The 72,089-nt window shown below is 49.4% G+C and overlaps 1 protein-coding gene across 1 annotated transcript; it reads left to right on the plus strand.

The window, feature by feature from the left end:
• Positions 1-22,649: 22,649 nt before the first annotated feature.
• LOC100383575 (uncharacterized) lies at positions 22,650-28,806 on the plus strand. Its single transcript, NM_001176223.1, has 13 exons — positions 22,650-22,897; positions 22,983-23,134; positions 23,512-23,603; positions 23,734-23,847; positions 24,307-24,637; positions 25,476-25,655; positions 25,804-25,884; positions 26,075-26,293; positions 26,396-26,538; positions 27,087-27,253; positions 27,635-27,852; positions 28,050-28,142; positions 28,278-28,806. The coding sequence occupies exons 1-13, from the start codon at positions 22,747-22,749 to the stop codon at positions 28,467-28,469; spliced, it is 2,133 nt and encodes a 710-aa protein (NP_001169694.1). The 5' UTR covers positions 22,650-22,746; the 3' UTR covers positions 28,470-28,806.
• The last annotated feature ends 43,283 nt before the right edge of the window (positions 28,807-72,089 follow it).

Here is a 72,089-nt window from a genome sequence, read left to right on the forward strand (position 1 = left end):
ATCATGCGGTGCTGGGGAGACCGTGCTACGCCAAGTTCATGGTCGCCCCCAACTACACGTACCTCAAGCTCAAGATGTCGGGGCCCAACGGAAACATCACCGTCGGATCTACGTACCGCCACGCTTACGAGTGCGACGTGGAATGCATGGAGTACGCTGAGGCCATCGCCAAATCCGAGGCCCTCATCGCCGACCTGGATTGCCTCTCCAAGGAGGCGCCGGATGCGAAGCGCCACACCGGCAACTTCGAACCGGTCGAGGCGGTTAAATCCGTCTCTCTTGACCCCAGCAACGACGCCTGCAAGCAAGTCAGGATCCTCCGAGCTCGACCCCAAATAGGAAGCAGTGCTCGTCGACTTTCTCCGCGCAAATGCCGAAATTTTTGCATGGAGTCCCTCGGACATGCCGGGCATACCGAGTGATGTTGCCGAGCACTCGCTGGATATCTGAGTTGGAGCCCGACCCGTGAAGCAGCACCTGCGCCGCTTTGATGAAGAGAAGCGCAGGGCCATAGGTGAGGAGATCCACAAGCTGATGGCTGCAGGGTTCATCAAAGAGGTATTCCATCCCGAATGGTTAGCTAACCCTGTGCTTGTGAAGAAAAAAGGTGGGAAATGGAGGATGTGCGTAGACTACACTGGTCTAAACAAAGCATGTCCGAAGGTTTCCTACCCTCTGCCTCGCATCGATCAAATTGTGGACTCCACTGCTGGGTGCGAAACTCTGTCATTCCTCGACGCCTATTCAGGTTATCACTAAATCAAGATGAGAGAATCTGACCAGCTCGTGACTTCTTTCATCACACCCTTTGGCATGTATTGTTATATTACTATGTCATTTGGCTTGAGGAATGCAGGTGCGACCTACCAAAGGTGCATGAACCATGTGTTCGGAGAGCACATCAGCCGAACGGTCGAGGCTTACGTCGATGACATCGTTGTCAAGACAAGAAAAGCCTCTGACCTCCTCTCCGACCTCGAAGTGACTTTCGGGTGCCTGCGTGCAAAAGGTGTAAAACTCAATCCCAAGAAGTGTGTCTTCGGATTCCCCCGAGGCATGCTCCTGGGGTTCATCGTCTCCGAAAGAGGCATCGAGGCCAACCCGGAGAAAATCGCAGCCATCACCAACATGGGACCCATCAAGAATCTAAAAGGAGTACAAAGGGTCATGGGATGCCTTGCGGCTCTGAGCCGCTTCATCTCGCGCCTCAGCGAGAGAGGATTGCCCTTGTATCGCCTCTTAAGGAAGGCCGAGCGCTTCACTTGGACCCCTGAGGCCGAGGAAGCCCTCGGAAACTTAAAGGCACTCCTTACTAACGCGCCCATCTTGGTGCCCCCCGCTGCGGGAGAAGCCCTCTTGATCTATGTAGCCGCAACCACTCAGGTGGTCAGCGCCGCGATCATGGTCGAGAGACGAGAAGAGGGGCATGCACTGCTCGTCCAGAGGCCGGTCTACTTCATCAGTGAGGTACTATCCGAGACCAAGATCCGCTACCCACAAATTCAGAAGCTACTGTACGCAGTAATTCTTCCCCCTGGGTGAGATCATCCGGTGACTGTGGTGTCATTCTTCCCCCTGGGTGAGATCATCCAGTGCCGAGAGGCCTCGGGTAGGATTGCAAAATGGGCAGTGGAACTCATGGGCAAAACAATTTCATTTGCCCCTCGGAAGGCCATAAAGTCCCAAGTCTTGGCGGACTTCTTGGCTGAATGGGTCGACACCAAATTGCCGATAGCTCCAATCCAGCCCAAACTTTGGACCATGTACTTCGATGGGTCACTGATGAAAACAGGAGCAGGTGCTGGCCTGCTCTTCATCTCACCCCTCGGGAAACATGTGCGCTACGTGTGCGCCTCCATTTTCTGCCGTCAAACAACGTGGCCGAGTACGAGGCTTTGGTTAATGGGTTGCGCATCGCCATCGAGCTAGGGGTTCGGCGCCTCGACGCTCGGGGCGACTCGCAGCTTGTCATTGACCAAGTCATGAAGAACTCCCACTGCCGCGATCAAAAAATGGAGGCCTACTGCGACAAAGTTTGGCGCTTGGAGGATAAGTTCCACGGGCTGGAACTCAACCATGTTGCTCGACGGTACAATGAGACCGCGGATGAGCTGGCTAAAATAGCCTCAGGGCAAACGACGGTTCCTCCAGACGTCTTCTCCAGGGACATATATCAACCATCCGTGAAACTCAACAACGCGCCCGAGCCCGACGAGACCTCGGCCCAGCCCGAGGTACCCTCGACCGCCGAGGGTGAGGCCTTGCGCATCGAGGGACAGCAGAATGGGGTTGTGCCAAACCAAAACTGGCAGACCCCGTACCTACAATATCTCCTCCGAGGAGAGCTGCCCCTCGACAAGGCCGAAGCTCAGCGACTGGCTCGGCGCGCCAAGTCATTCGTTTTACTAGGTGATGAAAAAGAGTTGTACCACCGCAGCCCCTCAGGCATTCTCCAACGATGCATATCCATCGCCTAAGGACAAGAGTTGCTACAAGAAATACACTCGGGGGCTTGCGGTCACCATGCAGCACCTCGGACCCTCGTCGAAATGCTTTCCGACAAGGTTTCTACTGGCCGACCGTAGTGGCCGACGCCACTAGGATTGTACGCTCCTGCAGAGGGTGTCAATTCTACGCGAGACAGACGCACCTGCCCGCTCAGACCCTGCAAACAATACCCATCACTTGGTCATTTGCCGTATGGGGTCTGGACCTCGTCGGTCCCTTGTAGAAGGCACCCGGGGGCTTCAAGCACCTGCTGGTCGCCATCGACAAATTCTCCAAGTGGATCGAGGTTCGGCCCTTAACTAGCATCGGGTCCGAGCAGGCGGTGGCGTTCTTCACAAATATTATCCATCGCTTTGGGGTCCCAAACTCCATCATCACCGACAATGGCACACAGTTCACTGTGAAGAAGTTCCTAGACTTCTGCGAAGACCACCACATCCGTGTGGACTGGGCCGCCGTAGCCCACCCAATGACAAATGGGCAGGTGGAGCGCGCCAATGGTATGATTTTGCAGGGACTAAAGCCGAGGATCTACAACGACCTCAACAAATTTGGCAAGCGGTGGATAAAGGAACTACCCTCGGTGGTTTGGAGTCTGAGGACGACGCCGAGCCAAGCCATGAGTTTCTCGCCGTTCTTTCTAGTCTATGGGGCCGAGGCCATCCTACCCACGGACTTAGAATACGGTTCCCCGAGGACAAAGGCTTACGACGACCAAAGCAACCAGACCAACCGAGAAGGCTCGTTGGACCAGCTGGAAGAGGCTCGGAACATGGCCTTACTACACTCGGCGCAGTATCAGCAGTCCCTACGACGCTACCACGCCCGAAGGGTTCGGCCCCGAGGCTTCCAAGTGGGAGACTTGGTACTTCGGCTGCGACAAGACGCCCGAGGGTTCCACAAGCTTACTCCTCCCTGGGAAGGGCCCTTCATCATCGCCAAGATTTTGAAGCCCGGGACATACAAGCTGGCCAACGATCAAGGCGAGGTCTACAACAACGCTTGGAACATCCAACAACTACGTCGCTTTTACCCTTAAAATGTTTCAAGTTGTTTATGTACCTCGTTTTTCTTTACATAAGTAAAGTCTAACCATCAAGGAAGGATCAGCCTTGCCTCGGCAAAGCCCGACCCTCCCTCGGGGGCTAGAAGGGGGGAACCCCCTCTGCGTCAAAAATTTTCCTCGGAAAAGTCTTTTGCCAGAACGTCTTTTCGCGCTTTTCGACTGCGTCGATAACAGAATCCTGAAAACGAGCGAGAGAGACCTTGAGCGGCAAGGCCGATCGAGCCGAGGGACTCCTACGCCTCCGGGATATGGATACCTCACTCATCACCTTCCGCGAAAAGTAGCTCACGCTCGGATAAGCGATTCTGCTACCGAACAAGTCCTAACGCTCGGAAACTTTTCTGCCAGAATGACTTTCGTGCCGTTTTGACTGCGTCGATAACAGAATCCTAAAAACGACGAGGGACCACGTAAGCGGCAAGGCCGACCGAGCCGAGGGACTCCTATGCCTCCGGGATACGGATACCTCACTTATCACCTTCCGCGAAAAGTGACTCACGCTCGGACAAGGGATTCTGCTACCGAACAAGTCTTAACACACGAAACGAGAGGAAAGAAAACGTAGCATTATAATCCGACATTAAAATGTTTAGGCCTCGGCGGCCGCAAAAAACATACGCATCTTCAAGCGAACTGTTCTTGTAGGCTCAGACATCGGCTGGGGGAGGAGCGGCACCCTCGGCATCGTTTCTACCTTCGGCAAGATCTGGCACGGCCCCAGGCGGCGACACGGGCGGAAGGACCTCCACCTCGAAGGAGGAAGCCAACGCCGCACTTGGACCCTCGACAGCCGCGTCAAGCCTCTGGACCTCAGCTAAGGCAGCCTCCTCATCGTCGGGTAAGCAGTACCCCTCGCTAACCCGCTTTAGATCCACGTCGTAGTGGGAAGCGAGCACGGCGAAGGCCCGCCTAACGCCGTGGTGCAGCACCTCGCCGAGTCTGTTGCGCACATGGCTGCCCAAGGCCCGCAGATGACTCTAGGGGGAGCTACCCGAGGGGACGCCATCGAGGCCAAAGGCCTGGCAGAAAGCCGAGATGGCCTCGGACATGGCCACACGCTCGGCCTCCTTCTGCTCAGCCGCCTCGGCAAGCGCCTTGCAGTTCTTGACGGCCTCGTCAAGAGCCGTCTCGAGCCCTGCAGACGGCAGGACAAAGTTCTTCAGACGAAAGAAGAAGAATGGAGACAAAAACAAAGTCGCAAAGCGGGCAAGGCATACCTTCGGCCCGGGCACGCTACTGTGAGGCCTCGGCTTGGGCGGACTGGGCAGACCCAAGGGCCTCGACCAGGCTCTCTGCAAGGGTCCCGGCCCGAGCGAATGCCTCGGCTAACCGCTCTGTAGCCTCAGCCAGCTGACCCCTAAGGGCCTCAGCCCGACTCACGGCCTTGGCAGCTTGGCTCCGAGATTGGTCCCGCTCACCGATAGCCTAGCCAAGCTCCAGCTGCCGCAGCCGCATCTCCTCGGCCTGGGAAGCCACCTGGTCCCGGGCCGACAAAGCCTCCACTCGTGCCGACATCGCCTCCGACTTCAGCTCATCGCAGAGCAGCCGAAGGTTCGCCACCTCGGTGCTCCGTTGGGCGAGGCGCTCATTGGCCTCGGTAAGCACGGCTCGCTGGGACCGCAGCGAATCCTAGACGTCGCTCTCACGGCGGAGGAATAGTGACTTGGCGGTGCTCACGTTCGCAAGTTCCTAAGGAAGGAAAACAAGATATTACAAAGAATGCCCTGGTCATGCAAGGTATACATCTAAATCCTTACCTGGAAGACCCTGGGAACGTCCCTAGAAAGGATCTCCATGGTCGACCGAAGCGACCTCATCGTCGCCTCGGTATACTCACGGAAACTACCCCGAGACCTCTCCTCCAGCTCATCGTTGAGGGAGAGGAGGGGTTCCGGATCCAAGGTGCCGCGGCTCCAAAACAGGAGCGGCTGCCCACCCCACTCGCTGGGGTTGAGCTGCGCGGGGATAAGGCCGCTGCTCCCCAAGACGGGCCACGGCTCTGCGCGCCCCTCGACCAAGGCGTCGGGTCTCCCTGCAGCCGATGCATCGGGCACCACCGCCGTCGACATACTGGGCCCCTCCTCGGCTAAGGTGGCAGACATCCGATCACCGACCTCGGCAACGACGGCCGCCCCCTCCCCTTGGCCGAGAACGGAGAGGTCGGGGATGACCACAGGCGGCGGCGCCTCAACCGTCCTGACGTCGGTGGCGACGGGCGGCTCCACGGGTGAATCAGCGACGACCCCGGCAGGAGTCGACGCCAACACCAGCAACAAGTCAGCCGGGCCTGGGGCCGCGGCCGCGTCAGCAGCCTCCCCCGGCGTGATGGCCGCTCCAACATGTGGGTCAGCCTGGGAGGCTTGCCCCATGGCAACTCGCGCCGCCTGGGCCCCCCGCTGGAGAGCACCTTGTGCGGAGGCCAACCAACTGGCGTGGCGCGCCGCAGCACCGGCCGCCGAAGCCGGCTTTGTCTTGAGGGCCTTCGTTGGGGCTAGACCAGCCAAGCCCTGCCTCCGCTTGCTGAAAGGGAGAGACGGCAAGTTCAAGACACACGGTGAAAAAAGCGAAACAGGGGTATCCTCGGATACTTACCCGCTCCGGACCAAGGCCAATCGTGCCTGTGGGGAGGCCCCTCGAGCCCCTATCCCCGCAGGCGCTGCCGAGGGTTGCCCCGCCACCGGCTTTGGCACCGTTTCCGCCTCGGACGCCCGAGGCGCCGAGGGAGCGGCCTGCCCAGGCATCATCACGGCGACCGAGGGACCTGCCTCCTGTGCAGCCAGCGTGGGCACCTGCTCTTGGGGGGCAGGCGGATCGGCCTGACCCCCCGGAGTTACAACAATTGTCTCGGCCAAAGGGTCAAGTACCCCCTCGGCCCGCCTTCGCTCCTCGGATTGGGACCTTGGTGTCCCAGCCCCAGGCGCTGAGGGTGCCAGCCCACTTGGAGGCTGGCCCGGCGACCCCTGGCCCGGCCTCGGGTCCGGGCTGAGGCCAAGTCGGGCTGCCATGTCGTCGTCTTCGTCATCATCATCATCATCCTCGTCGTCGTCGTCAGGCGTCTCCGACGACGACTCCCTCGGGAGCCCATCCCTCGCCTGCCTCCGACGACGCTTCTCTAAGGCTTCCCGAGCTAGCATCCTCTCGTGAGCTCGGGCCTTCTTCACGTCCTTCTTCTCCTTCTCCTTCTCCGCGGCAAGCCTCCGCATGGCTCGGTCCGCCGCGTCCTCCGGGACCGGTGGTGGGACGGGTTTATAAATCCTCAACCCCTGGGGACGAACAAAAATCCCAACGGTAAGGATCAAAGGCGTGGAGAACTTGGCGCAAAACAGAAGGAGGATCGGACACATACCAGGGACACATACCCACGGTTGGGACGCATCGTGGGCTGGCTAAGGGCGCCGACATCCTGCCTCCCTACCATATTTGTTACCCGCTTGAGGAGGTCGTCGGTGGAGAGGGAGGTCGAGGACATCCACGAGTCCTCCGAATCGACCCCCGACCTCATCTCCACGAGCCGCAACCGCCGCTCGGCTAAAGGGAGCACCCTCTGACGATGGATAGCGGCGACGACCCCTGCAGCGGTAAGGCCTGCATCTCGTAACTTCTGCAAGGCATGCAGGATAGGCTGGAGCTTCTCCTGCTTCTCGCGCGTGGCCCCCCAGCGCCAGTTAGTGCCGGCGGCGGTCACCACTCGTTGAGAAAACGGCAGAAGCATCCCGCCGTCGTTCCGGAGATAAAACCACCGGTTCTGCCACCCCTTGTTCGAAGATGCAAGGGTGGCAGGGATGTACTACTGCGCGCGCCCTGGCCTCAGCTGGAGGGTGCAGCCACCGGCCCGCACTGCCATACGGACCTTCTTTGCCTCCGTCGTTGTGGCGAAGAACTCCACAGAAAAGAGATGGGTCCACAGGTCCCAGTGAGGGTCAATCCCCAAAAAACCCTCGCAAACCGCCGCGAAGATGGCCGCTTGCGCAATAGAGTTGGGGTTGAGGTTATGCAGCTCCACTCCATAGTGGTGCAGGAGCGCCCGCATGAAGCGGCTCGCTGGCACTCCGAACCCCCGCTCATGGAAGGGGATGAAACTGAGCACATACCCCGACGGCGGAGTCGGGTTAGCCTCGCTCGAGGGGGCCATCCACTCCGGCTATAGCCCATCGGAGAGGGGACAGAGCAGACCATCGGCAACAAGGGTCTCCAGATCCTCCACAGCGACGGTGGAGAAAGGCCATGGGTCGCGCGGCGGAATGACGGTCATCTTGTCAGCCATTGCCGAACGGAGGCGGTGGAGGCGGAAGGGATGAGGTGGGTGGTTTCCTTTTTTCTGTCTGCTCTCTTAGGTTGCGGAAACCAAAGAAGAAGGCAAGCGCAAATGGCAGGGTAAAGAACCAGCACCGGCCCCTCTTTCGGGTATATAAAGGCCCGGGCGAGATCCACCCAAGGCTTCGCCCGAACCCGCCGCGAAATTCAAACTCGAAGGTGAAATGGTCTTTCCGTTCCTCGAACGGCTCGCGCACGCGCAACAGACGCCCCCCGAATCGCCCGTCCCATCGCATTAACTCCTTGGCAGGGCAAGCGACACCTCCAGCAGGCGAAGCGGGCGCCGTTTCACCTCCGTCATGATGGCCGCGTCAAAAAAGGTGCGCCACCTTATTTAAATTCATGTCCTTTTTCTTTCCCTCTCTCTCTCTCTTGCCACAGGGACCGGGAAAGGGGGTATTTCGAAAAAGGACCCTTCCCAGCGAAGGAAACGGGCCCCGAGCCCTCCTACTGATCAGGGGTTCGAAGGTTACGCCCTCTGGGGTTCGGCAACCGCCCCAGAGCACTCGGGCTCCGTGCCCTTTACTGATCAGGGGTTCGAAGGCTGGCCCCTCGGAAGGGTTCGACAGCCGCCCTAGAGCACGCAAAGTCAGGGATGACCCTGGGTACGTCCGTTACATGGCCGAGGCTTGGGCTACGCTTCCGAGGTCCCCTAGGACATTTCTGAGACCAGCGGGAACGATTTTGTAACGGAATCCCACCGGAGGGAGGCATCGAGCCCTCGGACCCTATCGAATGGGTCCGAGTCCGGCAAATCACCTGCAGGTACTTTTGGAGCGCGCCTCTGGGCCACTAGCCGACCCTTATCGAACGGGGCTCGGGCGTCCACTCGGATCACCCGCTAGCAACTCACTGGAAACACCATGTTCGGTGCCCTCCGAGGGTAACATGGCGCTTTTCCCCCTTCCTCCTTGCGGAAAGGCGACGAAGGGGCGTACAATAAAAGTCGAGACGATCCTTGATCGTCCTCTCACTCCGTGCAGAGGCTCGGGGGTTAGGGATGAAAACGGGTAGGGTACCCGAGACGGGTACCGGATACGGGTATTGATTCGGGACCATTTTTCGGATACGGATACGAGTATTTTTATATCCGGGACGGATACGGATAATACCCGAATAGTACATCTTCGGATTCGGGTCGGATACGGAGCGAGTACTACCCGGTAAATACCCGGATATTCGGGTCGGATACGGGTACCCGGAATTCGGGTACCCGTTTTTTCTTTTTCTACATAATAATATAGTTATAAAATCATAACTTTTACATATAAAATCGGATGAAGATAAAGTTTATATAAAAATTGTAGAGCTCGAAGAGATCTATAACTTTGTAGTTTAGCACATTTTTGTTTAAACATATCTTTAGGCCAAAATCATTGAAATAATATCTAAATTTATATCAAAATAATAGACTTTATCATTTTCATGTGGTGACTTAAGATTATCTCCATGTGGGAACTTAGGATTATCTTTTTATAAAACTATTTATTAATATTGGTAACTTATTTTTAATTTTCGGTCGACGCTATAATATTTTTATGAATTTAATTGTATTTTGATGATTTTCTACAACAAGAAATTAATAATACACCAAATAGCCTGAAAAATTCATGAATTTTTACGGGGACATAACATATATCCACATATAGTTCTCAAAAACATTTGGACTATAAAATCCACAAGATGTTGGTGTTTCTTCCATTCCACTCCCACTTATTGCGTGAGTTACACGTGAAATCATTTTATGTATCGAAGTTTCAACATAATTAATATTTCACTTATTTGAATAGAATGTTTATTTATTTTGGTAAGCTTTTTACAATTTTGGGTCAAAACTAGTGTATTTATGAATTTTAATTATATTTTGATGACTTTATGTAGAAAGAAATTAATAATATACAAATAACCTCAGAAATTTATGATATTATACGAAGATACAACATATGGCTACATATAGTCATAAAAAATAATGGGACCATAAAATCCACAGGATGTCAACATTTCTTCTATTTTATTTTTACTTATTGTGTGAGTTACACCTAAAATTACTTTAAGTATCCAAGTTTCAACATAATCAATACTTCACTTTACCATTTTATGTGGGAACTTGAGATTATTTTCTATTAAATGTTTATTAGTATTAATTTACTTGCAATTTCGTGGTCAAACAAGAATATTTTATGATAACCAATTAATGCATTATCCGACAAGTATCCGATATCCGATCAAATAATATCTGTATCCGTCACTTATCCGCCCGGATAAATATCCGGTCCCTGTATCCGTATCCGTCCCGTTTCTAATTATCCGTATCCGATCCCGAATCCGTTTGAAATACATTAGGGTAGGATACAGGATGAGCTACTATCCGTCCGTATCCGCCCGTTTTCACCCCTATCGGGGGTTGCTCTCGCACCAGGCTACGGCCGAACTGTTGACCACGTCAACAAACCAGCGTGAAAACTCGAAGCCTGACCGTGCACCCAGGCTACGGCCAGGCCGCATAAGGCAACGACAAGGCCATCCGAGGCATCGCAAAAAGAATTAAGACCTCAGAGGAGTCAAAACCACTCCTCCGAGGCCTCGGGGGCTACACCCGGCGGGTGCGCTCGCGCGCACCCACCGGAACAAAATATAACCGAGAAGGGCCGGTCCCCTTGAAAAAATCCGGCAGAACCTCCAAGCGAGTGCCCACACTCCCTTTGAGGCTCGGGGGCTACTGTCGGGTACCGTAATTAGGGGTACCCCCCAATGCTCCTTAATCCGGCTGAAAAACATCTTCAGAACAAGCCATACACGGCTGATAAAGCGCGGTTCAAGTCAAGGCCACGTCTGCCGAGGGACGCGACCTCATCCGAGCCCAGCCTCGAGCGGGAATAGTAGTCCCAGACGGATTCACGCCTCGCCCGAGGGTCCTCTCAGCCAGCATACGCACCCTCGGCTCGCCCGAAGCCCAGCTTGGGCAGACTTTGTCGTGCAGCGACCTTGGCCAAATCGCCTTACCAGCCGACCGTATCGCATGCACATTGAATGCGGGGATCGCCTGACACCTTATCCTGACACGCGTGCCTCAGTCAGTAAAGTCGAAGTGACTACAGTCACTTCGCCCCTTTACTGACCGATCTGACAGGAAAACAACGTTGTTCGCCCCGTTCCGGCTACCGTGCCAACCGCCAGGATAAAACTGAGTCACGATCTCCCACGGGTTTGGCCTCGGGCGCAACAGGGAGCTCCGCCTCGCCCGACCTCAGGCCTCGGCCTAAGCCTTGGCCTCGGAAGAAGATCTCCGCCTCGCCCGACCCCAGGCCTCGGCCTCAGCCTCGGCCTCGGGAGGAATCACAACCTCGCCCGAGCCCAGCCTCGGCCTCAGGAGAAGTCTCCGCCTCGCCCGACCTGGGCCTCAGACCGACTGCGCTACAGGGGATACATCATTACCCTACTCCTAGCTAGCTGCCCCAGGCTACGAAGGAACAAGACCGGTGTCCCATCTAAGGTTACTCCGGCAACAGGTAATGATGGTTCCCCGCGTGCGCCCATGACGTCGGATCGCTCTCAACCCCCTACGGAAGCAAGACAACGTCAGCAGGATCCATGCCACGCCGACAGCTGTGCTTCTACAGGAATCAAGGCACTTCTCCGACAGCCACATTAGCTCGTCTATAGGGCTCAAGGCGCTTCTCCGCCAGCCACGATAGCACATAGCTACACGCCCTTGTACAGCTAGGTATCTCCTTGTATCTATAAAAGGGGATGTCCAGGGCCTTCCTAAGGCACGTCGTGGACACACGTTGGACGTCGTGGACACACGTTGGAGGTCGTGGGCAGACGTTGCAACACTGACAATGTGGGACGTGCAGGGACACTCTCCCTCTCTCCCTCACTCGCTCTCGCCCTCACTCCCCCACGACGCTTGTAACCCCTACTACAACACCCTGGTGCGAGATAACATAAGCCACTTTTCCCTCTTGTGTTCCATCTTACATCAACCCATCTAGGCAGGGACACACAACAACAAATTTACTGGTCGGTTGACGGTCCTTGCGGGTCCGAAACGCCGACAACAGCAGTCATCAAACCCTTGTCGGCATCAGTACAAATAGCTAGTTTCTCCATATTCCCTATGGCCCTTCGAAGCTGTGTCATAAACCAAACCCAATTATCCTTGCTCTCAGAATCCATGAACCCAAACGCAATCAGGTACATCCAATTGTGTCCATCTAACGCTGTTGCAGCTGCTAGGTGACCATTCCATCTACCATTCAGTGCAGTTGAATCCACACTTAGGTAAGGCCTACTGAAAGTCGCCTAGAGGGGGGGTGGATAGGCGAAACCTGAAAATTAAAACTTTATCCCCCAACTAGATCCTTGATTAGTGGTTAGAACAAGATGAACAATTATCGGAGTATAAAAAACTAAGTTCTTGCTAGTAAAAAGTATAGCTTTCAAATAATGCGGAAGTGATAAATCAATACAACTAATAATTCTATGATAACAAAGCAAGAAAGCTTAGATGAAAAAGAGCACTAACTCAAGTTCTTTTCTTGCGGAGTGTTGCTTCACTTAAATGATATTTTAACTTGAAGCAACACCAAATGATATGAGCAAAGAATAGTGCAAGAGAACTTAGAGTAAGAGAAAGCAAACAAATCACAAGCAAAAGCACAATGAACACAGGTGATTTGTTTTACCGAGGTTCGGCCCTCGAAGGCCTAGTCCCCGTTGAGGAGTCCACTTAAGGACGGGTCTTTTTCAACCCTTTCCCTCTCTCCCGATCACACAAGGATCGGCGAGCTCTTCTTCTTCTCAAGGATCACTCTCGATCCCACAAGGACCACCACAATCTTTGGTGTCTCTTGCTAGCTTTTACAAGCCTCCAACACTTTGGAGGAAGTTCGAATGGGAGTCAAAAACTCCACGCGCAAATGAACACAAAGATGTAGCGCACACTATCTCTCAATGAATCTCACAAGGCGCTAGGGCTAAACTCAATTGAGTAGCTCTCAATTGCTTGCTCTCTCTTTTGTGGCACTTGTGTTGGGTGTAGTGGACTAAATCTTGTGTATATGATGGATCAATGAATATAGGTGGTTGGGAGGGCTTGAGTATGTCAACTAGATGACTTGGAATGTTGCTTGGACTCCCACACCTTGAAGTGGCCGGTTGGGGTGGTATTTATAGCCACCATCCAAAAACTAGCCGCTGATGAAGTCTGCTAGCGATGGGCGCACCGGACAGTCCGGTGCACACCGGACATGTCCGGTGCACCAGCCACGTCATCCTAGCCGTTGAGATTGGAGCTGGTCGACCGTTGGAGGCTTTGTCCTCATGTGGCACCGGACAGTCCGGTGCACACCGGACAGTCCGGTGCCTCTCTGATCCTCTGCTCTGACTTCTGCCGCGTGTACTGTTCTGCACTGTTTCCTGTCAGAGTCGACCGTTGGGCGCAGATGACCGTTGCTCCGCTGGCACACCGGACAGTCCGGTGCACACCGGACAGTCCGGTGAATTTTAGCGGAGCAGTCTTCGTGAAATCCCGAGGCTGCCGAGTTCCTGAGGCCGCGTTCCGTTGGAGCACCGGACACTGTCCGGTGTACACCGGACAGTCCGGTGAATTATAGCGCGCCGGCCCCAGACTTTCCCGAAAGGGGCGAGTTTGAGTCTGCGTTTCCTGGTGCACCGGACAGGTACTGTTTACTGTCCGGTGGCACACCGGACAGTCCGGTGCGCCAGACCAGGGGTGCCTTCGGTTGCCCCTTTGCTCCTTTTATCTTGACTCTTGTCTTGTTCTTTTTATTGGTTTTATGTTGAATCTTAGGCACCTGTAGAACATATGATCTAGAGCAAACTAATTAGTCCAATTGTTTGTGTTGGACATTCAATCACCAAAATCATTTAGGAAAAGGTTTAAAGCCTATTTCCCTTTCAATCTCCCCCTTTTTGGTGATTGATGCCAACACAAACCAAAGCAAATATATAAGAGAATAATTGAACTAGTTTGCATAGAATAGGTGCAAAGATTACTTGGAATTAAACCAATATTCATTTCATAAAATATGCACGGATGCTTTCTTTATTTTATTTAGTATTTTGGACCACGCTTGCACCACATGTTTTGTTTTTGCAAATTCTTTTTGTAAATCCATTTCAAAGATCTTTTGCAAATAGTCAAAGGTAAATGAATAAGAGTTTGTAAAGCATTTTCAAGATTTGAAATTTTCTCCCCCTGTTTCAAATGCTTTTCTTTTGACTTAACAAAACTCCCCCTAAAAGAGATCCACCTCTTAGTGTTCAAGAGGGTTTTGATATACCATTTTTGAAATACTACTCTCTCCCCCTTTTTGAACACACTAGGATACCAAATGATAAATACTTTTGGAAAGCACTAAGTTTTTGAATTTGGTGGTGGTGGTGCGGTCCTTTTGCTTTGGGCTCATTTCTCCCCCTTTTTGGCATGAATCGCCAAAAACGAAAACATTAGAGCCCTCAAAGTGCTATCTTCCCCTTTGGGCATAAATAAATGAGTTAAGATTATACCAAAAGCGAAGTCCGGTCTTTTAGCTTTGGGCTCTTACTCTCTTCCAGAGACGAAGTCCTTTTCTTTGATGCTCATTTCTCCCCCAAAGAATAGAGAGTTGCTTGGAGTGATGGCGAAGTATGATATACGGAGTGGAAGCCTTTGTTTTCGCCGAAGACTCCATTTCCCTTTCAATCTACGACTTAGCATAGTAATATACTTGGAAACATATTAGTCGTAGTCATGGTACGGGAATAATAGGATATATGCATTTGTACCAAAATGAAAGAGATATGATCAAGAGATATGTCAATTAAGCATGATCATAGTTCTATATAATATAGATTTCTCCCCCTAAATATGTGCCTTGAGAGGAATACATATTTTGGCCTTAAATGCCAAGTGCACATAATTAGGTTAATGAGAACAAGTCTATATCATAGAGAAAGTGAAGTGCATTGTGTCATAGTATATGAGTGATGCTCAAGACAGTTTATGCACTTATGAAAGCATGTTGCAGATATTTTAAGCATTTTCCTTTAAGGATTTCAAAGAGACTTAAGGACCATCCACCTTTGGAACAAAGGCAGCTTATCCTCGTTACAAGGTTAAGCTTTAAGCTCTTTGACAATAGAATCACTTCATCTAGTTTTAGCAAAGATGCAATAATGCATGAGTGAAATTTTAAGAGGTTAAACTAGGTATGAAGCAGGGATAAAATGCATGGACATGCTTTCTCTTCCTTTTATGCAAGATATGCAAAGAGTGTATATAAGAGGAAGATTTTAGGTACATATGTAAATGATAGGAATAAGTTTTACCCGTTTTGTACCTTTACTTGTAGACGCTCTCTTCATTGTGCTTTTGTCCTTAGTCTTGTTTGCTTAAGACCTATGCTCAATGACAATGTGTGGAAATACTTTGCACAAGAGAGAGTTCTACAACTAGTGATCTTTTTCAAGTTATTGTTAGCATATATCAAATGGATCACAAGTTGCATAAATGAATCATGAATTCTCCTTTTTCCTTAGTGCATATCAAGATAGATGTCAATTAAAATTATCAATTGAGATCAAATTGAAATTACATGAGGCACTAAGAAACATAAGTGATACTCGAAGTTGTTTAATGATCAACCAATATGCGATCAAGAGAGCAACAAGGACATTAAACTTTCAATCAAGCTTAAAAGTAGGAGAATCCAATAAGCAAGCTACTTTAGAAATGAAAGCAACAATCTTTGATAAAAGCGACATTATTTTAACAAGTTGGATTGATGTGAAGAAGCATACTATATGAGAAACATTATTCTCATGCAAGAGACTATATGAAATTATTAAGATAAAGCAATAGTCTCAACATAATCAAAATATAAGAATGGACTCCCCCTAAAGATATGCATCAGGTAGTTGAAAGAATTGATTTCGATGCATTCACTTTTAAGGACATAAAGGGGGAAGCATTATACATTTTGATCAAGGCTCATAAGTTTTGCAACAAATAACTTAAGCTTTGTATTCTCACAATGAAAAAGATTTAGAATGCTTACAACTACACCATTGATTGTTGTGAAGACCTTATTGTCCAAGTAGGTGTTGTTGTTCTTGATGTTCTTCCTTTTTCATTTGAGTGTCCTCCCTTTGTAGTTGTCTCTTTTTCCTTCCAAACTTATTGAAAATACTTGAGAGAGATGTCAATAGCGCAAGGGAGTGTATGATGAAAGATGATTGCTTTAGATGATTAGCATACATAATACATCATCCACAAGTCACACAGACATGAAGTAAAATCCTTAACATTAGTGCATTTCATTTGAGAAATATGAGAGAGCACCTTTTAAGCTTTTTAATAATCATTGGAGATTTTACTTTATCATATTGAATTTAGTTAATCATTACTTGGAAGTAAAACAATATGATAACATATATATAGATATCGCAAAGGCATTAAATAGATTCTAATGGACATGAGCATTAAGAAAATGATATTTGAAAGCACACTTAGTTAATTTCGGTCCAATAGCGAATCTGTTCCTCACAAGGGTAGAATATGATAATTTAGATTAAATACCCATTGAGATGGGAACCAAACTTAAGAGAATGAGTTCCCATACCTTTGCTTTTACCTTTCTTCCTTTGGGTGAAGATCAACCCATGAGGCTTGTGCACTTTCTTTCTTGTAGATTTTCATAATTTGAACTTAAGAGAAATGTTAGTAGCAACACAAGCACTAGTTTCCTTTTAGTAATCATTTTGATAGGGAATGAAAAGGTGAATTACTAAAGCATGGAAACTTTATAATATGAACTAGATTATTCCATGAAGTATGCCTAGTTTTAACTCATAAAACAAGCATGGTTAAATTCTTGAGACTTAAGGGAATAAATCTAATTCATGACATGGAGAGCGATAAATGTAGAAGAATCATATCCAATTAAGCAATAAGAGATACAACATGAATTATTGGATAGAATTTCCTAGACATGATGAGATACGCATTTCCATAGAGAAACTTATTCTCTACAAGTGAGACTACTTAAATTACTTTAGATAAAAACATCAGTCTCACTTTTCTAGTTATAGAGAGAACTTTCCTTTTATAAGTGTCCTAAGTATTTGAATTCCTTACATGACACCTTATTCTTTTAAGAACATGAAATATCTCTCTATATCTAGAACATGGCAATAATAATTAATGTAAAAACATGCCATGAAAAATTGCAACAATTTAAAACATGTAGATTGTCATAATATAGAATTGATAAATACACAATCTACCATATGAAAGGAATTTCTTCAAAGAATGATGACATAATTTTAAAACATCCTTAAGTGCTTTCTATTTCTATGTGACTACACAAGACACATGACAAATTAAGATAATTGCACTTAAGAATATAAATGTTACCATCCTTTGACTTTCCTCCATGTTGTAGGCTTTGAAATTCCGCACATGATAATTCTTTAATTCCTACAACATCAATATCTTCCCCGAGATGATATGGGTTTTGAATAACATATTGAAACAACCTTGGGTCAATCTTGAATATGTAGATCATTTGAAGATTGATAGCTTGAGTTGATAAGAATTGAATTAACTTCCTCAAACACCCCAAAGGTTCATATCATCTCCTTCTCCTACAAATCTTGTCAAGCACATTTTGGTACCCATCGCTTGATGGGTCCGTTAAGGTTAGTAAACAAAGATCTAGGAACCCAAGTGTCCTTTGTGCTAGCGCTTGGTAAACTTGTTACCTTTCTAGCACAAGTTGCAATTTTGGGTTGCCTAGTTACATGAAAATTAATTGACAAGCTAGGAGTGGAATTGTTACCAATGGGACAATCCTTGCATTGATGTCCCTTTCTTCGGCATGTGTAGCATAGGCGTTTTTCAAGTTTTGAAGTTTTCTTCTTTCCTTGCTTGTTGCCTGCTACATGGTTAGTAAAAACTTTCTTTTCTAACCCTATGCCTTTTTGTTTTAAATGGGGACAAGATCTAAGCAAGTGTCCTTTCTTAGAGCATTTAAAACAAAGTCTATCATCCTTGTTAATAATCAAGCCATTAATATAGGGACATGACCTAATCAAGTGCCCCATTTCAAAGCATTCACTACACCTCTTAATGTGAAGTGTGGCTTGATCATTACCTTGGATGTTACCTTTTGTGGAGGCGTGGTTGAGGCTTTTGGAGGAGGTGTTGAATTTCATTTTTTGTTTCCTCCTCATGGCAATCCTCAAATCCTTGCCATTTTCTTCAAGGGATGTAGTGCATGCCACGATTGTTCCCGTCTCAAGCTTCTTCACCATGTGATCACGGTTATCTTGAGAAGGTTGGGCAATGCATTTCCCTTTTAGTTGTGTCAAGCTCTTCTTTAGCCTCTCATTTTCTTCTTTGAGCTTTTGATATGAATCATCATTTGTTCCTGCAAATTCTAGCTCAAAGGAAGATTTGCTTGTTGACAAACAACAAGCATTAGCACATGGTAATATAGTATCAATTTGAATACATGTGCATGAGTGAGGTTGTTGGGATTTTAAATTTTCTATCACAACCTCATGAGCAATGTTTAATATGATATGATCATCTATAAGATTTTCATGAGAACATAGAAGCATATCATATTTATTTTGAAAAGCTAGATTTTCAACTTTTAGCTTTTCTATTTGGTCCTTAAGCAAGGTATTCCTATTTACTAATTGAGCGATACAATGTAAAGCGTTATCTTGCTCAATTGAAATAGTTTCATACCTTTGGACCAAATCAACATGAGAGCACTTTAGCTCCTCATGTTCTTTAGTCAACTCGTCAAAGTGTTGCATCTTTATGGAGAGAATATCTTCTAGCCTTTGACGAGCTTCGCTTTGTTCTCTCGCTCTTTCTAGAAGTTTGAGCATGACCGCCTTATCTTCTTGGCTTAGGCGAGCGTAGAGATGCACAAAGCTTCTTTCTTCCTCCTCATCCTCGTTTGTGCTTCCGCTATCATTTTCATTAGCTACACAACACATGTGGGAATCGAAATGGGAAGACAAACCTTTTGGAGAGGTGGATTCATCGTTTGGTCTCCATCGTTCATTTTCTCCTTCTTCCTTGCAAGGGTTAGTATCACAAAAACTAAAGGAAGTTGAGGCATTAAATGAACTATTATGTTTGGACTCATCAAACTTGATTTTAATTCTAGTCCAAATATCATGCGCATCGGGAATGGATTCGTCATAGTTTGATATGAAGGCACGATAATCTTCTTTGCTAAGAGAATTGTTTAAGATGTCAAAAGCTAGGTAGTTTAAGCGATAACATCTTTGATCCTCCTCGGAATTAATTTTTCCATTAAAACTAGAGGGGAAAATACTCTTGTCAATAATTTGTTCTAATTGAGGATGTATGGTTCTAAAGGCATTTATCACACTAGTAGACCATGAATCATAATTAGAACAATCATCAAATAATATCTCAAGAGTTACCTCCTTTTGAGTTGCGTTCGTTGGAGGAGTCTTCTTGTTCTTTTGGGATCTTCTACGAGCCATCACTTCGAGTTGTTAGACTCAAGATGAAGTGCCTAGCTCTGATACCAATTGAAAGTCGCCTAGAGGGGGGGTGGATAGGCGAAACCTGAAAATTAAAACTTTATCCCCCAACTAGATCCTTGATTAGTGGTTAGAACAAGATGAACAATTATCGGAGTATAAAAAACTAAGTTCTTGCTAGTAAAAAGTATAGCTTTCAAATAATGCGGAAGTGATAAATCAATACAACTAATAATTCTATGATAACAAAGCAAGAAAGCTTAGATGAAAAAGAGCACTAACTCAAGTTCTTTTCTTGCGGAGTGTTGCTTCACTTAAATGATATTTTAACTTGAAGCAACACCAAATGATATGAGCAAAGAATAGTGCAAGAGAACTTAGAGTAAGAGAAAGCAAACAAATCACAAGCAAAAGCACAATGAACACAGGTGATTTGTTTTACCGAGGTTCGGCCCTCGAAGGCCTAGTCCCCGTTGAGGAGTCCACTTAAGGACGGGTCTTTTTCAACCCTTTCCCTCTCTCCCGATCACACAAGGATCGGCGAGCTCTTCTTCTTCTCAAGGATCACTCTCGATCCCACAAGGACCACCACAATCTTTGGTGTCTCTTGCTAGCTTTTACAAGCCTCCAACACTTTGGAGGAAGTTCGAATGGGAGTCAAAAACTCCACGCGCAAATGAACACAAAGATGTAGCGCACACTATCTCTCAATGAATCTCACAAGGCGCTAGGGCTAAACTCAATTGAGTAGCTCTCAATTGCTTGCTCTCTCTTTTGTGGCACTTGTGTTGGGTGTAGTGGACTAAATCTTGTGTATATGATGGATCAATGAATATAGGTGGTTGGGAGGGCTTGAGTATGTCAACTAGATGACTTGGAATGTTGCTTGGACTCCCACACCTTGAAGTGGCCGGTTGGGGTGGTATTTATAGCCACCATCCAAAAACTAGCCGCTGATGAAGTCTGCTAGCGATGGGCGCACCGGACAGTCCGGTGCACACCGGACATGTCCGGTGCACCAGCCACGTCATCCTAGCCGTTGAGATTGGAGCTGGTCGACCGTTGGAGGCTTTGTCCTCATGTGGCACCGGACAGTCCGGTGCACACCGGACAGTCCGGTGCCTCTCTGATCCTCTGCTCTGACTTCTGCCGCGTGTACTGTTCTGCACTGTTTCCTGTCAGAGTCGACCGTTGGGCGCAGATGACCGTTGCTCCGCTGGCACACCGGACAGTCCGGTGCACACCGGACAGTCCGGTGAATTTTAGCGGAGCAGTCTTCGTGAAATCCCGAGGCTGCCGAGTTCCTGAGGCCGCGTTCCGTTGGAGCACCGGACACTGTCCGGTGTACACCGGACAGTCCGGTGAATTATAGCGCGCCGGCCCCAGACTTTCCCGAAAGGGGCGAGTTTGAGTCTGCGTTTCCTGGTGCACCGGACAGGTACTGTTTACTGTCCGGTGGCACACCGGACAGTCCGGTGCGCCAGACCAGGGGTGCCTTCGGTTGCCCCTTTGCTCCTTTTATCTTGACTCTTGTCTTGTTCTTTTTATTGGTTTTATGTTGAATCTTAGGCACCTGTAGAACATATGATCTAGAGCAAACTAATTAGTCCAATTGTTTGTGTTGGACATTCAATCACCAAAATCATTTAGGAAAAGGTTTAAAGCCTATTTCCCTTTCACCTACACGCAGCACGAAACCCTTCTATACAAGGCTCAAGTGCACAGAAAAATCTATGGAAGTACACCTTTTCATCTACAACTTGGGTGTCTATCTCCACCACACTATTAGGGGCTTTTATCAAAATTTCTTCCTTCCACCTATACAACATACTGAAACTATCATCCCAATTGCCATATATCTCTTTTAAAGCTTCCTGCATTCCTTTCCAAGTCACATCATAACTGACCCTATAGTTGTAAGTGTCTTGTAACCTCTTTTGCAAAGCCTTCTGAGCTACCCAAGCTTGATTGGCATTCCCATAACTTATCCGGCTGCTTGAAGCACATTTATGCTAATTCACTAAGACAACAACCTTCAAAACAAAATAACGATGTAAGTAACACCAACTTATGTGAACTAAATTATACAATTGGAGAGAAACAGAAGAAAAGGTTAGTACCATAACACTAGAATCCGGTCTTGTAGAACCATTCAGTTTCCAAGGGCATGTGCAATCATTCCCTTTGCAGTACACTCTATATCTATTTCTATCCGACTTTGTTATTCCAAGCTCAAACTCCTCATTTATAGCATATTGCCTCACAGCTAGTCTAAACTCTTTCATCGATGGATATAGAGTACCCAACTTCAGATCAGGGTGATCATCATCGTGCAATATGTTGACCATTTCTGCATTTTCATCATCAACTGGCATGGCAGCATCTAGATCACTTGGATCAAAACTATTACTTTCCGATTTAAAATGAGATGCAAAGTTACTTGGTTCTAGGTGGGTTCGATTCATCTCCTCATCCTCATCTCCAAGTCCCAAGAACACATACATCTCATCCTCATCACAGATTCTAAACATATCACCCTGATCCCCATTATCCTTATTTTCAGCATTCTCAATAATAAAGCTACTTCAGTCAATAGACATGGTGTCATCATCATTACCATCCATGATGCGAACACGCAATTATCACCACCTATTTCTAGTGTTAGCACAAATTATTACACATAATGATGAAACAGATGCTGCAAAATAAGGTGCTGCCACAAGAGCTGCGACAGAGGGGAGGGGATATGTTACCTGCAGAAGGAAGTGGCGCGACAGGATATCACAGGCTTGGACGACCCCCTATTTCCACCAGCTCGACGCCGGCTCACATCCGTCTGTGTAGGAAGAGAAAAGGTTACAGAGTGTAGGGAAAGGGCAAGAGAAAGGATACAGAGGGAAATGGGAAGATCACCTGAAAAGGGAAGAAGGTCGTCGTCAACGTCGCCGATGTGCCGCAGCGAAGAAAGGGTTCGCCGTTGAGTGTGGCCGCGTCGTCCAGAGAAAAGAGGCAGAGAAGAGAAGAAAGGAAATGGAGAGATGAGACGGGAGGAGACGGCGTTGCGTTCAGGCGTAAGAGCAAAAGCGGCACATAAAGACACGGGCCTACCTGCCAGAAACACCAAAAGCCTTCCTGATCCGTTTTGAAGAGCAACCATGTTTGAGTAACCCGCCGGCCTCCCAACAGTGTATTTTGAAGAACGACGACTAGAGTGACCTGTTTTGACAAATTTCTCGGCTGGGCGTGGGCGGGTTTCTGATGTTGGGTTGGGAAGAGAAGAGATAGCTCGTCCTCAGCATCCGCCTTCCTCCTCGGCGGCCATGCTGCTCCGCCTCCGCCCGCCGCGGCACCCGTCCACCGCGGCGGCCACAACCCTCTCTTCCTTCCTCCCCTCCACTTCCTTCCGCCGACTCATCCCCTTGCCGCGCTGGCGCCCCCCTCCGCGCCGCCGCCTCTCCGCCGCCGCCAAGGGTAAAGCTCTTTTTCACAGCTTTGACTGATGCTGGCGAGAAACGGAGAAGAGGTGCTTACTGCCAAATTTCTTCTGTGGTGCTAGATTCGATCGGCCGGTTGGATCCGCGCCAGGAGCGGTACGACGTCATTGTGGTCGGAGGCGGCCATGCCGGATGCGAGGCCGCCCTTGCTTCGGCTCGCCTCGGCGCGCGCACCCTGCTTCTTACGCTCAACATTGACCGGATTGCGTGGCAGGTCTGCGCTGAGCTAACTTTGCCCCGATGGTAGATATTCTAGTCAAGTTCATGACTGAAATTACTTGAACATTGACTCCTGATGCCACATAATAAAAATCATGTCCCTTATATGAAGAATCGATCCATCAAACCCTGCAGTGTAGAAATTTAGCAATGTGAAATCTCACCTGTGATAGCATTTTTGTAGGGCACAGATTCTGTTCCAAGGTATGAATGGACAATAGAAACTGAAGAGATGGTTTTTGATTATTATGTTGCATATCTTAGTATGCTATAGCCTATAACTATAAGGAAACATTCTTTGTCAATGAATTCCATTTAAATTTTAGTATTAGAAGTGTGGTTCTGCTTCAACTCATCTTCTGCCCTACCCAGCCTTGTAACCCTGCTGTTGGTGGCCCTGCGAAGTCTCAACTTGTCCATGAGGTAGATGCCCTTGGTGGTGAAATTGGAAAAATTACTGATAGGTACGAGTTCAAACGTCTTGTTGTCTGGAGAATGAGTTTCTCTGAGTGCAAATGGCTGAGAGTCCAGATTTTGATTGCTAGTTAATCAACAAAGATATCTTAGCATACTGATTGCATCTTCTTCTGATAGGTGCTACTTGCAAAAGCGTGTACTGAACAGCTCAAAAGGCCCTGCTGTACGTGCACTGCGTGCTCAGACTGATAAGAGAGAGTATGCAATAGAGATGAAGAACAGTGTGGAAAGGTCAGTGTATACTAAGTTGCTAACTTTACTTGGATTTGTAATCTTGTCTGGCGCCTCCATAAGTGGTTAGTGCTACATAATTTCTGAATATGTTTCGTTTAGCTGACCTCATTTAAGTTATGTTAATTTGATCATCATTTCAGAGCTTCTTAGGTTGTACTCACAAAATTGTGATCTTTGGTTTAAACTATATCAAACATGACACCTTCTCAAAATTTGGCACCAGATATTGTTGTTACTGTATTAAGACCATGGTTCTGCATGACTAGTCTTAAGTTCTCAATGTAGTAAAAAACACTCAAGGTAGATGTAAATATTTTAATCTTCTGACATAAGAGTTTAGCATTTTTTTCTGCTTGCCAACTTTTGTCATGCTTTGCTGATATTTCTTATCGTTGATCGCATGTATTGTGATAGATTTCACATTGCTTATTGACTATTTTGTGTATTATGCTTCAGCACAGAAAACCTTTTCATTAGAGAAGCAATGGCTACAGAGGTTTTAATTGGAAAAAATGACAGCATTGAGGGTGTTCGCACTTTCTTCGGCATGGACTTTTATGCACCATCTGTTGTACTTACCACCGGAACATTCATGAGTGGTAAGATTTGGGTTGGTAGGACATCAATGCCTGCTGGGCGAGCTGGAGAGTCAGCTTCTCATGGACTAACTGAAAACTTGCAGTTTCTGGGTTTTGAAACTGACCGCTTGAAAACCGGTACACCACCACGAATTGATCGCAGAACAGTTGATTTTTCTGGATTGGAACCCCAGCATGGTGATGAAGAGGTATATAGTACAGAACAGAATTTTCCCACTTATATTGAGAAATGCATATTCAATAATGCAATAGCTTTTCATTACTGTCTTTTCTATTCATTTTGATTTGCATTGTATAATGCATGTCAAAGCAAAGAACAAGATAAGTACTTTCAAATTAAATGCTGCAATTCTGTATCAAGTATTCCCTCTAGTTCTGTAGTTCTTGTCGCCCAAAATATAACTTTGACTATGTTTTATTATTACAGCATATACAACAAAATAGCAAATATGTCAGTTTCTTAAAGTACTTTGCAAGACTAATCTGTATATGTTGTCTTAGTATCTTCAAATTCAAACTAAATATTTGAAAATTTATTGATAGCCGAAGCTCTAAAATTTTGACCTCTAACATTGTCCAAACTGACAATAATTGTGGAGGCGGAGGGAGCAGCTAGATATAGCAGCATCGTGCTTTTGAAATGGTCCAGTTATAGTGGTTTCTCTCTAATTGGTTTCTGTAGTTTATAAATCTTATAAGAAATTATGCCATGAAGAGTGTTCCTTGCATGTGTAAGATCAAAAGAAGCCTTGAATTAAGTACACTGGCAAACTTACAGAGAATAATCAATATGAGTTCACTAGCTGTTCCCACCATTTCGACTACACGGAGGTGTATTCTCCCACAGGAGTTTTATGACATTTCCTGCATCTAGTATATGCTGTAAACCTTGCAGGTCCATATGGTAAAGGAAATCAGTTGCATTTTTAGAATGTAGGGCTTGTCAGGATGGTTAAGCTTGAAGTTCAAGTTACTTTTGTGTTACACATTTTTGGGGGGATAAAAGGATGGTTCCTCTTGAAACAGGTAGGTTGGTTTAGTTTTGATCCTGAATTTCACGTCGAGAGAGAACAGATGTGCTGCTATCTAACACGAACTACAAAAGAGACGCACCAAATTGTTATCGACAACTTAGATGAAACACCAACTTATGGTGGTTGGGTTGAAGCGAAGGGACCAAGATACTGCCCGTCAATTGAAGACAAGGTAATGTATAATGGACCTTGTTGGTTTGTTACATGGCAAACTTCTTTTATTTTGATTATTGGATTGCCAACAGAACTTGTATTTTTTCTTGCAAAAAATTAAGTACTATACCTACAACGACTGATGTACCCACTAACCCTTGTTGCAGATTGTAAGGTTCAAAGATAAAGAGTCTCATCAGATCTTTCTTGAACCTGAGGGTAGAAATGTTCCTGAACTATATCTACAGGTATGTTCCTCCTTCCCTATCTCCATTCGCGATTCTCCCCTTCTTTGGTCAACATTGGCATATATTGTGCTTCTTTTCTGCTTGTCCCCATTTGTTTGTGAAAGTAATGTCTGTGTAATATTGCTCAACCAAACCCTTCTTTTTAAGATGAGAAACCTACTAATTATGATTATTTATACATCTTCATTAGGGCTTTTCTACTGGGCTTCCTGAGAGATTGCAATTGTCCCTTGTGCGAACTATACCAGGGCTGGAGAACTGTCTAATGCTAAGACCTGCATATGCAGTTGAATATGATTACTTACCCGCATATCAATGCTCAAGATCACTTATGACAAAGAAGATTGAGGGTTTATTCTTCTCTGGCCAGATAAATGGAACAACGGGATACGAAGAAGCTGCAGCTCAGGTTTATTCATTGTTCTGCTTGTTCTTCATTAGCTAATTGCAGTTTGTATGGTTGGTTGGACTAGATTTGCTGGATCTTAAACTTGCTGATTGCTGTATATAGGGTATAATTTCTGGAATCAATGCAGCTAGGCATTCTGATGGGAAATCATTAATTATTCTTGAGAGGGAAAGCAGTTATATAGGAACTCTTATTGATGATCTTGTTACAAAAGATCTTAGAGAGCCCTATCGCATGCTAACAAGGTATGGAATTTTAGTATAAGACATTTTTATTATTGATGCTTAAATTACTGGCGTTGAAAATACCTTTTTTTACTTCTACTTCTACAATATATAGTAAGCCTGAGCAGTGTTATGTAATATTTGTGTTATTTAGTTAATAGCTGAGTTTATCCTTTAAGAGGAAGTATTAGGTGCACAACTGGACAAGAGTATATTGGTGCACATGTGCATAAACTCAATCTCATCCCTCAGATCCAATTTGAGTGACCCAAGTGAGAGGTGGGAATTCCCTCATCCTCTTCTCCACCTTTTTACTGGACTAGATTCAGTTACGAGAGGGGATGAGAGAACTCCCACCTTAACTTTGGGCCACTTGGATCGGATGAATGGGATAATGTTAATGATTGTGAATTCCTGTAGGCTACAGATACACATGGTTTTATTTCGGTAACACAAAATTACATGCTGAGTTCTTTGAGTTTTTATGCTGTCTAGTGTCTAATCAAATATGACTAAACTCCCCCCCCCTTTTTTCCTTTGTTTTTGTTGGGACATTTATGGACATCCAGCCGTTCAGAACACCGGCTATTGCTTCGATCAGATAATGCTGATAGTCGTTTGACCCCTTTGGGACGAGAGATTGGTTTAATAGATGATAGACGTTGGGAGCTTTATCAGTCAAAGCAAGCCCGCATTAAGCAAGAGAAAGAACGGTTGAGATCTACAAAAGTTCCAGGTGAGCATCATATGTTTTCTTAGCTATAAGGACATACCTTTGACATATATTTAGGTGTCCTTGAATGCATGCTTTTAGATTTTGATGCAAAATTTACATAAAAGTATTTAGACTTTATCATGGAACTACATAAGTAGATGTGTAATGACATTTAAGAGTTATGGTAACATATAATTAGAAAGATAAATGATCTTATAGATTTATTGAAGAAAATTGATACCTTAATTGACAAGAAAGGGAGGAGCCAATATTTTTTTTTATACATCAGTGGCCAATGTTTTAAAACACATGTACTAGAGAATCATGTGTTTTGACTGTAATTAGTATATAAAACGCTGTTAGCGTGGTTCACATGCTCTAGCTCCAATGTTCTGTTATCAGGAGGTGAATTTGCTGCTGAAGTTACTGCAGTATCCAACCAACCTGTAAAGGATTCATCTACACTTGAAGCCATATTAAAGAAGCCACACGTACAATATAAACTCCTTGACGAGCATGGATGCGGAAATGAAAATTTATCTCGAATTGAGAAGGAATGTGTAGAGATTGATATCAAGTATGAAGGTTTCATCGCACGACAACAAAGTCAATTACATCAGGTAATTGCTTATGGGGTTATGCGATAGTGTTATGGAGTAGATTTACGATGGAAGCTGAACTGCTAGAACAATGGTACATGAATCGTTCGAGATGTCCAACAGTAGCACATTATGCATGATTTCATTTGTTTTGTTTTGTTTTGTTTAATTGATAAGGCAGCTAACTTTTGTGTTGTTTGTTTTCTCTCTTTGTTAAGATCGTAAACCAAGAACACAGGAAACTTCCTGAAGATTTGGATTACCACTCAATGACAAATCTATCACTTGAAGCTCGTGAGAAACTTTCCAAGGTAAGTTCGGGGACAAGGCTACATCTTTTTCTGAAACTTGGTGTCATGTGCGAGCACAAGGTCAATAATGTAGATTAGGAGCCAATTCTGTAGGTATTGTTTTATCTAAGATTGTACTGTGTGATTCATTTGCAGGTGCGTCCACAAACAATAGGTCAAGCTAGCAGAATCGGCGGTGTGAGCCCAGCAGACATGACAGTTCTCCTCATTTGGATGGAGAGCAACCGACGCATGGCTACCCACAGGAGACAGCGAGAGCAGCTGGGATCAGTTGCAGTCGAGTCGGATGGTTCTTCAGAGGAGGCCGTCCAAGCCAGCACGGCATAAACGTGGGGAGCTTCTGGCAGCTGAACAAGGAACAACAAAATTCGGTGAGGCATCCAGGGAGCCTGCGCGTCTGTGGTACAACGATGCAGGGAGGCGCCAAGTGCATGCATGTCTTTTCTTGACGACATGAGGAAATAGTCGGCCCCCTGGTTCCTTCATGTTGTGCCTCATTGTCTACCAGTATGTGTGCATGTTGTTTAGGAATGCTGGTGGAATACAGGTTGATATTTGCAGTAGTAGAATTGAGAGAGCAGACTGTAAAGAACGACAACAAATAGGGGTTTAAAACATACATTCGCACTCACTTAGCTAAAAAAATACACTTTTTGTGTGTTTTATACTTTATACTTAAGCAAAATATAGATATTTTTACGAAATTAGATGAAAAGGGCGTGTTGGATCTAGCCCACCATGTGATACCTAAGGCCTAGGTATGACACGATGATTGAGCTGGGGGTAGACTGTACTAGACCACGTGAGGACCATGCCATCACATCTTTGCAAGTCGGTCGAGACTTTTGGTTGCTTACTTCTTTCGGTTGCTTACTTTTGTGGCGGAGAGTGGAGGAAGGGACGATGGCGGCTAAGGTTTGCTGTCACTCGAGCCACCTTATAGGAGATATCGCGGAGATTGAAATTATAGTTTCTTGCTTGGTATATAAAATACATTTATGCATGTTATATGGTAGACGCGTTGAGATTGGGTCCAATAACCAGTTCAAAATAGAGGATAAATTATTGTATAGGTTTGAAACATGTTTGAACAACTATCATATCGAAATAAGGTTTAACTGTGTGATATATGGAAATTATAGCAATGCACCAGCACCTAACTAGTATCATATGAATCTGTGTAGGGTTGCAAATCGTCGGGTAAAATCATGCCCTTACGTGTACCGTTTTTCACATTTAACCTATCCGTTTTCGTATTTCCGAAAAAATACGAAAGCGAGACATAAACCGGAGATGGTCTATCTTGCCCTTTTTTACCTAGGTTGAACCCATATTATCTCGTATTTGAGAAATCAAGGATCAACCTGTCGGGGACCATAATTAGGGGTACCCTCAAGACTCCTAATTCTCAGCTGGTAACCCCCATCAGCATAAAGCTGCAAAGGCCTGATGGGTGCGACTAAGTCAGGGATCAGTCCATTCGAGCGACTCGAACACGCCTCGCCCGAGCCTAGCCTCGGACAAGGGCGGCCGACCCCGGAGGATTTCCGTCTCGCCCGAGGCCCCCCTCCAACGGCGAACATATTTCCGGCTCGCCCGAGGCCCTGCCTTCGCTAAGAAGCAACCCTGACTAAATCGCCACACCGACCGACCAAGTCGCAGAAGCATTTAATGCAAAGGTGGCCTGACACCTTTATCCTGACGCGCGCCCCCCGGCAGAGCCGAAGTGACCGCCGTCACTTCGCCGCTCCACTGACCGGCCTGACAGAAGGACAGCGCCGCCTGCGCCACTCCGACTGCGGTGCCATTTGACAGAGTGAGGCTGATAGGCAGTCAGGCCTCGCCGGAGGCACCATAAGAAGCTCCGCTTCGCCCGACCCAGGGCTCGGACTCGGGCTCAGCCCCGGAAGACGACGAACTCCGCTCCGCCCGACCCAGGGCTCGGACTCGGGCTAAGCCCCGGAAGACGGCGAACTCCGCTCCGCCCGACCCAGGGCTCGGACTCGGGCTAAGCCCCGGAAGACGGCGAACTCCGCTCCGCCCGACCCAGGGCTCGGACTCGGGCTAAGTCCCAGAAGACGACGAACTCCGCTTCGCCCGACCCCAGGGCTCGGACTCGGGCTAAGTCCCGGAAGACGGCGAACTCTGCTCCGCCCGACCCCAGGGCTCGGACTCCGCCCTGGCCTCAGCCGTCGACCTCCGCCTCGCCCGACCCAGGGGCTCGGACTCGGCCTCGGCCACGGAAGACAGACTCGACCTCGGCTACGGAGGAGCCTCCGCATCACCCAACCTAGGGCGCAGGCCAGCCACGTCAACAGGAGGCGCCATCATCACCCTACCCCGAGCTGACTCGGGCCACAGGGAACCAGACCGGCGTCTTATCTGGCTAGCTCCGCCAGATAGGCAATGATGGCGCCCCGCATGCTCTGTGACGACGACGACTCTCAGCCCCCTTACGGAAGCAAGAGGACGTCAGCAAGGACCCAACCGCTCCGACAGCTGTCCCTCCGCCAGGCTCCATCGCTCCTCCGACGGCCACGACATCACACCAGCTGGGTGCCAAAATCTCTCCGGCTGCCACGACGGCATGTACTTAGGGCGCTAGCTCTCCCCCGCTAGACACGTAGCACTCTGCTACACCCCCATTGTATACCTGGATCCTCTCCTTACGCCTATAAAAGGAAGGACCAGGGCCCTCTTAGAGAAGGTTGGCCGCGCGGGGACGAGGACGAGAACAGGCGCTTGCTTGGGGCCGCTCGCTCCCTCTCCCGCGTGGACGCTTGTAACCCCCTACTGCAAGCGCACCCGACCTGGGCGCGGGACGAACACGAAGGCCGCGGGATTCCCACCTCTCTCACGCCGGTCTCCGGCCGCCTCGCTCTTCCCCCCTTCGCGCTCGCCCTCGCGCTCGACCCATCTGGGCTGGGGCACGCGGCGACATTCACTCGTCGACCCAGGGACCCCCCGGTCTCGAAACGCCGACAGTTGGCGCGCCAGGTAGGGGCCTGCTGCGTGTTGACGAACAGCTTCCCGTCAAGCTCCAGATGGGCAGTCTCCAGCAACCTCTCCAACCTGGGACGGTGCTCCGTTTCGGGAGTCTTGAGTTCATGTCCCTCGACGGCAGCTACGACATGATACTCCTTCCACCGCCGCGCGACGACGACAATGGCGGCTGGCAGCCCGCCCGCCGGCGGCGGAATCGGCGACGTCTTCCCCGCATGGTGGGAGAGCAACCTTCGAGCTCGCCCCGTCCTCTCCCCCGCCGACGGAGGAGGAGGCGGGGCAACCAAGGCCAAGCAGGAGACAGCGCCTCGTCGGCTGTCGAGCGAGCCGACGGCCCCAGCACCCCAACGGGGGGCGCACCGGGCGTCGACCTCGCGTTTGAGACGAAGGCGAGCGCCGTCTCCCCGCGACACGCCAATCCCGAGCAAGCGGACGACGTCAGCGCGCTCGCAGAAAGCTTGCTGGATGTCACCCTCGCACCTGAGACGACGGTGCAGTCAGTCCCCGACGTGACTTCATCACCGCTCGTCGACCAAAAGGTACCGACCGATTCCCATCCTACGTCATTTGGATTCAGCCTCAACCCGCCTAGCGACCTCGCTTTGGCGGACGTTCTCGTAAAGGCGAGTCCAAACCCTCTGGGGTTTCGCATGCGGTCCCCTTGGGACCGGCTGACGGACGTCTCGACCTACGGGCCCTCTGGGTCCGAGGAAGACGACGGGCCCAACATCTGTTGGGGTTTCTCTGGACTTGGCAACCCCAGTGCCATGCGGGACTTCATGGCCGCATGTGACTACTGCCTTTCCGACTGTTCCGACGGTAGCCGCAGCCTCGGCGACGAGGACTGCGGCCCAAGCCACGAATGTTTCCACGTCGATCTAGGGGGTCCCTCCGAAGGCAATCATCTCGGCATGCCGGAGGACGGTGATCTCCCTAGGCCAGTGCCCCGCGTCGACATCCCACGGGAGCTAGCTGTGGTCCCCGTTCAGGCAGGGGGCCATGACCCACAGCTCGAGCAAATCCGCGGGGCGCAGGCCAGGTTCGACAAGGGAGCAAGGGCGCTTGAGCCGATCCGCCGGGACGTCGGGCAGGCATGGGCGGGCCAACCCCTGGCCGGAGAAATACGTCATCTGCCCAAGGGTTTCCAGCACCGCGTCGCCGACGACGCCAGGGTCAGGCCGCCACCCGCATCTAGTGGCGTCGGCCAGAACCTGGCTGCCGCAGCGATGCTTCTCCGCGCGATGTCGGAGCCATCAACCACCGAGGGCCGGCGAATCCAGGGGGAGCTCAAGAATCTCCTGGAAGGCGCCGCGGTCCGACGGGCCGAGAGCTCTGCCTCCCGAAGGCAGGGATACCCCTCGGAACCTCATGCCGCGACTTCCCGATTCATGCGGGAAGCCTCGGTCTACACCGGACGCACGCGCAACACCGCGCCTGCGGCCCCGGGCCGCCTCGGCAACGAGCACCATCATCGCGACCGTCGGGCCCACCTCGACGAGAGGGTGCGCCGAGGCTACCACCCCAGGCGTGGGGGACGCTACGACAACGGGGAGGATCGGAGTCCCTCGCCCGAACCACCCGGTCCACAGGCCTTCAGCCGGGCCATTCGACGGGCGCCGTTCCCGACCCGGTTTCGACCCCCGACTACTATCACAAAGTACTCGGGGGAGACGAGACCGGAACTGTGGCTCGCGGACTACCGTCTGGCCTACCAACTGGGTGGAACGGACGATGACAACCTCATCATCCGCAACCTCCCCCTGTTCCTCTCCGACTCCGCTCGCGCCTGGTTGGAGCACCTGCCCCTAGGGCAGATCTCCAATTGGGACGACCTAGTCCAAGCTTTCGCCGGCAATTTCCAGGGCACGTACGTGCGCCCCGGGAATTCCTGGGATCTCCGAAGCTGCCGGCAGCTGCCGGGAGAGTCCCTCCGGGACTACATCCAGCGATTCTCGAAGCAGCGCACCGAGCTGCCCAACATCACCGACTCGGATGTCATTGGCGCGTTCCTCGCCGGCACCACCTGCCGTGACCTGGTGAGCAAGTTGGGTCGCAAGACCCCCACCAGGGCGAGCGAGCTGATGGACATCGCCACCAAGTTCGCCTCCGACCAGGAGGCGGTCGAGGCCATCTTCCGAAAGGACAAGCAGCCCCAGGGCCGCCCGTCAGAAGATGCTCCCGAGGCGTCAACTCAGCGCGGCGCCAAGAAGAAAGGCAAGAAGAAGTCGCAAGCGAAACGCGACGCCGCCGACGTGGACCTTGTCGCCGCCGCCGAGTACAAGAACCCTCGGAAACCCCCCAGAGGTGCCAACCTCTTCGACAAGATGCTCAAGGAGCCGTGCCCCTATCACCAGGGGCCCGTCAAGCACACCCTTGAGGAGTGCGTCATGCTTCGGCGCCACTTCCACAGGGCCGGGCCACCCGCGGAGGGTGGCAGGGCCCGCTACGATGACAAGAAGGAAGATCACCAAGCAGGAGAGTTCCCCGAGGTCCGCGACTGCTTTATGATCTACGGTGGACAAGCGGCGAATGCCTCGGCTCGGCACCGCAAGCAAGAGCGCCGGGAGGTCTGCTCGGTGAAGGTGGCGGCGCCAGTCTACCTAGACTGGTCCGACAAGCCCATCACCTTCGACCAAGCTGACCACCCCGACCACGTGCCGAGCCCGGGGAAATACCCGCTCGTCGTCGAACCCGTCATCGGCGACGTCAGGCTCACCAAGGTCCTCATGGACGGAGGCAGCAGCCTCAACATCATCTACGCCGAGACCCTCAGGCTCCTGCGTGTTGATCTATCCTCTGTCCGGGCAGGCGCTGCGCCCTTCCATGGGATCATCCCCGGGAAGCGCGTCCAACCCCTCGGACAGCTCGACCTTCCCGTCTGCTTCGGAACACCCTCCAACTTCCGAAGGGAGACCCTGACGTTCGAGGTGGTCGGGTTCCGAGGAACCTACCACGCGGTACTGGGGAGGCCATGCTACGCGAAGTTCATGGCCGTCCCCAACTACACCTACCTGAAGCTCAAGATGCCGGGCCCCAACGGGGTCATCACCGTCGGCCCCACGTACAAGCACGCGTTCGAATGCGACGTGGAGTGCGTGGAGTACGCCGAGGCCCTCGCCGAGTCCGAGGCCCTCATCACCGACCTGGAAAGCCTCACTAAGGAGGCGCCAGACGTGAAACGTCATGCCGACAACTTCGAGCCAGTGGAGACGGTTAAGGCCGTCCCCCTCGACCCCAGCAGCGACGCCTCCAAGCAGATCCGGATCGGCTCCGGGCTCGATCCCAAATAGGAAGCAGTGCTCGTCGACTTCCTCCGCGCGAACGCCGACGTCTTCGCGTGGAGTCCCTCGGACGTGCCCGACATACCGAGGGATGTCGCCGAGCACTCGCTGGATATTCGAGCCGGAGCCCGACCCGTCAAGCAGCCTCTGCGCCGATTCGATGAGGAGAAGCGCAGAGCGATAGGCGAGGAGATCCACAAGCTAATGGCGGCAGGGTTCATCAAAGAGGTATTCCATCCCGAATGGCTTGCCAACCCTATGCTTGTGAGAAAGAAAGGGGGGAAATGGCGGATGTGTGTAGACTACACTGGTCTCAACAAAGCATGTCCGAAGGTTCCCTACCCTCTGCCTCGCATCGACCAAATCGTGGATTCCACTGCTGGGTGCGAAACCCTGTCTTTCCTCGATGCCTACTCAGGGTATCATCAAATCAAGATGAAAGAGTCCGACCAGCTCGCGACTTCTTTCATCACACCCACTACAGGAAACGCCTAAATTTTCATGGGCCAAAAACCCACGAAAATAAGCTTAAACCGACGAAAATAGATTATTTTCGTCGGCATACCGACGAAAATAGCCGCCGAAAATATGTTAGACGAAAATAAGCAACTATTTTCATCGGCACCGACGAAAATAACATATTTTCGTCGGTTTGTCCAAGGCCGACGAAAATACAGCAGCTATTTACGTGGGCCCCTTTGGCCGACGAAAATACAAGCTATTTTCATGGGCCTCTTTGGCCGACGAAAATACAGCAGCTATTTTCGTGGGCCTCTTTGGCCGACGAAAATAGCTGTTTTATTTTCGTCGGCCTCCGAACAGGCCGACGAAAATTAATGATACCCCCCCAAACCAGATTTTTCTGCACCTTTTAATTCACAGCAAAATACATATAATCCACAATGACATATACAGATTTCACAAGCAATACAGATTTCACAAACCATATTCACAAGCAATACCATAATTGTTTCAAACATAGTCCATACATAGTTCATACAGTTCATACAGTTTCAATACCATAATCACATCTATAATAAAGTGTATACATAGTCCATACATAGTCTATAATCAAACTCACTCCTGCGGGCTGTGGGAGTTTTGGCCACTCCCTCCTCCGCCACCAGGAAGGTGGCCACTCCCTCCAGAACCATGGAAGCCTTGGACGTTGGCAGCACCCTCCGATCCCTGAGCATTTGACACTGAACCCTGCAATTCATCAAGCATTCAAATAAGGTTGTGTATTGCTATCCCTAATGTTTGGTCACGATTTGCATAAAATTAAACATGGAACGTCACCTGTGATCCTGCATGCATCCACGGGTACTGTTGTGCTGGCCACCCCAGAGGTGGTGGCACCCACCCCATCGGTGGCGGTGCCATCCACGCTTGAAATGGCTGAGAGCCCGCCGGTGGCTGGAAGACCGGTGGCACCCATCCCCGGACTGGCTGCGATCCTTGGGGTGGTGGAGGCGTCCAAGTGCCTGGAGGTGCCTGCGTCCACCCAACACCGGTCCCGGGTGGCTGCGACGCTGGAGCTTGTCCTGGCCACTGTCCCCATCCTTGTGCCTGCGAGCCATTTTTGATAATAAAAAAGAGTTGCTATGGAATTGAAGTGTTCAGATAGTGTTACCTGGGGAGGGCGAAAAGCGGGCAAGTTCATATCAGGGCCGAGTCTAGTAGTCATTTCCTGCAAATGGATGCAACGTTAGAATCGCAACATTATACTTTGAATTCAATGACGACATGTGATGAGATAGACGAATTACCTGAAAATAAGAAGCCATATATTGCGTCAGCTGCCCAACCTGCTCCTGCGCTGCTCGAGCCTGCTCCTGTGCTGCTCGAGCCTGCTCCTGTGCTGCCCGAGTCTCCTCCTCCAGCTGAGCCTCTCGAGCAGACCTGGAGGAGCGAGAACTCCCTCCCGAAGACGATGCCTTCCCTTGACCTATTGTCCTGTTATAATCCACAACGCCGGTGCCAAAGGCAAACCTGCATGATACACATAGTTGAGCCATTAAGTGGACACATTCTTGTTAATGAAATCGTCGAATCAAACACAAACACCTCACCTGCCATGCTTTCTACCCCCACCACTGTGGTACAACGCCGAGACATCTAAGTCTGAATGCATCCAGTCGAAGTCAGGCCCATGGCGTTGAGTCATTTCCTCCCCATATGCATTCTGCAAAGAAAGTTAGAGTTGGAGTTAGACACAAAATATGCAATTTAATTCGTAAATACAAACTTGTTTACCATTTTCTCCCTTGCCGCCTCGCTGCATAGCACATCAGGGTTAGCCGGATCAGGGCCACGGTGACCACGCACGTAAACCTCCATAAAACTTGGAGCAACTCCACTTTCAGCTTCCTGCATGAAAAAGAAGAGTTAAACCATAGAATTTTCATAGATGTAACATACAAGTTTGATTTATATACTTACCATGCGGCGTGCGGTACCAAGGTGTCCATCGGCGCCGTACCTATGCCCCGGTCCTTCAGTGCCACGGTTGACACGGTGCTTGTTGGACTCTGCAATCCACTCAGGCGACGCCCATCTCTTTGCCAACCACCTCCAGGCTTCCATGTCCTTCGCCAGCCAATCCACAACGCTCTCCAGGTACTGCTCCTCTGTGAGGTAGATCTCATTGGCCCCTAATGCTTTGCTCATTTTCTGCCCCTTTATCTTCTTGTAGTAGTAGTTGACGGCCGTGATGCGAGCATTGTACATGGCATCCTTGATGACCTTATCAGCGCACTTCCGAAAGTGTCTCTTCACACGTGCCCACTGAGCCTGATCCGCCTCGATGTCATCCGGCAATTGGAACCTCCCCTACATATCAATGGAGAAGTTAAGTTAAAGTAAGATTAGGAGAAGCAATAATGCAGTGAATTGCTTATATACGAAAGTAAACTCACCCAGAACTCGTCCCACACAGCCACCTGACAAGTCCTTGGTTTTTGTTCTGAACTTCCCCCTCCGCTACTGCTTTCCCCTGGCTGGACATAGTCCTTCAGACCCCAGTCGGCCCACTGCATAGCCGCGAACCTCTCGCCATTGAGCTCCACCATGCCAGGGTAGTAGAAGCGACAGAGGCTACCCAACACCGCGTTCACCTTGGGACGTCTGCCTGTACCGTCCCAAGTCAAGTCTTCCCATGACCTACAAACATTAATAAAACAAGTAAACCAGTGCAATCACGTTCATATTAAAAAATTAACACAACAGAAATAAGCCCCACCATTCTCCATGCGGCCGGATGAGCCTCCTCTCAGCAGGCCTCGGACCAAGCGCATTGCTCTTCTTATACCTAAGTATACAAGTAAATTAAATATGATGAAATGATTTAAAACTAATATCAATTAAACTAATATGCATAATAATACCTGAAGGATGTAGAACCATCTGACGCATCGCCCGCGCTGCCTGCCCCCATAGGGTCAACCTCCTCATCCTGCTCACCCTCCTCATCTTGCTCACCCTCCTCACCCTGCACATGAGCATCCTGCTGAGGAGCCTCCTGCTCACCCTCCTCACCATGCACTTCATCTAGACAGTCGAGAAGTTGCTGCTGCCTCTGTCGGCTCTGTGAGGTGCCCTGAAAAAGCCCACTGCCCGAGCTGTCCTCGCTGGCCGCGCTGGCCCCACTCCTCCTCGATCTCCTATGCTTGAACATGTTCAACTGTAGATAAATTAATGTCAAACCACAGTATATGAAACAAATAATATGAAAATTAATAATGTGAAAATTGGAATACATAGCTTAATTGATTAAATAAAAGAAACATACTAATCAAAAGTCATCCGCATCCGATGATGCTTCTTCGGCTCGTTGTTTATTCATACGCTCTTGATTTCGTTGGATCCTTACTGATCTTCTAACGACGACAGGTCGTTTGCGCTTTGACCTAGGTTCTTCAATTAAGTCGCTTGAATTGTAACAGAGATTTTCAAGGCCTTCTCCATTGGTCACATGGAATCGGTGAGCTATGTCTTGATTCGACACCGCTTCTGGTTGAAAAACAGCGTCATCGTTGTCCCTGCTCGTATTCACGTAGTCAGCACTCTCTGGAGCGACGACTTGTGGGTTGACTTTGATTGCAACCCACCAAGCCCTAAGGCTTGGGTGAGGATATGGCAGGTAGTACACTTGTTTTGCCTGATTTGCAAGGACAACATCGCTCATACTGCTCGGAATCCTAGAGCTATGCTTCACCTCGACATTACCATACTTGTCGACACGAGTCCCACTATGAGCATCAAACCAGTCGCACTCGAAAAACACGACTTTAAGTTCCTTGGGGCCATCGAAAATCAACTCTACAATGTTTTGAAGAACACCGTAATAGTCCACTACTTTGTCATCGTCAACATATGAACTTGCCAACACACCACTATTGGTGGTGGCTGCCAATGGTCGACTCTTCTCCAATTTCGCGGTTCGGAAGCGATATCCATTTACATCATAGCGAGTATAGTTCCGGACGGACACAGAGGTATGTGCCATTTGCTGCAAGTCCGGGTGCACAGAGTTTTTGGAAACCTATACAAGGAATTAGTATATGCATTATATCTTCGAAGTCCAAAATTCAAAGATTAAGTATGGACAATGAGAGAACGACAATTACTAACATAATTACGAAACCACTGCACGAAGTTTGGTCCACCTTTCAACCCATCACGTCGAAGATTTTCTAATTGGATGGTCGTAGGTTTACTAGTAGATTTCCAACATTCTTCATCAAACATGCTGGACATATTAGAAACATGGAGATTACACACTATAGAAATTATGAGATGAGAAAATGGAAGTAACTATGAGGAAAACTTACTCGAACGCCTCCTGTGTGCTGTCAATATTGCTATACATATATAGCATTAGCGTGTTCAAATCTGATCCTTCAATGTGACGTACACTCCCTTTTCCAACTGCTTTACCCGGATTCGCAAAAATTTGAAGGGTGCTTTGGGGCGATTCATTTTCGACATGAAGTCGCACTGAAGGAGCAAACACATTGTTGGCTCGAGCGAAATACCTGGTTGAGAATTGAGATATCTCCTTAAGGGCAAAAGCCTCCGCAATACACCCTTCGACTCTAGCCTTGTTGCGAACAGACGCCCTGAGCTTTTTCAACGCCCTTTCTATAGGATACATCCACCTGAATTGCACTGGTCCGCCTACCAAAGCTTCCCAAGGCAAATGCACAATTAGATGTTGCATCACATTGAAGAATCCTGGCGGGAAAACCTTTTCAAATTTACAAATAAGAATTGGAATTTCTTTCTCAAATTTCTGCATCAACCTCTTCGATACCGTCTTTGCGCATACTTCCCTATAGAAGTAACTCAGCTCTGCAAATATGCTCCAAAGCTCATCCTTAAAATAGCCTCGAAACATCACGGGCATCAGCCTCTCCATAATAATATGGTAGTCATGGCTTTTCAAACCGATCAATTTACCGGTCTTCAGATTGACTGCCCGTTTCAGATTTGCCGCATATCGATCTGGAAATTTCAGATTCTTCAACCACTTAAATATTTCTTTCCTTTCATCTGGCTTGAGGCAGTAATCAGCTCGCGGCCTACTCTCATGCCCTTTATCGCTTACTTTCAACTCGAGCATCGGTCTCTTACAAATTTCAGCCATGTCTTTTCTTGCCTTCATATTATCTTTCGTTTTATCAGTCACATCGAAACATGTGCTTATGATGCTTTCAGCAACATTACGCTCTTGGTGCATCAAGTCTATGTTGTGCGGCATGATCAAGGCTTTTGCATACGGAAGATCCCATATTGATGAAATATGGGTCCAGTTGTGGTCCTCCCCGTAGCCTTGAAACCTATCATTTTCTCCTTGCTTCAGACAAGCATGCCATGCCATTATCTGCGGTGCAGTTTGCCTCTTTGGTGGCCCATTTCTGATTTTGGCTCCACTTCTGAATGCAGTAAGCGAATTCCTGAAATCATGCTTGAATGGAGTCCAACGTCGATGAGCATCAAAGAATGACACTTTCCCACCATGCTTCAATCTGAATGCATCCGTATCATTCATACATATGGGACAGCACAACCGACCATGAACACACCATCCAGACCAATCTCCATACGCCAGCAGATCATGCACTGACCACAAATAAGCAGCGCGCATGGTAAACTCCTTTTCAGTATGGCTGTCATAAGCCTTCACACCTCTCCACAATTGTTTCAGCTCTTCAATTAAAGGGCGAACAAACATATTCAGCTTTGGCCCTGGATGCTCGGGGCCTGGGATGACTAGTGCAAGGAACATGAACTCTTCTTTATTGACCAACTCAGGAGGAAGATTATATGGCACAATGAAGACAGGCCAACACGAGTAAGGGCTTGCACTGGTATTGAAAGGTGTGAATCCGTCCGTCGATAGACCAAGCCGTACACTCCTAGGGTCGTTTGCAAATTCGGGATCAAACTCATCAATTGCCTTCCACGCATCACCGTCCGACGGATGGACCATTATGTCTGGATCAGTGACGAGACGTACACCATTCTTTGGCCATGTCATATGCAGAGCTATTTCCTTGTTGAGGAACAACCTTGAAAGCCGAGGAATGATGGGCAACCGACGAAGTTGCTTAGCTGCGACCTTCGTAACTACCAATTCACCCTCATCATTTGTCACCTCGACATATCTAGAAGCTTCACAATGCTTACAACGGTTCAGCTTGTCATCCTCCTCAAAGAATAGCATGCAACTGTTGGGACACACGTCGATCTTCTCATATGTCATCCCAAGACCAGCCAACATCTTCTTTGCGAAGTACATATTCTTTGGCAACTTATGATTCTCCGGGAGAACCTCGCCCATTAGTTGGACGATGTCGTTGTAAGCACTGTTTGAAATGTTGTGCTTCGACTTTATCGCCATTAGTCTTGTGAGAGTCCCAAGAACTGACATCTGAGTGTGCTCGTGCAGTCTCTCTTCCCCCGCGGCGAGTAGCCGGAAGAATTCCTGAGCATCGCGTGGAAGCTGCCCCGGCTCCTCAGCGTTCATTTCAACCTCCCTACCAAGATCATGCAACATGTCGTCCATCCTATCATGATCATCATCAAGTTCCACCTCTGCGTCAACGTGTCTAATACACTCTCCATGCCAGTACCATACAAGGTAGTTCGGCATAAACCCACTTTTGCAAAGGTGTTTCTCCATTTCTTCCTTCTTCTGAGGCCACTTGTTCTCGCAACGATTGCAAGGACACTTCACTAGACGACCAGTTGCATCTTTGAAAGCATGCTCAAGAAAAGCCTTTGTTACAACCATCCATTCATTCGAATGTGCCCCATCCTTTCTCCACCCGTCATACATCACCCTCCGATCACCGTCCATTTCAAAGGCTAATTAAACAAAAGACAAATAACATCAACGATCGTCCGTGGCTTAGGTGAACTCCCTATTAGGTAAAGGCCCTAAACCCACCCAAGAGTGTAGGCCGATGCTTGTGATTTGTGACGTGTAGCCTACGATTGCCGTGAAATTTCGGCAGCATAACCCCGCTGCTCTCCAAGCACACGCCTGAACACGGTGTGTTGGAGAACAACTGGGTTACACAACCGAAATTCCCCGTCAATCGTAAGGCACATGTCACAAATCACAAGCATCGGCCTACACTCTCAGGCTGTCCAAAATACGTGGACAATTCCGGAACGGCAAACCTCACAAGCCAGTGTGACGTTCGCCGTTCCCGAACGGGTGACACATACGGTTCGCTACGGTTAACGATTAAAACTGAGAATAATGTATACCTGAGAAATTACGAAAACAATGTATACTTGAGAATAATGTACGAGTCTAGCTAACGGTGGAGAAGATCTAGTCGGAAGAACACCTATGTACAAAAAATATTATTGTCAATAAAAAATTCGGCAGCACCTCCCCTATAAAGTGATGTTTCTAAAACCTGCAAATAAACAACAACATGATGGTTGCCAACACAGAAAACTACACGATAGCTACATAATAAACAATATGCTGACCAGTATATGCTAAACAATATTTTCATCCACACTAATTCCGAAAAGCCATGATAGAGCATGTAACTAGTTAGCCTAATCAGAAAACACTAGCTACCTGTGAAAGCCGGATGTAGAACAATTATCAAGATTTGGGTGCTCCAGAACACCAAGGAACTGTACTTCTGCCAGCCACTGCTTATGTCCCTGTCACAGTAATAATGAAGAAATAAGGAAACAGGTAGGGAACGCAGTTTTCCTGATAGTCTAGGAACACTTGGACTATGGCATTAAGCACTTCTAATATTGTATTTGAGCACATTTCTTCCAGACAAGAACAGCTAATCTACATTCTGATATGTCAATTAGTGCAGGGAGATAATATAGATAGCACGAGGCATCGAATTGGAACTAACACAGGTGGAATCAGCTTCCTGATGAAAAAAAAACATATATCTTAAGCACCTAAAACGGCATCATCACTTAATTCACTGTACTGTATAAATCCAAGAATACACTTTTTTATTACTGAAAAACATCCCGATGCGCAGCGGAAGAAAGCAACAAAACAAATTCGCTATTTGGATTTGTTGTGCTTGTCGGCGCAATGACGAGAAGGGGATCTTCAAAGGCAGGTCCAAGAAGAGGGACCTCTTGATCTCCGTGGGATGCTACAACCATCTCTGTTGGGGGGTTGGGTCAATTGCTTACCCGTTTGGGTACTCTCGATGACACGCCCTGAAGAAGCACTGGTTCGCCGTTCTGTACAGTGATCTAGAAAGAGGATACTGCTTCAAGTGTAACGCTGAGGTGCTAATGTTGGGCAAATGTGGAGAAGACAGCAACGAGGGTGGTCTTGAACTGATCTGCGATATTGTTAGTCAGTTGCCGGATCAACCATATGTTGGTAAGCTTTCCTCTGACATTGCTCTTTGTGGTCCCATGGCTTTACTTCTTGAATCCCCGGTGTAATTCTTGAACTCATGCTCCACGGCTGGGTATGCCATGATGCCAACTTTACTCTTCCGTCACGTCGTAGGTCTATTCCTATTTCCAGTTTGTGGGTCTAGATGGTCTATTTCTATTTTCAGTTTGACACTATGTATATATGTTATTCACAATAACAGAGCCATTCAAGCCATTCCTATTTTCAGTTTGCAAAGTTCAGTTCATTCATATGGTCTATATTATTTTTTTTCTTCTTTCTTGTTTTAGAATATGTGTTTTCTTGTTTCAGAATCTGTGTCACTGTGTGTGGAGGCTGAAAGTCTCAACGAAGAAGATTCATCTCTGCACCAACCACGAGCACAACCAGTCCCTCCAAGCTAAAAATGCAAGGTGAACGATTTCCCTTTGCGCGCATCTCTCGCCTCCGCCCGCGACAGAGACAGATATGGATGAAAAGGACACCGACGACGTACAGCTACTGGATGGCGAGAGGTGCTAGCTGTGGTGACAACTGACCTGGAAGGAGATATGGTTGTCCTTGGGGTTGATCTCTCCCTTCTCCGGCGGGAGGCTGCCGGGGTCCTCCGACTGCAGCAGGTGGATGCCGATCCCGTAGTTGAACAGCCTGATATATATACCATCATATAATTATAAATCGATTGAAGGTACGCACGTACTACAGAGATATAGATAGATTCAATACAGACACGACACGTACCAGGCGCCGTCGAAGTCGAAAGAGCCGGGGCGGCGGATGGGGACGAAGCCGAGCACGTCCGTGTAGAAGCGCAGCGACGCCTCCACCGACCGGCACACGATGCTGATGTGGTTCAGCGACGCCAGCGGTGGAGGGGAGGGCGCGCGGCGGGCGCGCAGCGGCGAGGGCGCGGCGCGGTGGCGGCGCGGCGGGGGCGCAGCGGCGAGGGCGCGAGGCGGGCGCGCGGCGCGGTGGAGGGGAGGGCGCGCGGCGGGCGCGCAGCGGCGAGGGCGCGGCGCGGTGGCGGCGCGGCGGGGGCGCAGCGGCGAGGGCGCGAGGCGGGCGCGTGGCGCGGTGGACGGGCGCGTGAGGCAGAGTGCGGCGGCGAGAGATTAGACGATCGAGAGAGAAGGTGCGGTGAGGCTGGGATTCAAGATTAACGGCATCTATTTTCGTCGGCCTCACTGCGGCCGACGAAAATAAAGGACTTATTTTCGTCGGCCGGGCTGGGACCGACGAAAATAGACAGCATTTTCGTCGGTGTGGAGACCGACGAAAATAACTTTCGTATTTTCGTCGGCCTGCCGACGAAAATATAGCCTGGCCCACGAAAATAGGCCATATTTTCGTGGGTCACTAGGGCCGACGAAAATAACGTTGTATTTTCGTGGGCCGACCGACGAAAATAGCCCGGCCCACGAAAATTTATGCGTTTCCTGTAGTGACCCTTCGGCATGTACTGCTATGTCACCATGCCGTTCGGTTTGAGGAATGCGGGCGCGACGTACCAGCGGTGCATGAACCATGTGTTCGGCGAACACATTGGCCGCACGGTCGAGGCCTACGTCGATGACATCGTAGTCAAGACGAGGAAGACCTCCGACCTCCTTTCTGACCTTAAAACGACATTCCAATGTCTCAAGGCGAAAGGCGTCAAGCTCATTCCCGAAAAGTGTGTCTTCGGGGTGCCCCGAGGCATGCTCTTGGGGTTCATCGTCTCCGAGCGGGGCATCGAAGCCAACCCGGAGAAGATCGCAGCCATCACCAGTATGGGGCCCATCAAGGACTTGAAAGGCGTACAGAGGGTCATGGGATGCCTCGCGGCTCTGAGCCGTTTCATCTCACGCCTCGGCGAAAGAGGTCTACCTCTGTACCGCCTCTTAAGGAAGGCCGAGTGCTTCACTTGGACCCCTGAGGCCAAGGAAGCCCTCGGGAACCTAAAGGCGCTCCTCACAAAGGCACCTATCTTGGTGCCCCCAGCTGCCGGAGAAGCCCTCCTGGTCTACGTCGCCGCGACCACTCAGGTGGTTAGCGCCGCGATTGTGGTCGAGAGGCAAGAAGAGGGGTATGCATTGCCCGTTCAGAGGCCGGTTTACTTCGTCAGCGAGGTACTGTCCGAAACCAAGATCCGCTACCCACAAGTTCAGAAGCTGCTATATGCAGTGATCCTGACCCGGCGGAAGTTGCGACACTACTTCGAGTCTCATCCGGTAACTGTGGTGTCATCCTTCCCCATGGGAGAGATCATCCAGTGCCGAGAGGCCTCAGGTAGGATTGCAAAGTGGGCGGTGGAGATCATGAGCGAGACGATCTCGTTCGCTCCCCGGAAAGCCATTAAGTCCCATGTCTTGGCGGACTTCGTGGCCGAATGGGTCGACACCCAGCTGCCGACGGCTCCGATCCAACCGGAGCTCTGGACCATGTTTTTCGACGGGTCGTTGATGAAGACGGGAGCCAGCGCAGGCCTACTCTTCATCTCGCCCCTCGGGAAACACCTACGCTATGTGCTACGCTTCCACTTCCTGGCGTCCAACAATGTGGCTGAGTACGAGGCTCTGGTCAACGGGTTGTGGATCACCATCGAGCTAGGGGTCCGGCGCCTGGACGCCCGCGGTGACTCGCAGTTCGTCATCGACCAAGTCATAAAGAACTCCCACTGCCGCGACCCGAAGATGGAGGCCTACTGCGATGAGGTTCGGCGCTTGGAAGACAAGTTCTACGGGCTCGAGCTTAACCACATTGCTCGGCGCTACAACGAGACTGCGGACGAGCTGGCTAAAATAGCCTCGGGGCGAACAACGGTTCCCCCGGACGTCTTCTCCCGGGATCTGCATCAACCCTCCGTCAAGATCGACGACACGCCCGAGCCCGAGGTACCCTCGGCCCAGTCCGAGGCGCCCACGGCTCAACCCGAGGTGCCCTCGGCTTAGTCCGAGGCACCCTCGGCTCATCCCGAGGCACCCTCAGCTCGGCCCGAGGCGCCCTCGGTTCAGTCCGAGGTACCCTCGGCCCCCGAGGGTGAGGCACTGCGCGTCGAGGAGGAGCAAAGCGGGGTCGCGCCTGATCAAAACTGGCAGACCCCGTACATGCAATATCTCCACCAAGGAGAGCTACCCCTCGACCGAGCCGAGGCTCGGCGGGTGGCGCGGCGCGCCAAGTCGTTCGTCTTGCTGGGCGATGAGAAGGAGCTCTACCACCGCAGCCCCTCAGGCATCCTCCAGCGATGCATCTCCATCGCCGAAGGCCAGGAACTCCTGCGAGAGATACACTCGGGGGCTTGCGGCCATCACGCAGCGCCTCGAGCCCTTGTCGGGAATGCCTTCCGACAGGGCTTCTACTGGCCGACGGCGGTGGCCGACGCCACAAGAATTGTCCGCACCTGCGAAGGGTGTCAATTCTACGCGAGGCAGACTCACCTGCCCGCTCAGGCTCTACAGACGATACCCATCACCTGGCCTTTTGCGGTGTGGGGTCTGGACCTCGTCGGCCCCTTGCAGAAGGCACCCGGGGGCTACACGCACCTGCTGGTCGCAATCGACAAATTCTCCAAGTGGATCGAGGTCCGACCCCTGAACAGCATCAGGTCCGAGCAGGCGGTGGCGTTCTTCACCAACATCATCCATCGCTTCGGGGTCCCAAACTCCATCATCACCGACAACGGCACCCAGTTCACCGGCAGAAAGTTCCTGGACTTCTGCGAGGATCACCACATCCGGGTGGACTGGGCCGCCGTGGCTCATCCCATGACGAATGGGCAGGTGGAGCGTGCCAACGGCATGATTCTACAAGGGCTCAAGCCTCGGATCTACAACGACCTCAACAAGTTCGGCAAGCGATGGATGAAGGAACTCCCCTCGGTGGTCTGGAGCCTGAGGACGATGCCGAGCTGAGCCACGGGTTTCACGCTGTTCTTCCTAGTCTACGGGGCCGAGGCTGTCTTGCCCACAGACCTGGAATACGGCTCCCCGAGGACGAGGGCCTACACCGACCAAAGCAACCAAGCTAGCCGAGAAGACTCGCTGGACCAGCTGGAAGAGGCTCAGGACAAGGCCTTACTACACTCGACGCGGTACCAGCAGTCCCTGCGACGCTACCACGCCCGAGGGGTCCGATCCCGAGACCTCCAGATGGGCGACCTGGTGCTTCGGCTGCGACAAGACGCCCGAGGGAGGCACAAGCTCACGCCCCCCTGGGAGGGGCCATTCGTCATCGCCAAAGTTCTGAAGCCTGGAACGTACAAGCTGGCCAATAGTCAAGGCGAAGTCTACGGCAACGCTTGGAACATCCAACAACTACATCGCTTCTACCCTTAAGATGTTTTCAAGTTGTTCATATACCTCGCACCCATGCAAAATTTAGTCATCAAGGAAGGGTCGGCCTCGCCTCGGCAAAGCCCGACCCTCCCTCGGGGGCTAAAAGGGAGGGAACCCCCTCTGCGTCGAATTTTTTCCTCGAAAAAGAAGATCCCTTCTGCCAGAATGTCTTTCGTGCTTTTTGACTACTTCGAAAAGTGGATCCTGAAAACGACAGAGTACACGTAAGCAGCCAAGGCTGACCGAGCCGAGGGACTCCTACGCCTCCGGGATACGGATACCTCACTCATCACCTTCTGCGATAAGTAACTCACGTTCGGATAAGTGGTTCCGCGGACCGAACAAGTCTTCACGTTCGGAAGTTCTTCTGCCAAAGTGATCCTTTGAGCCTTCTCGACTGAGCCGGTGACAGAGCCTCATGGACGGGTAAAAGTGCGCGTAAGCGGCAAGGCCGATCGAGCCGAGGGACTCCTACGCCTCCGGGATACGGATACCTCACTCATCACCTTCCGCGAGAAGCAACTCTCGCTCGCACAAACATCCCTGTTGCCGACAAAAAAGTCCAGATACTCGAAACAAGAAGAAAAGAGACACAGCTTTACAACACAGCGAGGGTGTGTGTTCTGGCCTCGGCGGCCGCGGAAGACACACGCTACAAGACGATCTGATCCTGCAGGCTCGGGTCTTGACGCTGGAAGGGGGCAGCAGCACCCTCGGCATCGACGACACTTTCGGTGAGGTCCGACCTAGCCTCGGACGGTGACGCGGTCCAAGGATCTCCGCTCTAAAGGACGACGTCATCGCCACACCCGGGCAATCGCTGCCAGGGTCTTCTCCGGAAATCTGGCCCGAGCAGGCGGCTCGGCCGGTCATTCTGGGGCCTCGGCCAACCATCTTCCAAGGGCGCCAGCCCGACCCGAGGCCTCGGCTGGTCAACTCCGGCGTCGGTCCCGCTAACGGACGACCTGGCTGGGCTCCGGCCAACCAGGTTTCATTTTCGAGCCAACTCCGCCCCTGTTCATGCTGATATCGCTACCCTTGGCCTTGGCTCATCGAAGAGCGGCCAAGGGGTCCCTTTAACTAAGCTAGAGAAGCCTCAGACAACAAGGCCGACCGAGCCGAGGGACTCCTACGCCTCCGGGATACGGATACCTCACTCGTCACCTTGACATGGGGCGACTCACGCTTGGTGAAGCGGTTCAGACGACCAACAGGCGAGTCCTAGTGCTCGAAAATGAGGAAAAAACACGGCTCTGTGCTGAAACTACATACATGTTCAGGCCCCGACAGCCACAATGAACAAAAACACCGGCACTCAAGGTGCCATTACAAACGGAACTCCGGTTCCGCCTCTGCAGGTACGAACAACCCCACTCGATGGGGGAGGGCCTGCGGAGCAACAGAAAACCGACGAACGGCGCGCCGTCGCCCGCTCCAGCGGCAGCGATGACGACGACTTCTGCTCCGGGGGGCCGAACAGCGGCAGCACTGACCTCAGGGCGGACGCTGCTGCCAAAAGGCCCCCGCCCATGCCCAAACTCGTGAGGCAAGGATGGGCAGAAGGCCGTAGAGTTGGAGGTCGGTCCGTGGCCGGCCCTGGCTATCTCGTCGGCGGAAGAACCTCTTCCAGCTGCCGTGGCAGACGCCGGCGCCGCGAGCGGCTCCGAAGCCACTAGCGTCCTAAAGCTAGGCACGGTGCAGCTGCCGGCGCCACGGACGACGACTGCCCTTCCCTCCGATCATTGAGTGAAGGAGCGGGCCACTGCCCACGCAGGGGCCGACCCCAACTCGGCACTCTCCCCTCCCCAGCCCTGGTGATGAAAATCCTTGAGGCTGAGGGAGGGGCAGAGACCGCAGCCCGGCTCGCTTTCCCCCACCATCAAGCTGGAGGTCACCATCTTGGGTGACCACCGGCGGAGGGGTGCAACCGGGCTGCATGATGAAAATCCTTGAAGCCGAACGATGGCTGAAAGGTACCAACTCCCATGGAGTTGCGTTCCTCCAACGACGAGGCGGAAAGACGACGGATCTCCCCCATCCGGGGCTTGGGAGGTGGAAAGACACGATGCATAAGGGAGCGCGAAGACATGGTCGCCTTCCAAGGGGGTCACCCTCCTTTTAAGGGCGGTTCTCCCTACTCGCCCCAGCCGTCACGGGCTGAGTCTTCCCCAACACACTCCAAGGTCCTCCCCTACGGTGCGGGGGCTGGGTCCCACAAGTCATGCAAGCCGACTCAGGGCAGAAGAAGCCAAACCGCCGTGCGCGGTGCATACAACCGCCCAGCGGTTACAAGCGACCCTCCACTTTTGCCCAGACCAGCGGGCGAAAGGGTGGGCGGCCATGCAGGCGGCATGCAACCGCGCCAAGTGGGCGCGCTTCGCCGACTCCCAACACGCCCAGCCTGGAGGCCTAGGCCCACGCGTCATGCAACCGGCGCGCCGACTGCTTCGTGCATGCAACTGCACCGCCACTTGCGCCACCACCGCGCCTCCTCGACTGCGGAACCAATACCGCGACTCAAGGCGACCCAGCGCATGACCCAGCAGCGCCAGCCTGGCGCGACGGTCAGTGCGGCCAAAAATGGGCCGGTAGTAATGGCAGCGACAGGCGAGCAGGTGCAGCGGTCATGTCGTCAGCCAAGCTTACGTCCCATCCGCGGGCAGCGAGAGAACCCTCTCTCACGGCGTAAAGACAACGCGCCCGTGTTCCGTTCCTCGAACGGCTCGCGCACGCAACGATCGCCTCGCCAACCACTCGCCCCGTCGCATTAACTCCACGGCGGGACAGGCGGCGCCTCTGGCAGGAGGAGCGGGCGACGCTTCGCCTTCGCCATAATGACCGCACCAGTAAAGGTACGCCGCGTCATTCGATTTCGTATCCTTTTCCTTTTTTCCTCTTTCTCTCTCTCTTGCAATAGGGACCGGGAAAGGGGGATACCCCGAAAAGGGTCCTTCCCCATGAAGGAACCAGGCTCCGAGCCTCCCTACTGATCAGAGGTTCGAAGGCTGGCCCCCCGAAGGGTTCGACAGCCGCCTCAGATCGCGTGGGCCCTACACCCACTACTAGTCAGAGGTTCGAAGGTCGGCCCCCCGAAGGGTTCCACGGCCGCCTCAGGCTACTCGGGCTCCGTGCCCATTACTGATCAGGGGTTCGAAGGCTGGCCCCCGAAGGGTTCACAGCCGCCTCAGATGCCGAGCGAGGGATGACCATGGGTACGTTCGATACATAACCAAGGCTCGGGCTGCGCTCCCGAGGTACCCTAGGACATTTCCGAGACCAGCGGGAGCGATCTTGTAACGGAGTCCCATCAGAGGGAGGCATCGAGCCCTCGGACCCCGTCACCAGGGGACCGGGTCCGGCAGATCACCCGCAGGTACTTTTAGGCGTGCCTCTGGGCCCCTAGCCGACCCCTAACGAACGGGGCACGGACGTCCACTCGGATTACCCGCTTGCAGCTCACCGGAGACACCATGTTCGGCGCCCATCGAGGGCAACATGGCGCTTCCCCCCCTCCTCCTTGCGGAAAGGCGACGCAGGGGCGTATGTAAAAAGCCGAGTCTGTCCCTGATCGCCCTCTCGCCCTGTGCAGAGGCTCGGGGGCTGCTCTCACAAACCCGGCTCCGGCCGAACCGTTGACAGCGTCAACATACCAGCCCGAGAACTTGGGACCCGACCATACACCCGGGCTACGGCCAGCTCGCATGAGGGAACAACCAGACCAGTCGAAACATTACTGAAAGGGAAATAGGGTCAAACCTTTTCCTAAATGATTTTGGTGATTGAATTGCCCAACACAAATAATTGGACTAACTAGTTTGCTCTAGATTATATGTTCTACAGGTGTCAAAGGTTCATCTACAACTATTCTAAATCGACTGTCCGGAATACCGTAGATTATTCCGGACAGGAGAAGCTTTTTGGAAAAACAGACTATGCGCGGACCGTCCGGGCCCTTGCGGCGGACCGTCCGCGACACCAGGATGATCCTCGGACAGAACCAATGCAAAAACACATATCTCTACTACGGACCGTTCGATGAAAAAGCAAGCTCCGTCCGAGGCCAAGCGCGGACCGTCCGGCCTCAGGCGCGGACCGTCCGGTCGGTGCAGAACCAAAAAGCCCGAAGGTGACAAGTTGAGCAAAAGGAATTATATAGCTGGCGCGGACCGTCCCGGACCAAGGGCGGACCGTCCGCGTGGTGTCACCGAGGCAGATAGCCGTTGATCTAACCGTTGATCTGTCAGAAGTATCCGTTGAAGATGTCAGAATCGACCGTTGGAGGGTCGCGGACCGTCCGGGCCCTAGCCGCAGACCGTCCGCCAGTGCAATTTCTGGCAGATGCGCCCCAACGGCTATATGGGTGGTTGAGGGCTATAAATACCACCCCAACCGGCCACTTCAAGGTGTGGGAGCCCAAGCAACATTCCAAGTCATCTAATTGACATACTCAAGCCCTCCCAACCACATATATTCATTGATCCATCCTATACACAAGATTTAGACCACTACAACCAACACAAGTGCCACAAAAGAGAGAGCAAGCAAAAGAGAGCTACTCATTTGAGTTTAGCACTAGTGCCTTGTGAGATTCATTGAGAGATAGTGTGTGCTACATCTTTGTGTTCATTTGCGCGTGGAGTATTGACTCCCATCGAACTTCCTCCAAAGTTTTGGAGGCTTGTAAAAGCTAGCAAGAGACACCAAAGAGTGTGGTGGTCCTTGTGGGATCGAGAGTGATCCTTGAGAAGAAGAAGAGCTCGTCGATCCTTGGGTGATCGGTGGAGAGAGGGAAAGGGTTGAAAAAGACCCGTCCTTAAGTGGACTCCTCAACGGGGACTAGGCCTTCGAGGGCCGAACCTCGGTAAAACAAATCACCCGTGTCCATTGTGTTTATTGCTTGTGATTTGTTTGTTTTCCCTTTCTAAGTTTTTCCTTGCACTACTCTTTGTCATTTCTATTTGGTGTTGCTTTAAGTTAAATTCTCATTTAGTGAAGCAACACTTTGCAAGAGAAATTGTGTTATTACTCTTCTTGCCTAAGCCCTCTTGATTTATTCTCATAGACTTATTAGTAGTATTGGTTTATCAATTCCGCATTATTTGAAAGCAATACTCTTTACAAGCAAGGACTTAGTTTCTATACTCCGATAATTATATATCTTGTTCTAACCACTAATCAAGGGATCTAGTTGGGGGATAAAGTTTTAATTTTCAGGTTTCGCCTATCCACCCCCCCTCTAGGCGACTTTCAATTGGTATCAAAGCTAGGCACTTCATTTTGAGTCTAACAACTCGAAGTGATGGCTCGTAGAAGATCCCAAAAGAACAAGAAGACTCCTCCATCGAACGTAACTCAAAAGGAGGTAACTCTTGAAATATTATTTGATGATTGTTCTAATTATGACTCCTGGTCTGCTAGTGTGATAAATGCTTTTAGAACCATAGATCCACGATTAGAACAAATTATAGACAAGAGTATTTTTCCCTCTAATTTCAATGGAAAAATTAATTCCGAGGAGGATCAAAGATGTTATCGCTTAAACTATCTAGCTTTTGACATCTTAACTAATTCTCTTAGCAATGAAGATTATCGTGCCTTCATATCAAAATATGATGAACCTATTCATGATGTGCATGATATTTGGACTAGAATTAAAAGCAAATTTGATGAGTCCAAACATGATAGTTCATTTTATGCTTCTACTTCCTTTGGTATTTGTGATACTAACCCTTGCAAGGAAATGGAAGAGAATGAACGATGGAGACCAAACGATGAATCCACCTCTCCAAAAGGTTTGCCTTCCCATTTCGATTCCCACATATGTTGTGTGGCTAATGAAAATTATAGGGAAAGCATCAATGAGGATGAGGAGGAAGAAAGAAGCTTCTTGCAACTCTACGCTCGCCTAAGCCAAGAAGATAAGGCGGTCATGCTCAAACTTCTAGAAAGAGCTAGAGAGCAAAGCGAGGCTCGTCAAAGGCTAGAAGATATTCTCTCCATAAAAATGCTACACTTTGACGAGTTGACTAAAGAACATGAGGAGCTAAAGAGCTCTCATGTTGACTTGGTCCAAAGGTATGAAACTATTTCAATTGAGCGAGATAACGCTTTACATTGTATCGCTCAATTAGTAAATAGGAATACCTTGCTTAAGGACCAAGTAGAAAAGCTAAAAGTTGAAAATCTAGATTTTCAAGAAAAATATGATATGCTCTTATGCTCTCATGAAAATCTTATGGATAATCATATCATATTAGATATTACTCATGAGGTTGTGATAGAAAACTTAAAATCTCAACAACCTCACACATGCACATGTATTCAAATTGAGACTATATTACCATGTGCTAATGCTTGTTGTCCGTCGACAAGCAAACCTTCCTTTGAGCTAGAATTTGCAGGAACAAAAGATGATACATATCAAAAGCTCAAAGAAGAAAATGAGAGGCTAAAGATGAGCTTGACACAACTAAAAGGGAAATGCATTGCCCAACCTTCCCAAGATAACCATGATCACATGGTGAAGAAGCTTGAGACGGGAACAACAGTGGCATGCACTAAATCCCTTGAAGAAAATGTCAAGGACTTGAGGATTGCCAAGAGGAGCGAACAAAAGAAGAAAATCAATACCTCTTCCAAAAGCCTCAACCATGCCTCCATACAAGGTAACATCCAAGGTAATGATCAAGACACACTTCACATTAAGAGAAATAAGAGGTGTAGTGAATGCTTTGAAGAGGGACACTTGATTAGGTCTTGTCCCTACATTAAAAATGGCTTGATTATTAACAAGGATGATAGACTTTGTTTTGAATGCTTAAAGAAGGGACACTTTATTAAATCTTGTCCCCATTTGAAACAAAAAGGCATAGGGTTAGAAAAGAAAGTTTTTACTAACCATGTAGCAAGCAACAAACAAGGAAAGAAGAAATCTTCAAAACTTGGAAAACGCCTATGCTACACATGCCGAAGGAAGGGACATCAATGCAAGGATTGTCCCATTGGTAACTATTCCACTCCTAACTTGTCAATTGATTCTCATATAACTAGGCAACCCAAAATTGCAACTTGTGTTAGAAAGGTAATGAGTTTACCAAGTGCTAACACAAAGGACTCTTGGGTTCCTAGATTTTTGTTGACTAACCATGATGGACCCATCAAGCGATGGGTACCAAAACATGCTTGACAAGATTTGCAGGAATAGGAGATGGTATGAAGTCTTGGGGTGCTTGAGAAAGTCAATTCAATTCTTATTAACTCAAGCTATCAATCTACAATGATCTACATATCTAAGATTGACCCAAGGTTATTTCAAATTATTATGTCTAAAACTCATATCATCTCAGGAAGATGTTGATGTTGTAGGAGATAAAGAAATAATCCTATGCCGAAAAGTCAAGACCTACAACATGGAGGAAAGCCAAAGGATGGTAACAATTATGCTTTCAAGTGCAAATATCTTAATTATCATTTCTTATGTGTCTTGTGTAGTCACATAGAAAAAGAAAGCACTTAAAATGATCTTAAGTTATGTCACCATTCTTTGAAGAAATTCCTTCCATATGGTAGGTTGTACAATCATCATTTCTATACTATGTCAATCTACATACCTTAAATTGTTGGAAGTACCTAATGGCATGTTTTACTTTAATTATCCTATTATTGCCATAATCTAGATATAAATAAAGATTCCATGTTCTTAAAGGAATAAGGTGTCATGTAAGGAATTCAAATCCTTAAGGACACTTATAAAAGGGAATCTTTCTTTATGTCTAAAATAGTGAGACTAATGTTTTTATCTAAGTAACCTAAGTAGTCTCACTTCTAGAGAATGTGTTTCTCTTTGGAGAGGTGCTATCTAACATGATAAGAAAAATCAATCCAATGATATATGACGTATTACCTATTGCTTAAATTGGATATGATTCTTCTATTTTTATCACTCTCCATGTTATGAACTAGATTTGTTCCTATAATCTTAAATTAACTATGCTTGTTTTTGCTAGTTAAAATTTGAGCATAATATCATCATGGAATAACCTAGTTCATATCATAAAGTTTCCATGCTTTAGTAATCTATTTTTTTATTCCTTATCAAAATAATTACACAAAGGGAAACTAGCGCTTGTGTTACTAATGACGTTTCTCTTGAGCTTACTTATAGATATCTACAAAAGAGAAAGTCCATGTCTAAAGTCACAAGCCTCTAGGGTTACTCTTCACCCTAAAGAAGACAGGTAAAAGCAAAGGTATGGAAACTCAACTTCTTAATCAAATATAGTTCCTATCAATGATTGTTTACTCTAATATATCATATTCTACCTATGAGAAGAATAGATTCTTTATTGGACCATAGTCGACTAGATGTGCATTCAATCACATTTTCATAAATGCACGTGTCCATTAGAATCTAATTCATGCCTTTGCTATATCTGTTCTCATATTGATATGCTTTTAAAGTTATGATAATGAATTCAATATGAAGAAGTAAAATTCCCATGATTGATCAAATATCAAAAGGGTGCATATTCCTCTTTCCAAGTAATGTGCACTAATGTTAAGGATTTTACTTCATGTCTATATGACTTATGGATGATGAATTGTGTTTATTTTCTATCTAAAGAAATCATCATTCATCAAATACTCCTTTGTGCTATTAACATCTTTCTTGAGTATTTTCAATAAGTTTGGAAGGAAAAAGAAACAACTACAAAGGGAAAACACTCACATGAAAGAGAAAGACGTCAAGAGCAACGGCATGAGATCTTCAAAACATCAATGGTGTAGTTGTGAGCATTCTAAATCTCTTTCATTGTGAGAACAACATGCATAAATTGTATTGCAAATCTTTTAAGCCTTGATCAAGGATATATAGTGTTTCTCCTTATTTACCTTTAAAAATGAATGCATCCACCCATTTCTTTCATTCTTGATGCATATCTTTAGGGGGAGCCTATCTCTATATCTTGATTATCTCGAGACTAGCACGTTAACCTAGTAATCTCATATAGTCTCTTGTATGAGAACAAGCTTCTCATAAAGCATGCTACTACATTTCAATCCAACTTGGTAATATAATATCACCTTTATCAAGGATTGTAGCTTTCAATGTTAAAGTAGCATATTTATTGGAGGATTCTCCTATTTTTGAGCTTGATTGAAAATCTAATGCCTATGTTGTTTTTTGATCGCATCTGTTGTTTGATCATTGAATAACTTCAATTATCACTTATGCTACTTAGTGCATCATGTAATTTCAATTTGATTTCAATTGGTAATTTCAATCGACATCTATCTTGATATGCACTAAGTTAAAAGGAGAATTCATGATATATTTATGCGATTTGTGATCTACCTTTTATCTAAAAACAATGACTTAGAAAAGGATCACTAGTTGTAAGAACTCTCTCTTGTGCAAAATATTTCCATACATTGTCATAAAGTATAGGTCTTAAGCAACTAAGACGACAGACAAGGCACAATGAAGAGAGCATTTCTATATAAAGGTACAAAAAGGTAAAACCATTCAATACTTATTTATACATGTACCTAAATCTTCCTACATTCCTTGCATATCTTAAAAGGAAGAGAAAGCATGTTCATGCATTAACCCTGCTTCATACCTAGTTTAACTTCTCAAACATTCATTTTTACATCTTTGTTTAAACTGGGTGAAGTAATTTTATTGTCAAGGAGCTTAAAGCTTAACCTTGTAACGAGGATAAGCTGCCTTTTGTTCCAAAGGTGGATGGTCCTTAAGTCTCCTTGAAATCCTTAAGGGTAAATGCTTGAGATATTTATAACATGCTTTCATAAGTGCATAAAATGTCATGAGCATCACACGTATACTATGACACGATGCACTTTACACTCTTTATGATATAGACATGGTCTCATTAACCTAAGTATGTGCACTTGGCATTTAAGACCAAAATTTTGTATTCCTCTCAAAGCACATATTTAGGGGGAGCAATCTATATCATATAAGAATTGTTTAAGCTTAATTGACATATCCTTTTAATGATATCTTTTTCTTTTGGTACATTTGCATATTTCTTATCTCTCTTTATGCCAAGGCTAAGACTAATATGTTTTCATGAGCATCTCATGTATTAAGTCTTAGATTGAAAGGGAAATGGAGTATTGGGCAAAGACATCGCTTCCACTCAACTCCATTGGTATTATCCACTCTTTGCTGGTATCCCGCCGTCTCTCCGTCTTTGGTATAATCTTCACTCATGTTTTATTTGCCAAAGGGGAGAAAGTAGTTAAAGAAGGGCTTATATTTCACTCAAAGTATCCGTTTTTGGCGATTCATGCCAAAGGGGGACAAAGTATTAGCCCAAAGCAAAAGGACCGCACCGCCCACCACCTAGTTTTAGAAAACTAATAATTTTCAATTGGTAAATTTCAAATTGGTATCTTATTGTGTTCTAAAGGGGGTGAAAGTAGTATTTTCAAAATCAATATCTTAAAACCCTCTTGAACACTAAGAGGAGGATTTTATTGAGGGGGAGTTTTGTTCAGTCAAAGGAAAAGCATTTTGAAACAGGGGGAGAAAATTTCAAATCTTGAAAATGCTTCTCAAAATCTTATTCATTTACCTTTGACTATTTGCAAAAGAACTTTGAAAAGAATTTACAAAAGAGTTTGCAAAAACAAAACAAATGGTGCAAGCATAGTCCAAAACATTAAATATGAAGAAAGCATCCATGCATATCTTATGAAATGTAAAATTGGTTTAATTGCAAGTAACCTTTGCACTTACCTGTTGCAAACTAGTTCAATTACTGCACTTATATATTTGCTTTGGTTTGTGTTGGCATCAATCACCAAAAAGGGGGAGATTGAAAGGGAAATAGGGTCAAACCTTTTCCTAAATGATTTTGGTGATTGAATTGCCCAACACAAATAATTGGACTAACTAGTTTGCTCTAGATTATATGTTCTACAGGTGTCAAAGGTTCATCTACAACTATTCTAAATCGACTGTCCAGAATACCGTAGATTATTCCGGACAGGAGAAGCTTTTTGGAAAAACAGACTATGCGCGGACCGTCCGGGCCCTTGCGGTGGACCGTCCGCGACACCAGGATGATCCTCGGACAGAACCAATGCAAAAACACATATCTCTACTACGGACCGTTCGATGAAAAAGCAAGCTCCGTCCGAGGCCAAGCGCGGACCGTCCGGCCTCAGGCGCGGACCGTCTGGTCGGTGCAGAACCAAAAAGCCCGAAGGTGACAAGTTGAGCAAAAGGAATTATATAGCTGGCGCGGACCGTCCCGGACCAAGGGCGGACCGTCCGCGTGGTGTCACCGAGGCAGATAGCCGTTGATCTAACCGTTGATCTGTCAGAAGTATCCGTTGAAGATGTCAGAATCGACCGTTGGAGGGTCGCGGACCGTCCGGGCCCTAGCCGCGGACCGTCCGCTAGTGCAATTTCTGGCAGATGCGCCCCAACGGCTATATGGGTGGTTGAGGGCTATAAATACCACCCCAACCGGCCACTTCAAGGTGTGGGAGCCCAAGCAACATTCCAAGTCATCTAATTGACATACTCAAGCCCTCCCAACCACATATATTCATTGATCCATCCTATACACAAGATTTAGACCACTACAACCAACACAAGTGCCACAAAAGAGAGAGCAAGCAAAAGAGAGCTACTCATTTGAGTTTAGCACTAGTGCCTTGTGAGATTCATTGAGAGATAGTGTGTGCTACATCTTTGTGTTCATTTGCGCGTGGAGTATTGACTCCCATCGAACTTCCTCCAAAGTTTTGGAGGCTTGTAAAAGCTAGCAAGAGACACCAAAGAGTGTGGTGGTCCTTGTGGGATCGAGAGTGATCCTTGAGAAGAAGAGCTCGTCGATCCTTGGGTGATCGGTGGAGAGAGGGAAAGGGTTGAAAAAGACCCGTCCTTAAGTGGACTCCTCAACGGGGACTAGGCCTTCGAGGGTCGAACCTCGGTAAAACAAATCACCCGTGTCCATTGTGTTTATTGCTTGTGATTTGTTTGTTTTCCCTTTCTAAGTTTTTCCTTGCACTACTCTTTGTCATTTCTATTTGGTGTTGCTTTAAGTTAAATTCTCATTTAGTGAAGCAACACTTTGCAAGAGAAATTGTGTTATTACTCTTCTTGCCTAAGCCCTCTTGATTTATTCTCATAGACTTATTAGTAGTATTGGTTTATCAATTCCGCATTATTTGAAAGCAATACTCTTTACAAGCAAGGACTTAGTTTCTATACTCCGATAATTATATATCTTGTTCTAACCACTAATCAAGGGATCTAGTTGGGGGATAAAGTTTTAATTTTCAGGTTTCGCCTATCCACCCCCCTCTAGGCGACTTTCAATTACGCGAGGCATTAAGACCTCGGAGGAGTGAAACCACTCCTCCGAGGCCTCGGGGGCTACACCCGGCGGGTGCGCTCGCGCGCACCCACCGGAACAAAACGCAACCGAGAAAGGCTGGTCCCCTTGCAAAAAAGTGTGATGAAAGCCTCCAAGCGAGTGCTAACACTCCCTTCGAGGCTCGGGGGCTACTGTCGGGGACCATAATTAGGGGTACCCTCAAGACTCCTAATTCTCAGCTGGTAACCCCCATCAGCATAAAGCTGCAAAGGCCTGATGGGTGCGACTAAGTCAGGGATCAGTCCATCGAGCGACTCGATCACGCCTCGCCCGAGCCTAGCCTCGGACAAGGGCGGCCGACCCTGGAGGATTTCCGTCTCGCCCGAGGCCCCCCTCCAACGGCGAACATATTTCCGGCTCGCCCGAGGCCCTGTCTTCGCTAAGAAGCAACCCTGACTAAATCGCCACACCGACCGACCAAGTCGCAGGAGCATTTAATGCAAAGGTGGCCTGGCACCTTTATCCTGACGCGCGCCCCCCGGTAGAGCCGAAGTGACCGCCGTCACTTCGCCGCTCCACTGACCGGCCTGACAGAAGGACAGCGCCGCCTGCGCCACTCTGACTGCGGTACCATTTGACAGAGTGAGGCTGACAGGCAGTCAGGCCCCGCTGGAGGCACCATAGGAAGCTCCGCTTCGCCCGACCCAGGGCTCGGACTCGGGCTCAGCCCCGGAAGACGGTGAACTCCGCTCCGCCCGACCCAGGGCTCGGACTCGGGCTAAGCCCCGGAAGACGGTGAACTCCGTTCCGCCCAACCCAGGTGTAACACCCCGTCCAATCCCTGGACCGGCGGTACTTACTCCTGGCAGCTCTCTAGGATCATATATTGTCCCCACAGACCAACACGAGTCTTTTGTGCGCACTTTGTCCTCACTCATGCGCACCCGAGAAAACTTCCCGGTCGGTCACCCATCCCAAATTGCTCCAAGCCAAGCACGCTTAACTTGGAGGTTCTTTCGAGATAGGCTTCCGAAAAAGAAGATGCACCTTGTTGGTATGATTACACTATTAATTCTATTAAGCCTTGGGCCAGGACATCCCATCCCAGGGGCCAGGATATCACAATCCACCCCCCTTAGAAGACCGACGTCCTCGTCGGTCAACCCCAATCCAGGAACCTCCCCTCTTGGCCACGTCTGTATGTCTAGTGCCGTTATATGCCATGCCATGTGACCACTCCGGGCCCACATGCGCCATGCGCCATATACCCGAACCCCTAGCCCACACACGCCCGTGAAACCGCGAGGGTCGGCTCTGATACCACTTGTAACACCCCGTCCAATCCCTGGACCGGCGGTACTTACTCCTGGCAGCTCTCTAGGATCATATATTGTCCCCACAGACCAACACGAGTCTTTTGTGCGCACTTTGTCCTCACTCATGCGCACCCGAGAAAACTTCCCGGTCGGTCACCCATCCCAAATTGCTCCAAGCCAAGCACGCTTAACTTGGAGGTTCTTTCGAGATAGGCTTCCGAAAAAGAAGATGCACCTTGTTGGTATGATTACACTATTAATTCTATTAAGCCTTGGGCCAGGACATCCCATCCCAGGGGCCAGGATATCACACCAGGGCTCGGACTCGGGCTAAGCCCCGGAAGACGGCGAACTCCGCTCCGCCCGACCCAGGGCTCGGACTCGGGCTAAGCCCCGGAAGACGGCGAACTCCGCTCCGCCCGACCCAGGGCTCAGACTCGGGCTAAGTCAGAAGACGACGAACTCCGCTTCGCCCGACCCTAGGGCTCGGACTCGGGCTAAGTCCCGGAAGACGGCGAACTCCGCTCCGCCCGACCCCAGGGCTCGGACTCCGCCCTGGCCTCAGCCGACGACCTCCGCCTTGCTCGACCCAGGGGCTCGGACTCGGCCTCGGCCACGGAAGACAGACTCGACCTCGGCTACGGAGGAGCCTCCGCATCACCCAACCTAGGGCGCAGGCCAGCCACGTCAACAGGAGGCGCCATCATCACCCTACCCCGAGCTGACTCGGGCCACAGGGAACCAGACCGGCGTCTCATCTGGCTAGCTCCGCCAGATAGGCAATGATGGCGCCCCGCATGCTCTGTGACGACGGCGGCTCTCAGCCCCCTTACGGAAGCAAGAGGACGTCAGCAAGGACCCAACCGCTCCGACAACTGTCCCTCCGCCAGGCTCCATCGCTCCTCCGACGGCCACGACATCACACCAGCTGGGTGCCAAAATCTCTCCGGCTGCCACGACGGCATGTACTTAGGGCGCTAGCTCTCCCCCGCTAGACACGTAGCACTCTGCTACACCCCCCATTGTACACCTGGATCCTCTCCTTACTCCTATAAAAGGAAGGACCAGGGCCCTCTTAGAGAAGGTTGGTCGCGCGGGGACGAGGACGAGAACAGGCGCTCGCTTGGGGCCGCTCGCTCCCTCTCCCGCGTGGACGCTTGTAACCCCCTACTGCAAGCGCACCCGACCTGGGCGCGGGACGAACACGAAGGCCGCGGGATTCCCACCTCTCTCACGCCGGTCTCCGGCCGCCTCGCTCTTCCCCCCTTCGCGCTCGCCCTCGCGCTCGACCCATCTGGGCTGGGGCACGCGGCGACATTCACTCGTCGGCCCAGGGACCCCCCGGTCTCGAAATGCCGACACAACCAAATATGCATTGGTGACAAATTATAGCATAAGAGGCTATTCTAACCACCGGCTCTACTCAATGACAAATGGTCTAAAGGCTCAAACATCACTATCCACAACTATATGTATACCACTAGTAAGCAAACAACAATGAAATGTTGTCTCTCTGTATCTATTTGTTTCATGATGTTACCCTGCTAGTCATCACCAGTTAACAATTAATATCATGTGTCTTTGTATTAAATTACGAGTTTTCGCTTAATATTTTTTGTTCCCGTTTGTTTTTGTAAACCCGTGTCGGGCACCAGGAACGGGGTACCCAAATAAAGCCCAAGAAACTCCTCAAGAAAGGCCCACCGACCAAGTCCCTGCCAAGCAACCTTACGGGGCAGAGTGAACGACCAAGTCCCTGCCGAACAACCTCGCAGGGCGGAACGGACGATCAAGTTCCTGTCGAGCAACCTCGTGGGGTGTAGCGTACGACCAAGTCCCTGTCGAGCAACCCCGTGAGGCGGAGCGAACGACCAAGTCCCTGTCGAGCAACCATGCGGGGCGGAGCGGACGACCAAATCCCTGCCGAGCAATCTCGATGCGAAGCGGACAACCAAGTTCCTGCCGAGCAACCTCGCAGGGTGTAGCGGACGGTCAAGTCCTTGTCGAGTAACCCTGCGAGGTAGAGCGGACGACCAAGTCCCTGCCGAGCAACCTTGCAGGGTAGAGCGGACGACTAAGTCCCTGCCAAGCATCCTCGCGAGGCGGAGCAGACGACCAACTTCATGACGAGTAACCCCGCGAGGCGGGGCAAGCGACCAGGTCCTGTCGGTGTTTTGGGTCCGACCGCACACCTGGGGTTGCCCCTCAAGGTGTTTTAGGAGTAGGACGGTGTCGCCGACTGTAGCCAAATGGTTCATGCCTGATGCACGAGGAACAATGGACAGTGTTTACAGGTTCGGGCTGCTTCGAGATGCGTAACACCCTACGTCCTGGTGAGTATGCTTTGTGTAATGGGTTACAAGGGAGCTCTCGTAAAGAATTGAGGTGGGTGGCTGAGTAGTAGGATCGATCGTTCTAAAGGGGTGCCCCCTAGGCCTTATATATTCGACCGTGAGGCAATACATGTGGATATGCACCTAAGAGATAGTGAACTGTTTTTGTCTATCTTCCTATGATTCTGCCGACTTATCCTCGCCTGGTTACGTCGTTCGGGGCTCCAGCGCGGGAAAGTCGGATCTTCTATTGTGGTCGCTTGCTCAATGCTGTGGGGCCGTCCGGGTTTGCGCCCACCCGGCCTTATGTCGATCTGCTTCACTAGTCGTTTCTCCCCAGGCCCATGAAGGAGTGACCTCGCGATTTATTGGGCTCTTGGGCCTTTCGTGAGGTCTTTTATCCTTCCAGTGGACCCGGGGGATATCTATCCCCCACAAGCCCTCGATCTTCGGACTGATTTTAAGATAATCAGCCCAAAGATCCTAGGTCCAGCTTGCAGTCTTTGATAAGAGATGCTTTCCAAGCAGTCCGGTAAAAATGATTTTTTACTGTCTCCTCCTGCTTTGATCATTTGTGGACTGGAGCCTTGTTTCATGCTTGTGCCTTAGAAGTCGGCATTTCATATTGTAGGACCCTGAACTTCATTGGGTGCACCGGAGGTGCACCCAATGGGTGTAGCCCCCGAGCTTTGAGTGGATTTTGGAAAATAATCCACTCGAAGGTCTTCATCAGAAATCTTGCCTTCAGTTTTGTCTTATGCATTGGAAACTGGCGTTGCTTTCTCTCGAAATGGTGATTTGTTGGGTGCACCGGAGGTGCACCCAATGGGTGTAGCCCTCGAGCTTCGAGTGGATTTTTGAAGATAATCCACTCGAAGGTCTTCATTTCGTGTCTTTTTGCTGAGAGTAACCCTTTCTTTTTCCGAATGCCTTAGAGGTCAGCATTATGTCATCAATATTATACTTTAGAGGTCAGCATTATGTCATCAATATTATGCTTCAGAGGTCAGCATGTATTTTGTCTTTTGCAGCCGAGTTCGTGATCCGCCCATATCTTGCTAGGTAGTGCAATTTATTTGCTCTGCGACTGATTGGACATTTGATGGATGTTCCCTGGCTAGTCTTCACGTCGCTTCTGTCGGTCAGATTTTGTACTTCACCGGCTATATTTGGCTTTCCTTTGATCCTTACTGATATCTCATTTTTGTCTTGAGGTATTCATTGCATGCCCTGCACGAATGTGACAGTTTTGAAAAATATACTGATAATTCCTGGGCGTCCCCCCCAATGGGTGTGGGCAAGGGACGGCTTGGTACACTGAGTGTTTTAGCCGGCTGCTTCTGAGTAGTAATGTAATGTGACAGCAGGCGTAATCATATCATCCGTGTTGTTGACTGGAGTCCCAATGGGTGTTGCGTTGCGTGAAACGACGTCAGCCGCCTGACGTGTCTTCAGACGGGTTGAAGTGTGTATTGAATGCTTCGCGACTGTTCAGTGACCATGGTTGGAGGCGAGCGGTTGCCTTCTTCTTCTATAAATAGTGCCTTTGCCTCTCTGGTTTTTTCACATCTCTCGCTGTTCTCCGCTGCTTGCTTTCTTCCTCTCCTTGCATCTCCACCATGGGCAAGAACAACAAAAGCAAGCGCGAGCCGACTCCTCCATCAGAGGACTTTGGCGACTCGGAATACTCAGAGGAGGAGTTCTCCTCTGAGTCCGAGGGGTCCCCGGCTCCCGTCTCTCCCCCAGCGTCGTCCGATGACACGGACGACTCTCAGGGGATTGCCGCGAAGGTCTGGACTTACATCCGGGCCGTCGAGCGCTCCGGGCTCGAAGGCTCGGATGAGTCGGAGTACTCCTCGGACGAGGAGGACTCGCCCGAGGAGGACGACGAAGGTGACGACGACGGAGGCGACGGCAGCGACGACAGTGACGGCGGCAGCAGGGGCGGCGACGGCGGCAGCAGCAGGGGTAGCAACGGCGGCGGCAGCAGCAAAGGCAGCAACAGGGCCAGTGGCTAAATGCCACTGGTTTTTAGATATTAGTATAAATTAGAAGTAGTATAGTGAAATAATGTAGTAGTATTAGTAGTGTAGAGTAGTATAGTGTAGCGTAGTAGTACTAGTAGGGGAGTATCAGCTCATAATGAGTTGATTTGTAAGTACTATTACTTCCCTTGAATGAAGAATGACTTCACCTCCTCTTGTGTCCATTGTTTTGTTTCGTAGCAAGTTGATCTCTTTTTTGCGAAGTTGATTTCTTCAGAATAGAAACTAAGTAACTCGGGCATCATATTGCCGCTTTGGAGGTGATGGCCGAGCTATTGTTGTCGATATTTTACGCATTTGAAATAGAGTCCGAGTGATGACAAAACCATGTCAGCGTCGGAATGACTGATGACCACGTCGGCGCTCTTAGAGCTGACAGCCGAGTGTCTTGTGACATTGCCAGCGTTTTTTAGAGATAGCCGCCGAGCGACGGATGACAGCATCGGCGCTTTAGAGATAGCCGCCAAGCGACTGGAGACATCGTCGGCGCTTTAGAGATAAACACCGAGCGACTGAGGGCATCATCGGCACTTTAGAGGTAAATGCCGAGCGACTGAGGACATCATCGGCACTTTAGAAGTAAATGTCGAGCGACTGGTGACAACATTGGTGTTTTAGAAATAACAGTCGAGTTAGAACGGGCCGCGACGACCATTTTGAGGGTAACAACCGAGTGATGATGTGGTACACCGGGGTTTTAGAAGTAACCGTCGAGTGACGACGTGGCACGCTGATGTTTTGGAAGCAACTGTCGGGTGCTGACTGGGCGCTTTTGGGAACGGTATCTGGCTCAGGAATATCCCATAAGTATTGCACTTCCAGCCGCCTCTGCTTTCCGTGCCCTAGTTCTTGCTTTCCTGCCTTCAGATTCTCTCTGCAATTCGTCTCCCACTCTGTTCACCGGTAGAATTGAGATGGCGCCCAAGCGGAAAGCCTCGAGTTCATCCGTTGTGGTGATTCCTCCAATCGACCCCAACAGCCAGTTGCCTTTCACAGGTAACCATATGTCTGTTGTCTCCGAGCCTGACCTTCTCCACCTTGTGTCCATCGGGGTCCTTCCCCCAAGGGAGCTTTGTTCTTGGCGGATTTGCCACGGGGTCACTGTTCCGACAGAGGATACCCACGAGTCCGTGATTTATGTTCCCTTTCTTCTCCGCGGTCTCGGTCTCCCCATTTCTCCTTTTTCCGCGGCCTCCTTGATTTCTACCGTCTTAACTTGACCAACCTGAATCCCAATTCCATTTTGCAAATTTCCATTTACGTTCATTTATGCGAAGCTTTTCTTGGCGTGCTGCCACATTTTGGTTTATGGAAATACTTGTATCACTGTCACCCTGGGATGGCCGGGGGGGGCAGCATCAGCTGGTTGGGGGTGCTAGTTTAGAGATGCGCCATGGAAGGAAGACTGAATATCTTGAAATCCCTCTCAAAGACAGTATCAAGGGATGGCGCTTGGAGTGATTTATTGTTGAGAACCATGGAAATTCTTTCCCCCCTAGGTCAGGAAGACAGCCGGATGTTCGTACTCCAAGTTGGACCGAATCCCCCACTGATCAGGAGGTGACTGAGGCAGGGGCTCTGCTAGCTGAAGTTGGACTGCTGAAGGAGAGAGGTCTGACTGCAGAGGCTATGGTTGCTGATTTTGTTTTCAAGAACATTTAGCCATTGAAGGACAGGGCTTACCCGACTTATCTGTACCGAGGCCTAGCTGACTCAACTCGGGTTACCAACAAAAGAATTCCCTCTGTAGACTTGGTGAACCGACTTGAGATGATTCTTAGAGGCAAGGTATCAAACGTCGGTGCCCCAGTGGCATACTCGGCCTGGAACCTGCCTCCTTCCAAAGCTTTCACCCATTTTGTTTCGAATTCACCTGTTGTTGATGGCAGTTTGGGCCTTAGTGTGCGACCCTCTGTTGAAGAAGTTAATGCCTTGGTTGCCTCGCTCGGGGGAATTCCTGATGATGAACGGCAGGTCCACTTTGAGGTGCCCTTGGATCCTAGTGACGCAGAGATAGGTGCTATGCTTGATCTGCTGGCTGAGGACTCTTCTGATGCTGCTCCTGCTGGGACATTGGTGGTGGCGCCCCTCCCAGAGGCTGGTACAACCTTGGATATTTAGAAACCTGTCAGCGTTCGCCTGAGACGCCCTTCCCGAGCCAATCAACTTGATCCTCCTGCTGACGAGCAGAAAAGGAAAAAGAGACGTCTCCGGCGTGTATCTAGTTTGGATCAGGATGCTGGTCCTTCGGCTCCTGCTGCTGAGGAAGTTCCCGTGCCTGAGCTTATTGACGCTGACCTTAATGGGGGTGCTCCACCTGCTGCTGACCCTGCTGCTGACCCCAATGGGGGTGCTCCACCTGCTGCTGACCCCAATGGGTGTGTTATCTGTGTTGCTGATGAAGACGACAGGGAGGAAGAGGATGAGGTCCCTCTGACTCGGAAGAACAGTCGGCGGTACGTCGCCAGTGGTGAAAGTAGTGGAGTTCCTTCTCCTGCTCTGTCCGCCCTCATTGGTCTACAAGAGTTGTCCCTGGCAAACTTTGATCAGACTCTTGAAGATATGATTCTAGAAGACCTGCTGTCAGAGCCAGTGGACGATGGTGTGATGGAGGTTTGTGCTGATGTGCTCGACGTCGGGTTGGGATCATCCCGGGCAGCGTCCCGCGCCTCGTCGACCTTAGAGCGCGGTCTCGAGGGTCAGGAAACTGATTTGGATCGTCTTGCTCCCATGGAAGTAATTGAGGGACCCTCAGCCTTAGAGGTGGCTACTGCGGAGAACTTGGTCCTCAAGGATGGTGTTGACGCTTGCCCAGCCCCCGAGGATGTTGCCGGGGATGACTCGGCTCAGGTGGGAAACGCAAGCCACTGCCCAGCCCCCGAGGGTACTGCCGGAGATGATCCGGCTCAAGTGGGTAGCGCAAACTATAGCCCAACCCCCGAGGGTGTCCGAGCGGGGTCTCCCTCTTGTACCTCCATGGATGTTCATGCAGGATCTTCTCCTCGCTCCGGTTGCATGGTGGTAGCCCAAGCTTTGGGCCAGGGAGTCGCTTTAGATGTTAGCGCTCCCGCTGACCAAGTTTTGGGCTCTGTTGATGGTACCGAGTTGGTCCCTGCTGGTTCACTGCAAGCTGCTTCAGGTGGCGACCTTACGCCAGGGCGTCAATTGGTTCCTCACGATTTGGGAGTCCCTTCGTTCTTCTCCAATCTCTAGGTACTGTGGTATATTCTGACCTGACTTTTACACCATACGAACTGCTGCCAACACGCTCATATGTTCTCCATATCAGGCATTGGTGGACGGAATGGCTAGTCAGCTGAGGTTGCAAGGTGCTTCTGTTCCAGAAGGAGCTTCATCTCTGGCACGTTGGAATCTAGTGTTGCTCCAACATCGTGTCTCTGACTTGGAGGCGACGAATGCTGGTTAATACTCTTTTGCTTCTCTTTGTCTACCTTATTGAACTGCTTTATATTTTGACTCTTTTTGCTTGATTGTCTCTTGCTAGATATGGCTCGGCAGATTTCCATTCTTGAAGAAAAACATTCTCAAGGTCAGGCTGAACTGGTCCAGCGGTGTTCTGATTTTGAGGAAAAGTATTCTCAAAGCCAGACTGAGCTGGCCCAGGTTTCTGCTGCTCTAAATGACGCTAAGATGCTGAACTCTACTCTTCGCGCTCAACTTGATTCTGAAAAGGTGACTTATGAAACTGTGCCTTGTATTGCTGTGTCTTTATTGCTTGCATGATGTTTGAAGGAGTTGATTCTTGTTTGCAGGAAGAAAAAAGTGCCCTTGTTGCTTCTCGCGACAATCTTGACAGACTGTATCGTGATTCCAGCAACTCGCTGACCATCCTAGAGAGGAGTCATCGCTTCACCATGGAGGAATTAGACAATCATCGCTGTAAGCTGCAGGAATCCGCAGATGAAGTGATCCGTCTCCGGCAGTTGATATCAGCTAAGGATGCTGCTATCAAAGAACTCCGTGCTTCCAAAAAATCCATCGCCCAAGAGCTAGAAGCTGCTCAACTAGCTGTCAAAGTTGCTGAAGAAACTTCCATTACTCTGAGGGCCCAGCGCGATAGAGCCATGGACAAAGCCATTCGCGCGGGGCGAGTCTTGATGAGGAGACCCGGCGTGGTTGTTCCTAAAGATTTAAGGGCTGACGTGAACGCTGCACCTAATTCCTCAAGTCGCCCTTCTTCATCGGTTGCTCCTAAGAAAGATATTGCGAAATAAAGAAATATTTTGCGTGCTTTGAGCGCGCGGTTAGCATGATCGAATATTTGTTAGAGGACACCAGTTCAGTATTTGGATGATATTGTTACTCTCCTATTGTTTTGGAATTCGATAGTACGTAATTTTGCAGTAGTAAAATGTTGTGTGATGGTTTTGAGACTTGTTTATGGGATATAGAAGTCACCCCTATATGAGTATTCGTAAGCATGTGAAATCGCCTTAAGTCGTTGCTGACTTAAATCGATTGCTTTTGTTAGTAGGGCATAGTGGTCACCCCGAGTTAAGTAAGCGCGAGCATGTCGCACCGCCTTAAGTCGTTGCCGACTTAAGCCGATTGCTCCGTTAGGTAGGGCATAGTGGTCACCCCGGGTTTAGTAAGCGCGAGCATGTTGCACCGACTTAAGCCATTGCCGACTTAAGTCGATTGCTCCGTTAGCAGGGCATAGTGGTCACCCCGGGTTTAGTAAGCGCGAGCATGTCGCACCGACTTAAGCCATTGCCGACTTAAGCCAATTGCTCCGTTAGTAGGGCATAGTGGTCACCCCAGGTTTAGTAAGCGCGAGCATGTCGCACCGACTTAAGCCATTGTCGACTTAAGCCGATTGCTCCGTTAGCAGGGCATAGTGGTCACCCCGAGTTAAGTAAGCGCGAGCATGTTGCACCGACTTAAGCCATTGCCGACTTAAGCCGATTGCTCCGTTAGCAGGGCATAGTGGTCACCCCGAGTTAAGTAAGCGCGAGCATGTTGCACCGCCTTAAGTCGTCGCTGACTTAAGTCGATTGCTCTGTTAGCAGGGCATAGTGGTCACCCCGAGTTAAGTAAGCGCGAGCATGTTGCACCGCCTTAAGTCGTTGCCGACTTAAGTCGATTGCTCCGTTAGCAGGGCATAGTGGTCACCCTGAGTTAAGTAAGCGCGAGCATGTTGCACCGCCTTAAGTTGTTGCCGACTTAAGTCGATTGCTCCGTTAGCAGGGCATAGTGGTCACCCCGAGTTAAGTAAGAATGCAAGTCAATGAACAAACTAAGTATCTTTGAAGCCTTTTTTTATTGATGACATATTTCCCATTTTACAGAGTACGTCGTCGTCCCGATAGCTTTTGAAATACAGCTAGGGATAAAACTTCCTGAGGTGTTCTATATTCCAAGAGTTCCCAATTTCTGTGCCGTCCATTTGAGTGAGACGATATGATCCCGGCCGAGTGACTTCTGCTACTATGAATGGTCCTTCCCATAAGGGTGATAACTTGTGCCGTCCCTCCCCCGTTAGAATTCGGCGGAGGACGAGATCTCCTACTGAAAAGGATCGTTGCCGCACGACTTTGTCGTGGTAGCGTCTCAGGGTCTGCTGGTACCGTGCCGATTGAATTACTGCGTTTAGCCGCTCTTCTTCGAGTACATCAACATCTTCCAGCCTAGTTGCTTCGGCCTCTGCTATGCTTTCAAAGATCAACCTTGGCACCCCAAACTTGAGATCAGCAGGTAGTACTGCCTCTGAACCGTAGGCCATGAAAAAAGGAGTGTTTCCATGCAGAGCTCGGCTAGGTTGGGTTCTTAGGCTCCAAACGACGTAAGGCAGTTCCCTTATCCACTTTCCTGCGAACTTCTCATTTTTGTCGAAGACCTTTTTCCTGAGTGCCTCCAATATCATCCCGTTAGCTCATTCAACCTGCCCGTTGGCTCTCGGGTGTGCTACCGAAGCATACTTGATTTGAATGCTTTTTTGCTCGCAGAAATCGAAGAACTCTGAACTCATGAAGTTGGACCCCAAGTCGGTTATGATACTGTTCGGTATTCCAAATCTGAATATTATGTCTTGTATGAATTCCACGGCTTTAGCTGAGGTTAAAGAAGCAATGGGTTTGAACTCTATCCATTTAGTGAATTTGTCGATTGCTACCAGTACATGAGTGTATCCTCCTTGAGCTTTCTTGAAAGGTCCAATCATATCTAGCCCCCAGCATGCAAAGGGCCAAGTCACCGGTATGGTCTGCAATTGCTGTGCTGGTAGATGTTGTTGCTTCGACAAGTACTGGCAAGCTTCGCACCTCTGAACTAACTCGGCGGCATCACTTTTCGCTGTTGGCCAATAGAATCCCGACCTGAAGACCTTCCCAACTAGTGTCTTGCACGCTGCGTGTACTCCACATTGT

The sequence above is a fragment of the Zea mays genome, chromosome 3 (genome assembly GCF_902167145.1).
Source record: "Zea mays cultivar B73 chromosome 3, Zm-B73-REFERENCE-NAM-5.0, whole genome shotgun sequence".
Classification (NCBI taxonomy): domain Eukaryota; kingdom Viridiplantae; phylum Streptophyta; class Magnoliopsida; order Poales; family Poaceae; genus Zea; species Zea mays.

Coding starts and splice junctions, on each gene's coding strand:
- LOC100383575 (NM_001176223.1), top strand. CDS start 22,747: ATGCTGCTCCGCCTCCGCCCGCCGCGGCACCCGTCCACCGCGGCGGCC. Junction 26,294..26,395: donor ACGAAGAAGCTGCAGCTCAG/GTTTATTCATTG, acceptor TGCTGTATATAG/GGTATAATTTCTGGAATCAA. Junction 27,254..27,634: donor GAGATCTACAAAAGTTCCAG/GTGAGCATCATA, acceptor TTCTGTTATCAG/GAGGTGAATTTGCTGCTGAA.